Raw genomic sequence first — 71,164 nt, 5'->3', positions numbered from 1 at the left:
TAACTGCTCTGGCGAATGAGAGGCATCAATTGTAAAGCGCTATATAAATGGAGTCCATTTAACTTCATGAATTTTCATATAGCCCTGAATATATTCTGATTTAATAATATTTTAATAACATTATAATTAATTATTTGAAATTAGAATTTCACATTTAAAGCATCTGAGTACCTGCTTGGCATTGGTGCATAAAATTACACGGTGAGCACCATGAATTTTTAAATATTTTTATTTGGTTCCTATACATTTTGGTTTCAGAATGTAGAATTTACAACATATTTTTGTAAACAGAATTAAGCTTCACAAGAGTTTCTGATTAGTCAGGAGTGTTCAGTTGCTTCTCTAGTGCAGGTATTGGGATGGCAGGTATGCCATCCCGCCAAGTTACGCCTTGGCGGGGGCATGCCCCCATACCTATACAGCACCGAGAGTTTGGCACTTTTCAGGGTTCCCCACAGAAATAACCACAACAGCCACAGACACTCAGCCCTTAAAAACATTAAATTCTGTACATTCTGACCCCATTTCAACAGACAGAATTCATAAACAACTTCACATGTCCACACAATAAAGCCCCAAACTAAGGGGATTTTGCGTTTTCTCCTTCTTCTTCTTCTCTTTCTTCTTCTTCTCATTCTTATTTTTCCTGCCGCCTATCCCACTAACAACATGTCTCCCCATTGGACATTTCACTGACACCAGCCAAATCTGCCCTACACGACCCAATCAAAAACGCGCATACACACGCAAAATACCCATACATTTTTATTCTGAAACATTTCCCGTTCAAACAGCTAGTCCGCCTGTGGCCTAGTGGGTAAGGTTAAAGTCTTGGGAACATGGGGTCGTAGGTTCAAGCCCAGCTTGAAACACCTTTCTTCAACCTGCTTCAACCCTCACTAATAATTGTCTACTAGCCTACTTATCAATTATTGCTTTTGCACCATATTTACCCGCCGTTCACCGTTCAGTTATTAACCGGCTACAATATTGCTAAGCCACATGGATTCAACGGGAGCTCTTCTGTGCTTACTGGCCTGTGTTCTTTAAAACCACCGGCAGGTTTGCTAATGATATTTCACGCATTGCGTAGCTATGGCATTAGCTAACGAAGTCACGGCAAATGTATTCCTTTCATTAAAAAGTTACACCAGTTCACCACTGTGCCATTTCTATTAACTATATTTCTTCACTTGGCTACCGTACAAAACTTTCATATCAGCAAACGCCACGTTTCTATTTCTACATTCATGTTACCTCGCTCTGTTCTCTATCTAGCCACATACGCTACAAACAATTACTACTTATGTACATTCTGCAACTCCGCAGTTTGAACAACTAATCCATCCGTGGCCTAGTGGGTAAGGTTACAGGCTTGGGAACACTGGGTCGTATGTTCAAGCCCAGCTTGGAACACGTTTCTTTAACTTGCTTCGACCCTCACTAATAATTGTCTACTACTTCTTAATAATTGCTTTTGCACAATTTCTACCCGCCGTTCACCGTTCAGTTATTAACCGGCTACAATATTGCTAAGATATATGCATTATGACTTACCGTCTGTACGTTCAGTTATTGACCGGCTACAATATTGCTAAACCATATGGATTCAACGGAAGCTCTTCTGTGCTTACTGGCTTGTGTTCTTCTTTAAAACCACCGGCAGGTTCGCTAATGATATTTCACGCATTGCATAGCTATGGCATTAGCTAACGAAGTCACACACTGGTAAACCTCACTCACTCACGGCCACCCATATGCATTTCATGACGCAAATGTATTCTTTTTATTTAAAAGTTACACCAGTTGACCACTGTGCCATTTCTACTAACTATATTTCTTCACTTGGCTACCGTACAAAACCTTAATATCAGCAAACGCCACGTTTCTACATTCCTGTTACCTCACCCTGTTCTCTATCTAGCCACATAGGCTACACACAATTACTACGTATGTACGTTCTGCAACTCCGCATTAAAACATTACATTTAAAATCATGATTCACTCATAAGTATAACTACTAGCACTGAACATGAGAAAAACACATTCGTGCAATAGATTATATTACAGGCAAATAATGTGTGCAATGTTATTTCACCCTCCACAACTAACATTCAATACCGACTGTTATATATACCATTTGATAAGGAATATAAGCTCGCTCATGGTCACTCCATTTACTTCACACTATACTCCGTGATCATGTCAACCTTCACCTACATGCCCATTCTGCTAAAAACATATTGTTTCAACTACGGAATTTCGTAATTTCATTTTAATTTCTCTCACACTGTTGTTATTCTCTCATATGCAAAGCCTGCTGGGACATATGCGTCTGCTCCTATTCTCCACTATCATGTTTTCCGGTTCTAGTTTAGCAAAACGGCGAAGAGGATTCCTACCTGCAGATTAGCCTATCAAAATGCCTTATAAACCTTACAAACACTAAAAGTGCATCTCCACGAAATAACAGACAATGGAGCAGGACAGAAGGATAAACCTTACAAACACTAATAGTGCATCTCCACGAAATAACAGACAACGGAGCAGGACAGAAGGCTACACAAGTTGCGACCTAGGGAGTTATAATTCTACGGGCGTGTTGATTACTTTGTCAGTCAAGGCTCGTTGGATGGACGTCAAATCCGTGAGTACATACCATAGTCCATCTGCGTTTCTGATACGTTTACGCTTACGCCACTGCATCCTTTCTCACAGCCACTGTTTTACATATATAGCAAACCGAAACTGCTGAACGGTACACGCTCATCAGACTGTACAGATTCACACAACGATAGCCATAATCCACAACCGTTTCTTGCAGGGTCGCATTTCTCACTCTCATAATAAAACGCTTTGCAAAAAGAACTGATATCTCATAAAAAACACGTTTTCAACGTACAAAAATGCCAAGTTACTAAAAAGTATTGATATCAAAATGACGCCAAGTTACGATACTACAAACAATATAGGCTATCTTGCCTCACCGAAATGACATAAGATGTATCTCAAAGCAATGCTACCCAATATTTCCTCAGTTCTTTCAAGTCACTTGGCCCTGTGTTTTCTAATCTTACCATTTCACAATGTCATGCAAACTTTCTGTCAGATCAAAGAGACAAATATTTCGAATTGCCTCATGGAACACATTGAACATTGTACATTGTACATTGAAATCTCATAAAAAACACGTTTTCAACGTACAAAAATGCCAAGTTACTAAAAAGTATTGATATCAAAATGACGCCAAGTTACGATACTACAAACAATATAGGCTATCTTGCCTCACCGAAATGACATAAGATGTATCTCAAAGCAATGCTACCCAATATTTCCTCAGTTCTTTCAAGTCACTTGGCCCTGTGTATAAGCATGCACTACATGAACAGGGCAAATATATGTGTGGATGGCTCTCTCACAGTCAAGATTGATTGAATAGGTGTGTGTATGTCCAATTTGTATTGGTATGTAGGCCTATGTATTTCGCTGCCCAGGCTTTCTGTTGCGTGAATGAAGGTATGTTTCTTGGTACAAGTGTGTTCGTGAATGTGAATGTAAGATGCTGCCAGGGAAATGTCCCCATGCGGATAAAGAAGTTCTCTATGTATGTATGTACAATATGTGTTTTACATGCAGTAGGCTATTTATTGTACGTAGCAAATATACAATAAGTTGCACATGTACTCAAATTCAGTTCAGAAGCAAGTATAAACATGTTTTCTGGAGAAATGTGCTTCCTGTCGTTGCTCAGCAGCAGTTCTGTACATTAATGAATTTATACATTAATTTCAATGTACAATGTACAATGTTCAATGTGTTCCATGAGGCAATTCGAAATATTTGTCTCTTTGATCTGACAGAAAGTTTGCATGACATTGTGAAATGGTAAGATTAGAAAACACAGGGCCAAGTGACTTGAAAGAACTGAGGAAATATTGGGTAGCATTGCTTTGAGATACATCTTATGTCATTTCGGTGAGGCAAGATAGCCTATATTGTTTGTAGTATCGTAACTTGGCGTCATTTTGATATCAATACTTTTTAGTAACTTGGCATTTTTGTATGTTGAAAACGTGTTTTTTATGAGATATAATACAGCTTTCAGTATCTTGTCTTGGTTCTTGCCTTTGATTGCCTCTGGAGTCTGTTACTGGCATTTGTCAAAATGAGGGCAATAGTTGTGCCAGTGAAAGTCAAGGAAGCCATTATGAGGCTGAGAAATACAAAGAAAAACACCTTATGCTAACCACAACCAACTGTTTGGAACATCGTTAAGAAGAAAGAAAGCCCTGGTGAGCTTATAAATCACCAAGAGCCAACAGAGCAAAAAAAATTTTTTTAATGTTTTTTAAATTGTTTTTTAAAACATTACGGTGCTTGTGGATCTTTTATTGTAATGGTACAAATCTGTGTCACCCCATCCTTCCCTTATAAGTAAGACTGTTTTTCAAACAAACTGATTCGTTTTTTTTAAACATTATTTTTTTCTTTCCCATGTCTTCCCGTGTGATTGAAATATAGTTGTTTTCTTTAGTAAAATCAATGAAAAAAATTGTCAATTATGATATTGATCATCATACATTAGTTTACATTTTTGAGATTTATAAATAAAGAAATGTATAATTAAGGCAGAAAGAGGGACTCACCCTTAGCTGAAAGTCTGTGACAGCATACTGATATCCACAACAGGGTCCACAACAGTACCATTGCCATGGCTTATGTTCTATGTAGACCTTTTTACTGATGTCTAACCTTTGTACAAGGTATACTTTACAGGAAACGCCTGAACAAAAAGGAAGTACCTCATCTGACACATTGCCTGACAAGCTGGGTGCGAGCAAGCAAAACCACACTGAGATGCCTTGAGTCTGTGTGCAAATAAACCCTTAAGAGTCTGGACAGAAGGCCAAATAGCCGTCACCACTGCTATGTCCTAAGAAATCACAACTGGCTGAGCTGGGAAAACACTGAGAAAATTGCAGTCATTTGTCTTGTTTATACAATTCTAAATAGTCAGGTCCTCCTGTTCTCACTACCTTTGTAAAAATAAATAAATAAATAAAAACTCCGTTGCTTTCAACTGCCAGAGGTGATCATTACATCATCATTAGCCTGTTCAGTGATGAACATTCTAGTCACATATTTTACGCCTGTTAAAGGGAAATCTACTAATAGCTCAACCAGGTCCGCAGTAAGGTGGGGACTGCATAGTTTCAGAAAGGAAAAGCGCTTTTAGAGACTCTGCATTCTCAGTTATTAATAAACCGTGGTGCTTTTTACTTACAAAATGCACTGGTTCACCCTTCAGTTACACACTGAACTTATCACAGCTGTATTCTGGAACATTCCGCACAAACTTGCTGGACATGTCAATAGTGTCTTGTGGCATTTAACACCTTTAATTCAGATTATAAAATGATCTTTTTTCAAAAACATGATACAGTATTTTAATATTAATTGGGAGTGAAATGTTCACAAATAAGACACAAAAAAATTTAGTCCCTTTTAGTTGCCAAATTGTTTAGTCCAAATTTAGGCCCTTTCCTGTTTCAGCATGACAATGCTCCCAGGCACACATTGAGGTCCATATAGAAATGGTTTTGTAGAGAACGGTTTGGAAGAACTTGACTGGCCTGCACAGAGCCCTGACATCAACCCCACCCAACACCTTTTAGATCAGTTGGAAAGCCAACTGCGAGCCAGGCCCAATCGCCCAATCAGTGCCCGACTTCATTAATGCTCTTCTGCCTGAATGGAAGCAAATTCCTGCAGCAATGCTCCAACATCTAGTATAAAGCCTTCCCAGAAGAGTAGAGGATGTTATAGCAGCAAAGGGTGGACCAACTTCATATTAATGTGCATAATTTTGGATGAGAAGATGGATGTCAGATGTCCACATACTTTTGGCCAGTGAGCGAATGTTATTAATGTCTGGATATTTCTGTTTGCAGTTCATTTCACAGAACAAAAGCGTAGCAGAAAAACAGACAGAAAATGAGTAAGATGCTTTATTTTGATAGTGCTTTTTGTAGAGGGTATGCGGAGCTATTTCCAACCAAGAGAAAATAAACTAACAAAAGCATCAAGAATAAAGAGTTAAAACAACCAGGAATTATACAGATACCAAACATTAAAAACAATTATAGAAAGGATACAAAAACTACATGAATTGGCAGCAATCTAAAATAAAACTGTTTTTTTCTGCATTTTTTTCAGGAGCAGCAGATGTACCTGTAGTAATAGTCAAACGTTAGGGTTCAGGCCCATATCTCTGTAAAGGTGCTCTGTGACAATGCCCTTTGTAAAAAGCGCAATACAAATAAAAAATAAAAAAATAAAAAAATATATATATATATATATATATATATGTACATTAAATTGAAGACTTTGATAAATAACAGTGGAGTCAGAGAATCTTTCAGAAGGAAGACAGACACAGGTTATTTTTAAAATTACTCATAAATACTAGGTATAGCAACAAACATCAAACTGGACACGACACAAAGTTTGTCTTTCCGATCTCTGCCTTTTTGAAGGTGCTTATTTTGATCTTGGTGTGTGAGTTCCTGTGTTGCTCATAGAGAGTTCCTGTGTTGCTCATTGAGAGCAACCAGAACAAATAAAGAACTATGAATTCATATGCCACTACTACTCTTGTCTTACTTTGGCTTAAAGCCTTAAGGTGTACAGTGTGGCATATCTGACAAGTGATGAGGGTACATAATTACTCTACTTAGCACCTTCCAAACAGCCGATGGGTATCCATTTAGATTGATACTTTTAACAGTTGGTTTTAGTATCAGGGGCCCCTGTCTTCATTCAAAACTGAAAAATAGCACAATAGCACTTGGCTATTGTGTCCCAGTGCTAGTCTGCTTACTTGCTGGGCGTCTCCTGCAGTACCACATAAGAACCTTTAGCATCCCCAGGGTGGCCAGCACTACAATCACCACCCTGACCACTGTCTCAGTGCTCCATCCTGTGTGAGAGAGAACATATGGTTACTGAGTCTGATGTAGCCTGTTATCAGATTCAATGTGTCTAACGTAGTCTGTTCTCCGATTCAAACTGCAGTGTCTTAAGGCCTTAAGGCCATCTTAAGTCTCAGACCATGTTGGCTGTGTTGAATACTCATGTTGAAGGTTGTGCAGTGGGTGAGGAAGGTGTGGTCAGAAGGTGTCACTACCTGGCTGTGCTGACAGTGGCCTAAGGTGCAGGGGGACCTGTGCTCTGAGCATGCTCTCTGTGAACACCGCACAGGCCCAGTGCAGCTGGTCTCTGCTCAGAATGGGCAGGGTGAGACTGAGCATCTTTTCTGGGTGCCCCTCACTCAGGACCTCCTGCTTTACGAGTTCCCCCCTGCCCCCCTTCAACCGGAGCCAGGCCAGGGTCACAGAGCCGATCACGTGTGATATCTCACAGTTCAGCACAACTGACCGATTCCTGGACAGACCACCAGGGGGCTCTGCTGACACTACACAGACACACGCAGACACACACAAGAGAATTGTTTTTGATTATTTGTAAACCCATCCTCCTGCAATTAATTCAAGAAGTAATCTCTTATTTTTTTCTAGAATTATTTTTAATTAACAACAGACATTCAATTACAGACATTCATCGATTACATGCTTTGGACATGACAAGAGTAAGTAGCCTACAGCTTTCAATCTTCCCGCGTTTTCGGACCCCAAAGACTCCTCTTACCCTGAAGAGTTATCAGTGTTATATAGCTGAAATAGCTGTTATCCACATAGCATGAATATCTTCCAGCGTCTTGAAACATCACCGGCGATATCCTCAAGGGGAAAAGTATTCCGTCGTAACCATCCGACGAGAACCTCTCTCCGTCAATCCCCGTAGAAATCCTGACCTTTCCATCCTTCCCAGCTGTTGCCAGAGTTTTTGTTTTTCCTTCAAAAAATGGCACCCAGGCCCACCTAGCTGTTCTGTGGTGGCTCGGAGACGCGCAGACGAACACGACTTCGGTGCTGTCAGAGCTGTCTCTGTACAGGTTATACGAGGTATGATACGTATCTGAAAAATGAAGCACGCAGAAGCCGTTAGAAAAGCCACCGATATTTGGACAGCTGTGGAAAAAAATGGTTAAGTACTGTGCGGTTTTACATTTGAGAAGATTCGTTAAAAAAAACATCAGGATAAGGGAAGAATAATTCGTCGCCCTCACCTTTCCTGACGGAGAGCGTATTGCTAACGTTGTGTAGAAGCAGTCCGTTCTGCTCGAGCGAGCAGCTGTACCTTCCCTCGCTGTGTTCATCAGCGCTGTGGATGATGATGTGGGCTGCGTTTTTGTGGAAAAGGGTGGTGTTAGAAGTGCGAGTTCCTTCTTTTTCCCAGTGTAGTGTGGGGCAGGGAGAGCCGGGGTCGACACCTTTATCTAACATAGAGACAGGTGGGGAAGGGGGGGGGGGTATCTGGAAGGGATAATAAGGAGGAATCCATGATATCCAGGATGAGGTTGGGGCGTACGGAACTGAATGGGACATTGGAACTCATGAGTAAACGTCACGGGGCTATATGATTATTATTATTATTTTCTTTTTTTGTTTTTACTTCAGTATATATAATTATAATTATTACTCCAGCCCAGTAGGTGGTGGTAATTCACTCATGTTAATGTGGAATCGCCAAAAACTGAAGACGAAGAAGAAGAAGGAAAACGAATCCTCGCGAGATCTCAACATATTACCGATGGTCATCCACAAGACGGCACCGTTGATAACTAGACTTGAGGTATGTTGTAAATACTTTTAGTTTCACTTTGGCAGTGTTATTAAATTAACACTTTCTACGGTGGCTTGGCCATAAAGGTTATGCCAGTAGCGCTCATTTGTACATTGGAACGTATCTGGGACGAACGTGACGGGCGAGTGCAGGAACATTAATTTATGGAAGACGGAGATTAATTAAGCTAATGTCGGTGGGCGTACTGTGCTCACAGGAGATAAGGTTATATTTTAACTCTTATAGTGTATATGTGCATCATCTCTGATCAGTTTTTATACTAGGTGTTACCTATGGGTATCCATTCATTGTCTGCTGCCTGCTATTGTATGGTTGGTATGTAAGGTGATCGCTTTTTCCCTTTTGTGAAATATGCTACACTCTTATAATGCAGGCGTGCATTCGTTTTCTTTACCTTTTCTTACTTTTGCGTTTGCGTTGATTTGGTTATTTTTGATGAGTGCAGATATGGCGATCCCGGAACTGTAAAAGCATTGTTTAATCACTGCGTGCATCACTGCTATGTAGCCTATCTGGTGCACGTTGGTGCGTTTTCTGTGGTAGCCACATCTGCGGCCGGCCCCATGTTCATCGGCACTCTGATGAGCAAGGCGGAGAAGTTTCTTATGCTTTTAACGTCATCGCATTTTCCCTTTTGTCAAATGCACTCTTATGCAGATGGAATCCAATAAACTCCAATGCTATGCAGCTACGTCGTGGTCGGTCCTCGTCTTTTCATAAACACAACGCAGAGTGAAAACGAAATGAGCTGTGTCACTGATGCAGTATGTGCTATGTCACTAGTACAGTGTGTCTGTCACTAGTGCAGTATGTTAAGTCACTAGTGTGCTATGTCACTAGTTCAGTGTGCTGTGTCACTAGTGTGCTATGTCACTAGTTCAGTGTGCTGTGTCACTATTACAGTGTGCTATGTCACCAAACAGTGTGCTGACAAAGTTGCTCGCTTTAGAAGTTACAGAAAAATTCAAATTCTGCCATATTGTCTAAACCGTTGGGTTTTTTTAAACGAACCAGCTTCGACCCCCTCCCCTCCCCTCCCCTCCCTGTGGTATGAGGCCGATTAAGAATATAATTTATGGTCCTGATTAAAAATTTGAAATTGGAAATAAAAGGTAATCGTTGTTGTCAAATGTACCATCATTTAAAAGGACATATGGGAATGCAATGTGCATGTCTGTTCATGTATTGAAGATGGAGGATTTTCATTGGGGGTGAAATAAAATAAAAATGTTAGGCAATCGTTGTCTTTTGGTTAGTTTTTGAACACGGCTTTCTTTTTTTTTAGTGTTTATTTTATATCGACAATGTGACTTTCTTAACTACAAACGTACCTTTTAAAGCGAAGACTTCATATCTGGCAATTAAAACATTCTCTGGTCTTATTGGTGAAAAAGAAAAAACGCCTGCGTTTTGAAAGAGAGGCTCCATCTCAAAGTCCTTGCCATTTTTAAACGCTCCAAATATGTGATTAGAATGTTTGTACCTGAACATTCTAATGCTAACAATTACTGCTGGCAATCGAAAGTAATGGAGTTCTAGAACATTGACTCAGAACTTTGAAGAAACATTCCAAAAAACCTACCCTTTAAAGTTGTTTTCTTTACAAAGGTAGTGTGTGGAGGTGGGCCTGGCCATTTAGAATTTTATGAACAAGACACCGTGGTGCAGTGGGTTGCACTGTCGCCACACAGCAATGAGGTCGTGGGTTCAAATCTCGGCTTGGTGTGGAGTTTGCATGTTCTCCCCGTGGCCACATGGGTTTCATCTGGGTACTCCAGTTTTCTCCCACAGTCCAAAGACATGCAGGTAGGCCAGTTGGAGACTCCAAATTTCCCAAAGGTATGAGTGTGCGAGTGAAAGGTGTGTGTGCCCGGAGACAGATTGGCGACCTGTCCAGGGTGTATTCCTGCCTCTCGCCCAATGCACGCTGGGATCGGCTCCAGCACCCCCCAGTGACCCTGTATAGCGGGTTTAGATAATGGTATAGATAATGGATGGACACGTGGCTGCACTTACTACAGTGGTTTCCTCGTTTAGCCAGGTGTGACTTCTTAGAACAGTGACGGTTTTTGGCTTTCTGTCCAGGCTCTTAAGGGTTTATTTGCACACAGACTCAATGCATCTCAGTGTGGTTTTGCTTGCTTGCACCCAGCTTGTCTGGCAATGTGTCAGATGAGGTGCTTCCCCTATGTTCAGCCATTTCCTGTAAAGTATACCTCGTAAAAAGACTAGACACCAGTAAGAAGTGCTGCATAGGGCATAAGCCTTGGCAATGGTACTGTTTTGGACCCTGTTGTGGATATCAGGACACTATCACAGACTTTCAGCTGAGAGTGAATCCCTCTTTCCACCTAGCCTATATCATATATTAATTAATTCATTAATTTATTCATATATAAATCTCATAAAAATGAACACCAGACAAGCTGAGTTGCAGGGGTCTGATGGCGGATGCCGGAAGGCCAGCCAGAAGGGAGTTGCAGTAGTCCAGGCGGGACAGTACCGTTGCTTGGACCAAGAGCTGGGTTGAGTAGGTGGTGAGAAAGGGGCGGATTCTCCAGATGTTGTACAGTTACCACAGTAGTCACACATCTATTCCAAAATAGCTTTGATAAAATAGTTTGTACTTCCTGTTTTTTTGAGCCATTTCCTGTGAAGTATACAATGTTTAAAGACTGGACACCAGTAAAAAGGTCTGTGCAGGGCATCAGCCATGGCAATGGTGACTGTCACACACAGAAAAGCAGACAAAAGACTGTTGCATGCTGCATGCAAACACAGCAACATACAGCACATGGTAGCCTGCTACATGTAACAATCAACATGAAAGTCAAATCATGATGAAATAAATAGAAGTACTAGACAAACAGGAAAAACTTAAGTATGCTGGGTATTGGTCTGTACACCATGCATGCATTGTTGGTTGTCCTTTAGCCATGACCTAAGTGTACTGGCAAAGGAGTGACGTGATGGGCACGTTTGTATGGTGTGATGCAGGGCTGGGAGTGGCTACTGATCATGTGGCGAACAGACAGGAAAATCAAAAATGTTCTGCTGTTTATTGCCTATAGGACCCAGCAGAATCCTCCAGCAAACAAGAAAAAATGCCAATCTGGCAACCAAACGCTTCTCAGGCAAAATAATAACAAAACTCAGACCCAACAATTACACCCAACACAGTCCATCACACCACTCCCCCTAAGCTCTCTCCTTTAGGCCTGAGCACCAGGCCTTTTATTAGGCCCAATTATCAGGTAATAGGCCACTGCTGTAATGACTACAAAACAGCACTGATGTGTCCATATCTGTGTGTGGTGCCGGTGCTGCCCCCTAGTGGACAGCAGCACCCCAACTCCCTTCCTGGCACCACAGTGGCTAGTGGCAGTGTGGCTAGAACTGTGAGGTGCTTTTCCTTCCTGATTGCAGTGGGTAGCACTGTCACCACAGAGCAAGAAGGTTGTGGGTTCAAATCTCGGCTTGGTGTGAAGTGTGGAGTTTGCATGTTCTCCCCGTGTCCACGTGGGTTTCATCGGGGTACTCCAGTTTCCTCCCACAGTCCAAAGACATGCAGGTAGGCCAGTTGGAGACTCCAAATTGCCCAATGTTATGAGCGTGCGAGTGAAAACATATGTTTATACTTGCTTCTGAACGGAATTTCAGTAAATGTACAAGTGATTGTTTATTTGCTACGTACAATAAATACTGCATGTAAAATACATATTGTACATGCATACATAGAGAACTTCTTTATCCCCATGGGGACATTTCCCTCGCAGCATGTTACATTCACATTTACGAGTGTAGCTGAGTCAATTTGTTTGTTTTATTTTTATTTTTTTTGTGAACATTCTCAAAACCAGTGTGTTATATTTTATTTCATTGGGTCAAAGTTTTGGTATATCGCCAATTTAATATTGAAGGAATGAATGTGCAAATAGCTCCGGTTTACCTATTGTTGCAGGGGGGGCTTTAATTATTGACGCACAATTAGCTGCAGAAGGGACGTAGTTGTAAAAACGCGGCAGAACTTGGACAGCTTTTGTGCTGGTAGGACGTGTTGTGATACTCTCTCTCCTTTGAATAATCTAGCGTGTTTAAAAGTAATATAACCTGGTTCAAAGTGCATGGAAATGTAAAGATACATCATTGCTAATGTTTCATGAATTTGTCATTGAGTTTCGTCAGAAAAACGGACATTATTGCTGTTAGATCTGTCGGAGATTTTCTCCTCAATTGCATATTTCCTAACTCGCTGCAGCTGAATGAGAGAGAGCCTGTTAACACTGTGTGTACTGATCGTGCCCCGTGCTGCTCTTTATAGACAATTAAAGTGCAGATCCTTCCTGAAGCCTGGTGTGACTGGTCTCCTTGAGCAACCATTCTGCAGCCGCTACACGAGCACACACTTATACCAAGAAACGTACTATCATTCACGCGACAGAAAGGCTGGGCAGTGAAATACATAGGCTACATACCAATACAAATTGGACATATACACGCCTATTCAATCAATCTTGACTGTGAGAGAGCCATCCACACACGTTTGGCCTGTCCATGTAGTGCATGCTTATACACACAGGGCCAAGTGACTTGAAAGAATTGAGGAAATATTGGGTAGCATTGCTTTGAAATACATCTTATGTAATTTTGGTGAGGCAAGATAGCCTATATTGTTTGTAGTACCGTAACTTGGCGTCATTTTGATATCAATACTTTTGAGTAACTTGGCATTTTTGTACGTTGAAAACGTGTTTTTTATGAGATATCATTTCTTTTTGCAAAACGTTTTATTATGAGAGTGAGAAATGCGAAGTGACCCTGTAAGAAACGGTTGTGGATTATGGCTATCCTTGTGTGAATTTGTACAGTCTGATGAGCGTGTACCGTTTAGCAGTTTCGGTGCGCTATATAGCCTATGTAAAGCAGTGGCTGTGACAAAGGGTGCGGTGGCGTAAGTGTAAACGCATCAAAAGCGCAGGTGAAATATGGCCAGTGTATGTATGTACTCACGGATCCATCCATCCAACGAGCCTTGATTGACAAAAGAATCAGCAAGCCCATAGAATTAGAGCTCCCTAGGTCGCAACTTGTATACCCTTCTGTCCTGCTCCGTTGTCTGTAATTTCGTGGAGATGCACTTTTAGTGTTTGTAAGGTTTATAAGGCATTTTATAGGCTTATCTGCAGGTAGGAATCCTCTTCGCTGTTCTGCTAAGCTAGAACCGGAAAACTTGATAGTGGAGAATAGGAGCAGACGCATGTGTCCCAGCAGGCTTTGCATATGAGAAAATAACAACAGTGTGAGATAAATTAGCAGAAATGATGAAATTGCGTAGTTGAAACAATGTTTTTAGCAGAATGGGCATGTAGGTGAAGGTTGACATGATCACAGACTATAGTGCGAAGTAAATGAAGTGACCATGAGCGAGCTTTGTTTCCTTATCGAACGGTATAGCCTATATAACAGTCTGTATAAAGCATTGATCGTTAAAGTGGAGGGTTAAGTAACGTGTGAAATCTATTGCACTGATATGCTTTTGTCATGTTCAGTACTAGTAGTTATACTTATGAGTGAGTCATGATTTTAAATGTAATGTTTTAATGGGGAGTTGCAGAATGTACGTACGTAGTAATTGTTTGTATGTGGCTAGATAGAGATCAGGGCCAGGGAACATGAATGTAGAAACGTGGTGTTTGCTGATAAGAAGGTTTTGTACGGTAGCCAAGTGAAGAAATGTAGTTAGTAGAAATGTGTAACTTTTTAATAAAATGAATACATTTGCGGTCATGAAATGCATATGGGTGGCCGTGAGTGAGTTTTGGTGAAGCAAATATAAAAGCGTAAGAAAACGTTAGTGTAAAAGAGGAAATTATCTGCCTGAGGGCGAGGCGGGATTCAATCCTTCATCCGGAGGGTTACCAGTCTGTGACTTTTTTAGTGCACCACTATGACATAGCTATGCAATGCGTGAAATATCATTAGCAAACCTGTCCGTGGTTTTAAAGAAGAACACAGGCCAGTAAGCACAGAAGAGCTCCCGTTGAATCCATATGGCTTTGCAATATTGTAGCCGGTTAATAACTGAACGTGCAGACGGTACGTCATAATGCAGTGTATACGTTTGGTGAACGGCGGGTAGATATGGTGCAAAAGCAATAATTGAGAAGTAGTAGACAATTGTTAGTGAGGGTAAAAGCAGGTTAAAGAAATGTGTCCCTAGCTGGGCTTGAACCTACGACCCCATGTTCCCAAGACTGTAACCTTACCCACTAGGCCACAGGCAAATTAGCTGTTTACACTGGAAATGTTTCAGGTAAAAAGGTATGGGTATTTTGCGTGTGTATGCAAGTTTTTGATTGGGTCGTGAGGATGAGGATTTGGCTGATGTCAGTAAAATGTCCGATGGGGAGACATGTTGTTCGTGAGATAGGCGGCAGGAAAAATAAGAATGAGAAGAAGAAGGAGAAAACGCAAAATCCCCTTAGTTTGGGGCTTTATTGTGTGGACATGTGAAGTTGTTTATGAAATCTGTCTGTTGAAATGGGGTCAGAATGTACAGAATTTGATGTTTTTAAGGGCTGAGTGTCTGTGGCTGTTGTGGTTATTTCTGTGGGGAACCCTGAAAAGTGCCAAACTCTCGGTGCTGTATAGGTATGGGGCATGCCCCCGCCAAGGCGTAACTTGGCGGGATGGCATATCTGCCATCCCAGTGGTACAGATAATGGATGGACACATGGCTGCACTTACTACAGTGGTTTCCTCGTAAAGCCAGTTGTGACTTCTTAGGACAGTGATGGCTTTTTGACCTTCCGTCCAAGCTCTTAAGGGTTTATTTGCACACAGGCTCAAGGCATCTCAGTGTGGTTTTGCTTGCTTGCACCCACTTGCCAGGCAATGTGTCAGATGAGGTACTTCCTCCATGTTCAGCCATTTCCTGTAAAGTATACCTCATAAAAAGACTAGACACCAGTAAGTGCTGCATAGGGCATAAGCCATGGCAATGGTACTGTTGTGGACCCTGTTGTGGATATCAGGATACTATCACAGACTTGCAGCTGAGAGTGAGTCCCTCTTTCCACCTATATCAAATATTAATTAATTAATTTATTTATTTATTTATTCAGATATAAAGCTCATAAAAATGCAGCCAGATGTACAAAAATAGAACAACATTGCAATGGGTAAATTGTCCATTCATTGTACTATAGAAAAGTAAAGTATAATACAGTCACACAACAGAACATGGAAAAAGACAGTCTTACTATAATAGTGTGTCACAGAATCTGCTACTGCTATATAAATTGATTCAGACTTTTTTTATTTCACTTTAAAATTCAAGTGGAAGTAACTATAATATAGTCACATACTGTAGTAGCACATGGAACCTATAGTATAAAAATGCATGCATTTAAATAAAAACAGTCTTATTTATAACAGAAGGGCTATCACACAGACTGCTATATTGATATAAAATGATCCAGACCCTTTCTTTTTTCTTTTTTGTATGTTTGTTTTCAGTTTAAAGTTCAAGATAAGCTAAACTGTTTCAGCATATTAACTTTATCAGTGAAATGGCTTTATATTCCAATGCCAAGCAGTTACACATAGTACTTTTCAAATATGAAATTCTGTTATTAAATTATTAATGATACTGTGATTGATATTCTTATTAAAGCAGTATACATGCTGTAATATATGCAAATTCAAGACATAGTTTCGTAACTTTATCATTAAGCCAGATTTACAATCAGTCTATACACTTTCCACAACAATCCATGTATTTCAGTGGTAAAAATTCATAAAACACAAACATTATCATATTACATGACATAACATATTAGGCTACATGATGTTGAAAAGAAATCGCATATCTTTGCTATATGCTGCAACCACACTGAGGACAGAGAAAAAGTAATGATGCAGATCTTGGGTCTAAAAGTATGACTATAATCGGTAAAAACAATACTTTTACATTCTAGCCTAAAATATAGCTCAAATATTAATTACAACTATAGGGATTACATTTTAATCTCTATTTACAAATATGTATCATCCTCCAGGCTAACTTGTCGTTTAATTTTAATGAACTAACTGAAATTTCCCTCCATATTTAAATGCAATATTATCTTTTCTGCTTAGTTGGATCTGTATTTGGTATGTTTTTCTCTTTCAGCAGTGTTGGTACAGTACAAATACTTCCTTTCTGTGGAGGGACAGGGGGTCTCTCTACTAGCCCCTGCTGAGACCAATGGGACAGAATTCATCTGGGAGTGGACATCACATGATGGAAGCTACACAAACACTCCAATAATTACTATACAGTCCGATGGGACGTTTTCATGGAATTTGTGGAAGGCGTCTATTTCAAAACAAGGGAAGTACGGCATTTATCTGGAACCGGAGTTACAAAATGCAGGAGTTTTTACTTTCATTCAAACTAAACCAGAGAAAGTAAAAGTGGCCCAGTTTGAAGTGTTCACTGCAGAAGGTAAAGTCATTCTTTAATGTAGTTCGCACATTATGAAATTATACATATGATGTCTTTTTTATATTCAAGAGAAATATAAAACAAAGTTGAAGTACTGGATGTCTTGTATTTTACTTTTACTAAAGCTGAATTTGAAATTTGAATAAAATTTTATGTAAAGCTTCACAGTAAAATATCAAGTGTTAAATCAACACTTACAGAGTAAACATGTTTCCGACTGGACTCATATGTACTCTGTTAGAGTTGAATTAAATCTGGAAATATTACATCAGTGCACCGGGAACAGATAAGTTGGAGTAAAAGCAGTAGCTTATGTTTCTCATATTTTTGTACACTGCTTTATTAAACCTGAGGTGATATAAATAAGATTAGTCTATTTCTTAATAGTACATAGCGCTAAAAACGAGGAATAAATGTCCCTTTACTGTTACATTTTCTCTCCCATCTCTCCATAAAACACCCAGCACAGAGCTGGAGGACTGTAGATTGCTTTAAATTTTGATTACTGGTTTTCGAGATATTGCCCTCACATTGATTGATGAAAAGGTTGACAGTATTCTCTAAATCAATTGCTCTTTGCTCCTACAGTGAAACCATCTCGCTGGTCCAGTGTAAAAGAAGGTCCTGATGTGACCCTGAGCTGTGAAGTATCACACCTTCCAGATTCAGCTATTCTGGACTGGGAAAGGGACAGAGAACCTACTGCTAACACAACGCTGATCTACAACAACACTGCCCACATCATCATCCACAGTGCTGACCGATACAGTGAGGGAACATATAACTGTACACTCAGATGGAACAGAGCACTTATTTTCAGCATTCCCAGGACACTTCAAGTCTACGAAGGTATGTTACTATGGATACGGTTTTCACTGGAGCATTTACAAAAGCATCGTTGAGCTTTAACCTTTTTTCATAAGGAACCATGTGACTGTGAAGCACTTCATTCATTAAGAGTAAAGATAAATCCAAGTAATATCGCCATAGTCATCTTAAGACTCCAGTACAATAGATGCATGATTGCAGATTACTCTAAATAGGAAATCTTGGGCCTCCATATTTTAAAAGGCTTTTCGGAAGTACTTTTCACAGTTTAACACAGTTTAAAAATGAGGGCTGTCAAAAGTTTAACACATTTTTAAAAACTACAATTTTTGCGTATCAGACTACCAAGTCAAAGTTCACAAAAACTGTTTGGGTGAGTGTTTGTGGACTGCATGCCAAAACCGCATATGAGACGTGTTCCTTTGACTCAGCTAATGTGAGCTGTAGGCTGGGGAGTGAGAACAAGCAGGCTGGAGACACCACGTGTGAGGGATTGAGCGGCTGTATAGTAATGGGGTGGGAATAGGATATACTCAGCCCCATGTTTGGTGGCAAATTATTTTTGGAAGATAAAAAAAGAAAAAAAAATGTAACTGTTTTAACTATATTTAAATGTTTAGTATTTTTACATTTTAATGCTGAAATTTCTACAAACAAGGCATGCATGTTTCCATCTTAGACAATGGTAGTGCACAACAACCAGAATGGAGTAAAGAAGGGACAAAATGTAAAGTAGAGTCTATCATACTGTAGGAATGTCTCACCCATTAAATAAAAATGACAGTTACTGTTGATGCTAATACAATGTGATTTTTTCTTTTAAGAAAAAAAACTATAAAATATACTTACTGTATAGGCCATGTATGTTTTGATCACACTAAATATTCATAATAGCTCCCTATAATAGATTTCATGGAGGGAGGTGGGGTATTTATTGTAGGCTATTCTGTAATGAGGCCTGAGTTTTACTCTTCCACCAACTCTGTGTGAGTTCATTTACTTTAGCATGTTTTTCATTTGCTACCCACTATCTGAAGCAGTAGAATATGAGCTGACTGTGCAGTCATTTATTCTAACCACAGCTTTATTCCTCAGGTACATATAGCACACATCACACTCTGTACAGAGGGAGTTTGAACAGCAGTGAGGTGGTGCTGATCTGCCGTTATCCAGCCTCATACAGAACAGCGTATTGGCAATGGGAGCCATCGTCTGGGACAAATGCAATCCGTGTGGCCTCAGCTGATAAATATAAGAATGCTTCGATTTCCATGGAGATAGATAAAGAGAGATTCTCATCTGAGCGCTATGATGGATCTAATTTCCCTCTGAGAATCTCACCAGTGAAGTTTGGAGACAGTGGAAGGTACTTCTGTTATTTTGAACACTGGCTGATGGCCACAGTAACGCTGGTAACTGTTCAAGGTAAGTCTGCACTTCAGGTTTCTATAATTTACAAGACTGAATAAATAATAGAAAACTTAAACATGACGCTAATTAAGGTAGCTTTTTTTCTTGCACTTTTTACAATATTTGTGTCATGTAATGTAACTGCACTCAAGGGCTAACATTAACCAACAGACGTGCTGATTCCAAGTCATAAAGGTAGTGCACTTTACAGAAACTCCATGACACATAATGGATGCTATCTGAATAAAAAAGAAATTCTGAAAAATAAATAAATAAATAAATATAGAATCCGTGTACATGTGCTCTCTCAGTCTCAGCAGTGCCCCCTGGTGGTCTGTCCAGGAATCAGTCAGTTGTGCTGAACTGTGAGATATCACAGGTGATCCGCTCTGTGACCCTGGCCTGGCTCCGGATGAAAGGGGGCAGGGGGGAGCTCGTAAAACAGGAGGTCCTGAGTGATGGGCACCCAAAAAAGATGCTCAGTCTCACCCTGCCCATTCTAGAGAGTAGAGACCAGCTGCACTGGGCCTGTGCGGTGTTCACAGAGAGCATGCTCAGAACACAGGTCCCCCTGCACCTCACACTGCCAGAACCCATCACTGAACCTGAAGAGCCAAAGCCAGGTAGCATCCTCCAACCACAGGCACAGGTTTCATTAAAACTTAGGGGGAAACACTACACTACCTAGTCTCTGTAGTCAAATTTAATGTCTCACATGCATACAAGCCAGTCTAACAATCAATCCATAAGAAACCATTGGGGGGTGACATGTCTCTCTGTCTCTTCCCAAAACTATGCATATGCCTCAAATCACACCTATGTGAGCTCACTTAAAGGGATAGTTCACATATTTTAGATCCAGGTCCACTGAGTTTCTCACCGCAAATTATGTAATAAATCGGGGTAAATGTCGGGCTCAAGCCCTCCGAATTTGAGTACTCGTAAAAAATGTGAACTATCCCTTTAAGGCTTAAATAAACTCAACAAAAGGTACATATGTCTTAAGATCTTAATATACAGAAGTGTCAATAAGAGAACAGAATCGGAATTGAATCTGAAAACAGATTACATCAGACACATTGAATCTGAGAGCAGACTACATCAGACACATTGAATCTGATAACAGGCTACATCAGACACATTGGATCTGATAACAGGCTACATCAGGCACACTGAATCTGATAACAGGCTACATCAGACTCAGTAACCATATGTTCTCTCTCACACAGGATGGAGCACTGAGACAGTGGTCAGGGTGGTGATTGTAGTGCTGGCCACCCTGGGGATGCTAAAGGTTCTTATGTGGTACTGCAGGAGACACCCAGCATGTAAGCAGACTAGCACTGGGACACAATAGCCAAGTGCTCAACATTTTGCAGTTTTGAATGAAGACAGGGGCCCCTGATACTAAAACCATCTGTTAAAAGTATCTATCTAAATGAATATACATCGGCTGCTTGGAACGTGCTAAGCAGAGTAATTATGTACCCGCATCACTTGTCAGATATGCCACACTGTACACCTTAAGGCTTTAAGCCAAAGTAAGACAAGAGTAGTAGTGGCATATGAATTCATAGTTCTTAATTTGGTCAGGTTGCTCTCAATGAGCAACACAGGAACTCTCCATGAGCAGCACAGGAACTCACACACCAAGATCAAAATAAGCACCTTCAACAAGTCAGAGATCGGAAAGATAAACTTTGTGTCATGTCCAGTTTGATGTTTGTTGCTATGCCTAGTTTTTATGAGTAATTTTAAAAATAACCTGTGTCTGTCTTCCTTCTGAAAGTTTCTCTGACTCCACTGTTATTCATCAAAGTCTCCAATTTAATACACACATATATATATTTTTTTTTTTTTCAATTTTATTTGTATTGCGCTTTTTACAAAGGGCATTGTCACAGAGCACCTTTACAGAGATATGGGCCTGAACCCTAACGTCTGTATATTACTACAGGTACATCTGCTGCTCCTGAAAAAAAATGCAGAAAAAAACATTTTATTTTAGATTGCTTTCAATTCATATAGTTTTTGTATCCTTTCTATAATTGTTTTTAATGTTTGGAATCTGTATAATTCCTGGTTGTTTTAACTCTTTATTCTTGATGCTTTTGTTCATTTATTTTCTCTTGGTTGGAAATAGCTCCGCATACCCTCTACAAAAAGCACTATCAAAATAAAGCATCTTACTCATTTTCTGTCTGTTTTTCTGTTACTCTTTTGTTTTAATTATAATAATAGATTTTATTCGTATAGTGCTTTACCCAACCCAAAGACACTTTACAATATATATATATATATACATTTAAAATACAAAATAAAAAAACAGAAAATACATAAGCAACAGTAAGACAATTTCAACAGCAAAATACAATGAGGGATGCAACATGGCAGGAAGCGAAACTGGGTGTGGGTGTGTGGAAGTGTGTGTGTGTGTGTGGGGGGGGGTAGTTTAGGAGATATGAGGGGGATTAATGATAAACAATATTGAATAGATGGGTTTTGAGACAGGAAGTGAAAAGGGGGAGTGAGTTAGAGTCTTGGATTGAAGGGGAAAATGAGTTCCATAGCCTGGGTGCAATATGGGAAAAGGCCCTGTCACCAAAACTGCAGAGGTTGGATGATGAATGGCATGGAGGTTTGCAGTGGAGGATCTGAGGGAACGGGGAGGCTGGTAGGGATGGAGGAAATCAGAGAGGTAGCATGGGAAAAGATTGCTTAGGTCTTTGAAAGTTAACACAAGGATTTTGTAGTTGATCACTTGTTTTATTGGGAGCCAGTGAAGGTCACGGAGAGTGGGGGTGATGTGATTCCAGGACTTGGTATTGGTGAGGAGACGTGCAGCAGAGTTTTGGACCATTTGCAGTTTATGGAGAGATTTGGAGCTGATGCCAGACAGAAGAGCGTTACAATAATCAAGCCGACTGTGAACGAATGAGTGGATGAGTGTTTCAGCATATGGGCGTGGGAGGCAGGGACGGAGCTTGGCAATATTACGTAGATGGAAAAATGATGTCTTTACTATAGAACTAATGTGGTGCTCAAGTGAGGGGGTTGGATCCAGGATGACTCCAATGTTATGGACTAGGGGTGAGGGGTCGACAACTATGTCATCAATGGTGAGTGATATTTGGGCAGACTTGTTTAGTGTGGATTTTGAACCAATGCGGATGACTTCTGCTTTGTCACTGTTTAATTTGAGGAATTTGTGTTTCATCCAGGTTTTGACTGCAGAGAGGCAGTCTTCAATGTGGGGTAATGGTGGGTTGCAGAGGGATTTGGTGCTGCTGTAGATTTGGGTATCGTCAGCAAAGCAGTGAAAATCCAGATTGAAGTGGCAGATGATTTCTCCAAGTGGTAGAATGTAGATGATGAAGAGGAGAGGGCCGAGAACGGAACCTTGAGGAACACCCTGTGTGGTGGTGGCTATGTCAGAGTTATAGCCTGAGAGGGTGATGAAGTGCTTCCGGTGAGAGTGATATGATGTGAACCAGTCCAGTGCGGTACCCTCAACACCCAGGTTCAGCAACCTTTCCAGGAAGATGTTATGGTTCACTGTATCAAAGGCTGTGCTTATATCGAGTAGGATTAGAATGTTGAGGGCACCGCAGTCAGCAGATAGGAGTAGATCACTGAGGAATTTGACAAGTGCAGTTTTCGTGCTGTGGTGAGGGCGGAATCCATTTGGAGGGGTTCAGATAGGTTATAGGACAACATGAAGGCTTGGAGTTGGGATGCAACAATGTGTTCCAGGGTCTTGGCAAAGAAGGAGAGGTTGGAAATGGGGCGATAATTGTTGAGGTTGGAGGAATCCAGACCGGGTTTTTTGAGAATAGGCGTGACAGCAGCAGTTTTATAGGTGGAGCGGACTAGACCATGAGGGAGGGACAAGTGAAAAATGGTAACAAGGTAGGGGACAGAGAGCAGGTAAACAGGCCTTAGTTAACGTGGTGGGGAGGGGGTGAAGAGCACTGGTTGTTAATTTGGATGCACAGATGATGTCGGAGATGGTGGAGGGATTGACAGTGGTGAAACTACTAAGCCGGTTTCCAGGAGGAGCGAGGGGAAGATCAGTGGTGAAGGGAGAGGAGTTGTTTGGCAAGGGGGTAATGAAAGACAGTGAACTATTGATCTTGGTGATTTTTTTAAATGAACTGCAAACAGAAATATCCAGACGTTAATAACATTCGCTCACTGGCCAAAAGTATGTGGACATGTGACTTCCATTTTCTCATCCAAAATTATGCACATTAATAGGAAGTTGGTCCACCCTTTGGTGCTATAACATCCTCCAATCTTCTGGGAAGGCTTTTTACTAGATGTTGGAGCATTGCTGCAGGGATTTGCTTCCATTCAGCCAAAAGACCATTATTGAAGTCGGGCACTGATTGGGCAGTTGGGCCTGCCTCGCGATTGGCTTTCCAATTGATCTAAAAGGTGTTGGGTAGGGTTGAGGTCAGGACTCTGTGCAGGCCAATCAAGTTCTTCCACACCGTTCTCGACAAAACCATTTCTATATGGACCTGGGGTGCATTGTCATGCTGAAACAGGAAAGGGCCTTCCCCAAGCTATTGGGGAAACATGGAATCATTTAGAATGTGATTGTATGCTGGGGCCTAGCCCAAACCATGAAAACCAGCTCCAGAGTGTCCAGATACTTTTGGTCATGTAGTGTATCATAGAAAACCATCCTGCATGGGTGAAAACTTTACAATGGCATTACTCAGTTTGCAAAAACTCACCAACAAAACACAGTAATAAACTGTACCGCTATCTATTTGTGATTCAAGGACGGATGTCAAAATAACATATCATAGGAATCCTGGGTCCTCCCCTGATTGACAGTGTGACTGACCAATAACATGTTAGAGGACCACCATCAACTTCCAAAGGACCAAGATTAAAACTGCTGAGTGTAAGAAACAGGCTTAACAGAAATACCATTGCATGGGAATGTTTGAACCCAATAGTGATATGTAATGGGGTGCTGCTGCCCAAAATCAACGAGACACTGTTAGTGATTCTGTACCAGACGAGAATCACAGCGAGTTAACACTGCACACTATGTGCCTTACATACATCTCTTTGATCTTCACTTCATATCACAATCCAACTGAAATATAATTAAAAGAAGACCAGATCAAATCCTAGTATATGGCTGGACCTAACACACTTCATCTAGCTGACCAATGGTGTAACGTCATAACTCGACATACCGATGGTGTAACTTGATCACTCACTCAGTCACAGACATGCCCGTTTGTAGGGCTGGCCCCGCTGTTGCGGTCCAGCCAAAAATGTTACATTTGGACTAAACAATTCGGCAACCAAAAGGTACTAAAGTTTTTGTTTTTTTTTGTCTTATTTGTGAACATTTCACTCCCAATAAATATTAAAATACTGTATCAACTTTGGGAACAAATAAAAGATCATTCTATAACCTGAAGTAAAGGTGTTAAATGCCACTAGACACTACTGACATGTCCAGCAAGTTTGTGCGGAATGTTCCAGAATACAGCTGTGACAAGTTCAGTGTGTAGCTGAAGGGTGAACCAGTGCATTTTGTAAGTACAAAGCACCACGGTTTATTAATAAATGTGAATGCAGAGTCTCTAAAAGCACTTTTCCTTTCTGAAACTATGCAGTCCCCACCTTACTGCAGACCTGGTTGAGCTATTAGTAGATTTCCCTTTAACAGGCGTAAAATATGTGACTAGAATGTTCATCACTGAACAGCCTAGTGATGATGTAATGATCACCTCTGGCAGTTGAAAGCAATGGAGTTTTTATTTATTTATTTATTTTACAAAGGTAGTGAGAACAGGAGGACCTGACTATTTAGAATTGTATAAACAAGACAAATGACTGCAATTTTCTCAGTGTTTTCCCAGCTCAGCCAGTTGTGATTTCTTAGGACATAGCAGTGGCGGTGGCTATTTGGCCTTCTGTCCAAACTCTTAAGGGTTTATTTGCACACAGACTCAAGGCATCTCAGTGTGGTTTTGCTTGCTTGCACCCAGCTTGTCAGGCAATGTGTCAGATGAGGTACTTCCGCTTTTGTTCAGCCATTTCCTGTTAAGTATACCCCTGTAAAAAGACTAGACACCAGTAAGAAGTGCTGCATAGGGCATCAGCCATGGCAATGGTACTGTTGTGGACCCTGTTGTGGATATCAGGATACTTTCACAGACTTTCAGCTGAGAGTGAGTCCCTCTTTCCACCTATATCATATATTAATTAATGAATTTATTTATTCGTATATAAAGCTCATAAAAATGCAGCCAAATGTACAAAAATAAAACAACATCGCAATGGGAAAATTGTCCATTCATTGTACTATAGAAGAGTAAAGTATAATACAGTCACATAACAGAACGTGGCAATAGACAGTCTTACTATAACAGAAGGAGTGTCACAGACACTGCTACTAATACATAAATTGATTCAGACATTTTGTTCAGTTTTAAATTCTAGAGGAAGTAACTATAATATAGTCACATACTGTAGCAGCACATGGAAACAACCTATTGTATAAAAATGCATACATTTCAATAAAAACAGTCTTATTTATAACAGAAGGACTATCACACAGACTGCTACTATGATATTAAATGATCCAGACTCTTTTTCTTTTTTGTATGTTGGTTTTCAGTTTAAAGTTAAACTGTTTCAGCATATTAACTTTATCAGTGAAATGGCTTTATATTCCAATGCCAAGCAGTTACACATAGTATTTTTCAAATATGAAATTCTATTATTAAATTATTAATGATAGCGTGATTGAAATTCTTATTAAAGCAGTATACATGCTGTAATATATGCAAATTCAAGACATAGTATCGTAACTTTATCATTAAGCCAGATTTACAATCACTCCATACACTATCTACAATAATCCAGTGTCATTCAGTGATGAAATTCATAAAACACAAACGTTATCAGAATCTAAAAATGTTCATTTCTGATTAAGAGTAAGGCAAACAGTTCTAATTTCTGTTTTGCCTCCTTCCACTAAAAGGGTACTACAGGATGTTGAAAAGAAATGGCATATCTTTGCTATATGCTACAACCACATTGAGGACAGAAAAAAAGTAATGATACAGATCTTGGGTCTAATAGTATGACTATAATCGGTACAAACAATACTTTTCCATTCTAGCGTAAAATATAGCTCAAATATTAATTACAGCTATAGGGATTACATTTTAATCACTATTTATAAATATGTATCATCCTCCAGGCTAACCTGTCTTTTAATTTTAATGAACTAACTGTAATTTCCCTCCATACTGAAATGCAATATTATCATGCCTTGTGCTTAGTTGGATCCCTGTATTTAGTATGTTCTCTTTCTGCAGTGTTGGTACAGTACAAATACTTCCTTTCTGTGGATGGACAGGGGGTCTATCTACTAGCCCCTGCTGAGACCAACGGGACAGAATTCATCTGGGAGTGGACATCACATGATGGAAGCTATGCAAACGCTCGGATAATTACTATACAGTCCGATGGGACGTTTTCATGGAATTTGTGGAAGGTGTCTATTTCAAAACAAGGGATGTACGACATTTATCTGGAACCGGAGTTACAAAGTGCAGGAGTTTTTACTTTTATTCAAACTAAACCAGAGAATGTAAAAGTGGCCCAGTTTGAAGTGTTCGCTGTAGAAGGTAAGATCATTCTTCAATGTAGTTTGCACATTATGAAATTATAAATATGATGTCTTTTTTTATATATAAGAGAAATATAAAGCAAAGTTGAAGTACTGGATATCTTGTATTTTACTTTTACTAAAGCTGAATTTGAAATTTGAATAAAATTTTGTGTAAAGCTGCACAGTAAAATATCAAGTGTTAAATCAACACTTACAGAGTAAACATGTTTCCGACTGGACTCATATGTACTCTGTTAGAGTTGAATTAAAGCTGGAAATATTACATCAGTGCACCGGGAACAGATAAGTGGGAGTAAAAGCAGTAGCTTGTGTTTCTCATATTTTTGTACACTGCTTTAATAAACCTGAGGTGATATAAATCAGATTAGTCTATTAATAGTTTCTTAATAGTACATAGCGCAAAAAACGAGGAAAAAAAGTCCCTTTACTGTTACATTTTCTCTTCCATCTCCATAGAACACCCAGCACAGAGCTGGAGGACTGTATATTGCTTTAGATTTTGATAACTGGTTTTCGAGATATTGCCCTCACATTGATTGATGAAAAGGTTGACAGTATTCTCTAATTCAATTGCTCTTTGCTCCTACAGTGAAACCATCTCACTGGTCCAGAGTAAAAGAAGGTTCTGATGCGACCATGAGCTGTGAAGTATCACACCTTCCAGATTCAGCTATTCTGGACTGGGAAAGGGACAGAGAACCTACTGCTAACACTACCCTGATCTACAACAACACTGCCCACATCATCATCCACAGTGCTGACCGATACAGTGAGGGAACGTATAACTGCACACTCAGATGGAACGGAGCACTTATTTTCAGCATTCCTAAAGCACTTAAAGTCTCCAGCGGTATGTTACAATGGATATGGTTTTCACTAGAGCATTTACAAAAGCATCCTGAGCATTGACTTTTTTTCATAAGCAAACTTGTGAAAGACTTTATTCATTAGGACTAAAGATAAATCCAAGTAATGTAAAGTAATATACCAGCACACCCTGTATAGATACAGACTGACCAGGCTGCCTATAATAGATTTCATGGTGGGAGGTGGGGTATTTATTGTGGGCTATTCTGTAATGAGGTCTGAGTTTTCCTCTTCCACCAACTCTGTGAGTTCATTTACTTTAGAATGTTTTTCATTTGCTACCCACTATCTGAAGCAGTGGAATATGAGCTGACTGTACAGACAGGCATTCTAACCACAGCTTTATTCCTCAGGTACACACAGCACACATCACATTCTGTACAGAGGGAGTTTGAGCAGCAGTGAGGTGGTGCTGATCTGCCGTTCTTGGAACTCATACGGAACAGCGTATTGGCGATGGGTGCCATCGCCTGGGACAAATGCAATCCTTGTGGCCTCAGCTGATATATATGAGAATGCTTCGATTTCCATGGAGATTGATAACGAGAGATTCTCATCTGAGTGCTATGATGGATATAATTTCCCTCTGAGAATCTCACCAGTGAAGTTTGGAGACAGTGGAAAGTACTTCTGTCATTTTGAACACTGGCTGATGGCCACAGTAACGCTGGTAACTGTTCAGGGTAAGTCTGCACTTCAGGTTTCTATAATTTACAAGACTGAATAAATAATAGAAAACTTAAACATGACGCTAATTAAGGTAGCTTTTTTTCTTGCACTTTTTACAATATTGTGTAATATAATGTAACTGCAGTCAAGGGCTAACATTAACCGACAGACGTGCTGATTCCAAGTCATAAAGGCAGTGCACCTTACAGAAACTCCATGACAAATAATGGATGCTATCTGTAGAAAAAAGAAATTCTGAAAAATAAATAAATAAATAAATAAATAAAGAATCCGTGTACATGTGCTCTCTCAGTCTCAACAGAGCCCCCTGGTGGTCTGACCAGGAATCAGTCAGTTGTGCTGAACTGTGAGATTTCACAGGTGATCAGCTCTGTGACCCTGGCCTGGCTCCGGATGAAGGGGGGCAGGGGGGAGCTCGTAAAGCAGGAGGTCCTGAGTGAGAAGCACCCAGAGAAGATGCTCAGTCTCACCCTGCCCGTTCTAGAGAGTAGAGACCAGCTGCACTGGGCCTGTGCGGTGTTCATAGAAAGCATGCTCAGAGCACAGGTCCCCCTGCACCTCACACTGCCAGCACCTGAACCTCAAGGTACTATCCTCCAATCACAGGCACAGGTTTCATTACAACTCAGTAGGAGACATTAAACCGCCTAGGCTCTATTGTAAAATGTTTCACATGCATTCAAGCTAGTCTTACAATCAATCCATAAGAAACCATTGGGGGTCACATGTCTCCCTGTCTCCTTCTTAACCTATGCATTTGCCTTCAACCACATCCCTATGAGCTCACTTAAGGCTTAAAATTCATTCAAACCACAATGAGAGAGAATCAGAATCCAAAGGTTAAAATGGGGACTGAATCCAGACCATACCACTGAATAATAATGCTTCTGTCTCTCCTGTGTCCTAGTGTTTGTGAATATGACACATTTGAAAAAGTAGTGTTGCTCTATGCGATAGCTTACAGTTTCAAATAAGTAATTAATGCCAATGTAACTTTCTGACCTGCCCCATCTTTTCAAACTTTCCCAAGGGTTTATGTCAGAAATACTTGGGCTCAAGGTTTGGAACTGTCAAGTCTTCTGTATCTGAACAATTTAGCATTATATTTAAAGTGTTACATTTTTAAGGTGCCACGGTTGGAACTTTAGAATTTTCTATTTTCCTTGCATAAAATATGCACTAGTCTCACATAATTAATGAATGTAACTTTTAATTACAGCTAAATAAGAAAAAAAAAACATTTTTAATGAGTAAAATATTCTCCCTGTTCACAGCTCCCTGGTTAAGTTTCCTTCTTTTGTGCCAGCACAGATAATGGCAGGGTGCTGGTGATTGGTTTGGCCTGTACTGCTGCTGTGTGTGTTGGAGTGCTGTTGCTGTTAGGAGGTCTGTTGTTTCGGCGTCTGAAAACAGCAGCGGGTAAGAGCTCTTCACTCAGTTCACCGTTCTCTCTGACAGGGATTTCTAGATCACTTACATACCTTTCTAGAGCATTCACACTAAAACAATATCGCTTATATTTTATAGCTTTGTCATATTTAAGACTCACTCATTTTTTGCAAGTTGCAAACAGAGGGTTCATTGTGAAAAGAACAGTTCTAAAGCTGCAAATGGAATTGATTTGATTGATTTGAAAATCATCAAGATCATCAATGACGTACAACAGGCAACAAAAACAATCTCATTTGTTCTTTTGAAAACTAATCCAGTACAGAGAAAAATATAAAGAAAAACCAATGCCATACACAAGATCAACCAAATATGATCAATCAGTTGCCAGAGAGATCATTTACAGTTTGCTTAAATGTTTTTTTCTCTCTCAGGTCCGTCCACATTACCAGCTGAAGGGAACGGTGCAACTGATGCAGTCTACAGTGACGTCACAGATCTGCAGCAGGGTCAAGGTAGTGTTTGGGAACAAGACTATTCACACATAGCATGAGGCAGTGCAGTAATGTAAGGGAATACACTACATTACAGGCATTTATCATACGCTCTTATACACACTGACTTACACAGCTAAAAACATAGCATCTATTTATACAGGTGGATATACTGTATACTGGAGCTATTCAGTACCTTGCTCAAGGGTACAGTAGCAGTGTCCTACCTGGAAATCGAACCAGCAACCTTTCGGTTACAAAGCCAGTTCCTTAACCAATATATTACAGTACAAAATGTACTTATAGGCCATGTATGGCTTGATCATTGTAAAGATTCAATCATATTTTATAAATTTGCACGGTTGATCAAAAATGTTACATGGCTCAGTGCTCCTTATATGGTAAATCATATAAAGTTATTTTAAAAGGTTTGTTTTAATTTTTCTGTCTCTCACACCTTTATCCACATTACCAGTGGATGGGAATGGTGATTCCAGTGCAGCTGCTGCAGTCTACAGTAACGTCGCAGAGCTGAAGAAAGATCAAGGTAACAGGCTTAACTGAACTACTGACACGCTGCATGAACCGGTGAGCTAATTCGTGGGAAGGCTTGCATTATGGGCCAGTTTCTAGTCCTAGACTAAATTCAAAACTCCACTTGATCCAGGAATAAGCTTAATCTGTGTCAGTGAACTCGGCCCCATACGCTCCATGTGCCAAATGTGTGTGGGAAATTAATTACACACTGAACAGCTGAAATTGGGACCAATTTTGGTGCATCAGACTGCAGCTCTTGTACTTTCTAAGATGCACACCTGAGCAATACCTGAAACTATTTGTAATATCGTGTGTTTTTCTTTTCAAAAGAAAGTGCATGCCTGGGGTTGCACCTTTGCCTTCTCTTAATAGGAGGCTGAGTTGCAGGTATGCCAGGAGTTCCACTGCCCGGACCATATTAATCAGACCTGGGTCAAATACGTATTTGTTTTAGATTCAAATACTTTTATGTGCTCTATTGATCTTGCCTGGTGTAATTGAGCCTACCAATATGACAAGAAGGTGGGCTTTGCACTTTTTGAGAGTATTTCATTGGTTCCAATACACCAGACAAAATCAGTAAAGAGTATAAAAGTATTTGAATCTAAAACACATATGTATTTGACCCAGGTCTGATATAAAAGCAGGTTTAATCTGGCCCAAAATCATTTGTCAAATATGACGGGTATGAGATTGCACAGGCAGGACATAACCGGCCTTTTACTGTCTGGGTTAGAGGCTGGGTTTGAGGTTATGGCTGCATCAGTTAAGCCTCATACACACTAGCGGTTATAGTTTCAAAACAGAAGTATTCAAAGCCTCATACACACATACACACAAGCATTAAAACCCGTTTCAAAAACCGTTTCAGCTCCTTTAAACAATAAGGGTAAAGGGAGGAAGTGGGAAAACTGTGGGGAAATGGATCAGTAAAAATAGGTCACTTGGTCATTCGATGTGTAATTTTTAGAAGAGAGATGTGTTTGCTACCATGTCCACAAGAGAGCGATATGCACCAATAAGAAGACTCACACTTTTACTGTTAAGCAGAGGTGGAAAAATCCAGATTTAGAAAGTAAAAGTCCTCCCTGGTATTTTGTTCCAATCACCTGGATTTTCTAATTAGCTCAGTCCTTCAGCCAGGCGGTAGAACTAAACAGTGAAATCTAAATGGCTGAGTTCATGGGTGGAAGAAACACGCGGCAGAACTTTTACTTTCTTAACCCTGGACTCGTCACTTCTGTTGTCAAGATACTCAGTACAAGCACGAGCGGGGTCCTGGAGTCACAGACTCAAGTGGCGGCCACATATGTCTGTATTATATATTTCATACATACATGTATGTATATTTTTATATGTGTATTTTATACATTTTTATACATTTTCTTACTAATAGGAAACCAGGATTCCCATAAAGAGGAGAATGAAAGTGAGGAGCTCCAATACTTAATATTTTCCTTGTCCACTCCCAGTCTGGGTAAGTTTGTGGTGTTATTCTAATTATAAAATGATTATGTTACTCTTGCCAGTATATGAGTTTTCTCCAATGATTTTACCTGATGCAGAATTTAAAGTCTGGGCACACATTACTTTATGAAAGGGGTGCAAAACTCTATTACTGGAGGGCTGGTGGTGGCTTTTGTTCCAACAAATTATACTGGCCTAATTTTCTAAACCGCTGTTATCAACAATGCTGTTCACTCACCAACATTGCTGGACAACAGTAAAATCCTTCTGTTAAAGATACACTGTCCAATCGACAGCTGTAGCTCCTAGCTCCGTCTAAAATGTCAGACCAAATAAATAATCGAGATGATTAAATCATTACAAGCAGTGCTGAGTAACACTGAATTCCAGCTGATCCTGTGGCGTCACTGCGTAAGAGATGCACACAGCTGATCCTGGCTGTCATTCTCAGTCCTGGGGACTGACTGTTTATGCTGGTTTTCCTCCCTACCATTATTGTAACTCTGAATAGTAATTATCTGTTAGTTGTTCTTAATGAACAACTTCCTGTCTGCTGAAGGATGACTTATGATTTTAAGGTTACATAATACATTATGCCAGAAATAGCTATGAGCAATAATAGCTGTAACTTCAAAAATTAAATGGGGAATAAAATTTAAGTCAATTACTGGACTGTGGAAAAATACCAACCCAGCGAACCTACAATTAATCTCAATGTGCCGTTTCATGAAGTGTCGCAATGTACTTTTCCATGTGTTGAGCTCTATGCTGAGGTGATAATCACATCCAAGCAGCTCAATCGAGTGTCCAGAAGGTACAGCTGTTTTTGGAGAAGCAGGACTGAGAATAATGTCATTTATTATGTTATTTTCAGTATTAGGACTGTGATGGTCCACATAATAATTACTTGGGATTGTAGGTGACGTTTATGTGAGTGGTAGCAAGGTGTTGTTACTGCTACTGAAGCAATTCAGTTATGAGTGATGTCATCAGCTTGTGTTGTTGCTGCTACTGAACAACTTCAGTTAGTAGAGGTCATCATTTTGTGTTGTTGCTGCTTGTGAAGAACTTCAGTGACTACAGTAAAGTCATTATTTTGTTATGTAGCCGAATTACTGTTTGATCTTTTCACCGCTGTTTGGTGTTGCAGACCCTCACAGACAACAACGGAGGCAGTTGAACCCCCAGTCTCGTTCTGTAAGTATGTTCTCTGGGATACTCAGGAGAACACCATAAGGATTTTCTGTTCATCTACGTATAATAATGCAGGCACTGCCTATCATATTGATACAACCAATAATAAACGGTTAAATGTTGTGTATGGATGGTCCATTTTGCTGAAAAATTTGAATCAGTAACGGTCAAAACTCACAGTTAATTCACAAATATTTAGTAAACTGAATACTTTTACCTCACTTGGTTGATGGCCTTGTTCATCAGCCAAAATATTTCTTCCATGTTCTAAGTTCATGTTAACAATAATTCTGATATGTCATATTTCTGCAGGAACAAGAAGAAAATGATAAAGTGGTCTATGCAAGCGTCTGCACAACGTAATATGGACAACTACTCAATGATTCAAATGGATAAATGAAAGAAAATGCCCACATTTAAAACTTAACATTTCAAGTCTGTTCAGTGCAACTCAAATAGAGATGGAAAAAGACAATCTGCAGATATTTCAAAGATCTGTTACTACGTAAATATGCCACTGTTGCATTCTTTCTTGCTAAGAAGCTTTTACTAGTATCTGATATTTTGAATATTTTGAATATTTTGAATATTTAGATTTTGACTGTGAACAACTCAGTTGTATTCTGGAAAATCTAAACATTAACAAGTTTTTTCTGTACTTTTTTTTGCAGTTTTTTGTTTATTTTTTTGTGTTAAAAAATGTGTACTTGTTGACTATTTAATGTATGAACAGGAGGGAGTGATATTGTTCAAGAAATAAGCAACAGAACAAAAAAAAAGCAACATATTTATATATGGGGTAGCAGTGTCTGCATATGGTGGTGTGCTCTTCAGTGTGCTTTTATCTGTTTTTAAGAAGTATACTTTTTATTTTTAATAATAAAGCAGCTGTGAAAGGAATTACATTATTCATTATTATAAGAACCCAAAATGAAATGCAGTTAGTGCCTGTGCTACTGACAGCACATGCAGCGTCTTCTGGGCCAAACCGTGTGAGATTTCTCTGTCCCTCAGCCCCAGTGTCACTGCAGGCAGAGCAGATTAAGCTGAGTCCTGATTAGCTGGCTGCCTCCAGCTGTTACTGCAGGCCCAATGAATCACTTCCCCCAGCCCTCTGCCTACAGTTACCACAATAATCACAGCTCTTCTTCAAAATGGGTTATATAAAACAATTCTCACTTCCTGTTTTTTGAGCCATTTCCAGTGAAGTATAACATGTTAAAAGGCTGGACAGCAGTAAGAAGGAGGGCTGTGCAGGGCATCAGCCATGGCAATGGTGACTGCCACACACAGAAAAGCAGACAAAAGACTTTAGCGTGCTGCATGCAAACGCAGCATCATGTTCCACTCCTGCCCGACAGTTCAGCGTCTTCCTCACCTTCCTCACCTTCCTCACCTTCCGTGGCAGCGTGTACCATCCATGCTCCGAACTTCACTGGTGAGATTCTCAGAGGAAACTTCAGTCCATCAGAGTGCTGTAGGTGGCACGGTCACTAACAGAGTTTCATTTTGTGTGGCAGTGTGTCTGGCAGTGTGTACTCTTGAGTTATCAATAAGCCGTGGTGCTTTGTGCTTTCAAAAATCAGCTTTTCATCCTTCTGCAGCACAACTGAACAACTGTGTTCTGGAACGTTCCGCACAGACTTGCTGGACATGTCAGTAGTGTCTTGCGGCATCTAACACGTTTACTTCAGGTTATAGAACGATGCCCCTTTTTTGTTCTGACTTGATATTTTAATATTTATTGGGAGTGACGTGTTCATAAATAAGATTAGGAATGACTAGTCCCTATTGGTTGCCAAATGTTTAGTACAGATTTTGTAACTTCCAGCTGGATTGTGATATGAAGTGAAGATCAAAGAGATGTATGTAAGGCACATAGAGTGCAGTGTTAACTCGCTGTGATTCTCGTCTGGTACAGAATCACTAACAGTGTCTCGTTGATTTTGGGCAGCAGCATCCCATTACATATCACTATTGGGTTCAAACATTCCCGTGCAATGGTATTTCTGTTAAGCCTGTTTCTTCCACTCAGCAGTTTTAATGGTTTGGTCAAGGCCCCTTAGTTCCAGTGAAGGTAAATCTTAATGCTACAGCACACAATCACATTCTAGACTATTTTGTGCTTCCCCAACACTTTGGGGAAGGGTCTTTCCTGTTTCAGCATGACAATGCCCCTGGGCACACAGCAAGGTCCATATAGAAATGGTTTTGTCAAGAACGGAGTGGAAGAACTTGACTGGCCTGTACAGAGCCCAGATCTCAACCCCATCCAGCACCATTGGGATCAATTGGAAAACCAACTGTGAGCCAGGCCAAATCTCCCAATCAGTGCCCGACCTCACTAATGCTCTTCTGGCTGAATGGAAGCTAATCCCTGAAGCAATGCTCCAACATTGAGTATAAAGCCTTCCAAGAAGAGTGGAGGTGGTTATAGCAGCAAAGGGTGGACCAACTCCATATCAATCCACATAATTTTGGATGAGATGTTTGATGTCTTAACTACTGCTTGTATTTTTTCCATAGACTGCTTTGTTGCCATTCTCGTTGTTAGTGTTAATCAGTTTAACCCTCAGGGTCCAAGTTGAACTATGCGGTTGTTCCCTGCACTTGGACCGGTACTTCTCTCTAGGGGTTTCATCATACTTGTTCCTGGTTATGGTTATACACTTTGTTGTACGTCGCTCTGGATAAGAGCGTCTGCCAAATGCCTTTAATGTAATGTAATGTAATGATGTCACATACTTATGGCCATGAAGTGTATGTTATTAATGTCTGGATATTTCTGATTGCAGTTCATTTCACAAAAAAAGTGTAACTGACTGAAATGGACATGATGGAAACTTGGGCTATGCTAATTATACTTGTCATGTAAAGAAAAAGAAAAACAAACAGAAAATGAATTATGATTTTATTTTGATGTGATTTTAGTAGAATTTATGCAGAACTATTTCCGACCAAGAGGAGATAAACTAACAAAAGCATCAAGAATAAAGAGTTAAAGACAAGCTGGTATTATACAGATACCAAACATAATAAAAAATTATTTAAAAAAGATACAAAAACTGCACGAATTGGAAGCAATCTAAAATAATACAGTGCATTTTATTCTGCATTCCTGAATTCCTGTGTTGCTCATTGAGAGCAACCTGACAAAATTAAGAACTACAAATTTATATGCCACTACTACTCTTGTCTTACTTTGGCTTAAAGCCTTAAGGTGTACAGTGTGTCATATCTGACAAGTTATGAGGACAAATAATTACTCTGCTTAGCAGCTTGCAAGCAGCCAATGGATATCCATTTAGATTGTGGATATTGTAACAGTTGGTTTCAGTACCAGGGTCCGCTGTCTTCATTCAAAACTGAAAAATGTTGAGCACTTGGCTATTGTGTCCCAGTGCTAGTCTGCTCACTTGCTGGGCGTCTCCTGCAGTACCACATAAGAACCTTTAGCATCCCCAGGGTGGCCAGCACTACAATCACCACCCTGACCACTGTCTCAGTGCTCCATCCTGTGTGAGAGAGAACATATGGTTACTGAGTCTAACGTAGTCTGTTCTCCGATTCAAACTGCAGTGTCTTAAGGCCTTAAGGCCATCTTAAGTCTCAGACCATGTTGGCCGTGTTGAATATTATCATGTTGAAGGTTGTGCAGTGGGTGAGGAAGGTGTGGTCAGAAGGTGTCACTACCTGGCTGTGCTGACAGTGGCCTAAGGTGCAGTGGGACCTGTGTTCTGAGCATGCTCTCTGTGAACACCGCACAGGCCCAGTGCAGCTGGTCTCTGCTCAGAATGGGTAGGGTGAGATTGAGCATCTTTTCTGGATGCCCCTCACTCAGGACCTCCTGCTTTACGAGCTCCCCCCTGCCCCCCTTCATCCGGAGCCAGGCCAGGGTCACAGAGCCGATCACCTGTGATATCTCACAGTTCAGCACAACTGACTGATTCCTGGACAGACCACCAGGGGGCTCTGCTGACACTACACAGACACACGCAGACACACACAAGGGAATTGTTTTTGATTATTTGTAAACCCATCCTCCTGCCATTAATTCAAGAAGTAATCTCTTATTTTTTTCTAGAATTATTTTTAATTAACAACAGACATTCAATAACAGACATTCATCGATTACATGCTTTGTTCATGACAAGAGTAAGTACAGCTTTCAATCTTCCCGCGTTTTCTGACCCCAAAGACTCCCCTTACCCTGAAGAGTTATCAGTGTTATATAGCTGAAATAGCTGTTATCCACATTACATTACATTACATTACAGGCATTTAGCAGACGCTCTTATCCAGAGCGACTTACACAACTTTTTACATAGCACTTTACATTGTATCCATTTATACAGCTGGATATATACTGAAGCAATGCAGGTTAAGTACCTTGCTCAAGGGTACAACGGCAGTGTCCTTACCCGGGATTCGAACATACGACCTTTCGGTTACAAGCGCAGTTCCTTACCCACTGTGCCACACTCCGTCCCACATAGCATGAATATCTTCCAGCGTCTTGAAACATCACCGGCGATATCCTCAAGGGGAAAAGTATTCCGTCGTAACCATCCGACGAGAACCTCTCTCCGTCAATCTCCGTAGAAATCCTGACCTTTCCTTCCTTCCCAACTGTTGCCAGAGTTTTTGTTTTTCCTTCAAAAAATGGCACCCAGGCCCACCTAGCTGTTCTGTGGTGGCTCGGAGACGCGCAGACGAACACGACTTCGGTGCTGTCAGAGCTGTCTCTGTACAGGTTATACGAGGTATGATACGTATCTGAAAAATGAAGCACACAGAAGCCGTTAGAAAAGCCACCGATATTTGGACAGCTGTGGAAAAAAATGGTTAAGTACTGTGCGGTTTTACATTTGAGAAGATTCGTTAAAAAAAACATCAGGATAAGGGAAGAATAATTCGTCGCCCTCACCTTTCCTGACGGAGAGCGTATTGCTAACGTTGTGTAGAAGCAGTCCGTTCTGCTCGAGCGAGCAGCTGTACCTTCCCTCGCTGTGTTCATCAGCGCTGTGGATGATGATGTGGGCTGCGTTTTTGTGGGAAAGGGTGGTGTTAGAAGTGTGAGGTCCTTCTTTTTCCCAGCGTAGTGTGGCTGAATCCTGCAGACGCGACACCGTACAGCTGGCGCTCACGTCCGCGCCTCGAGAGAAACTGGACCACAGGGGCGGCTCCACTGCAGGAAGAGAGGGGAGAGCTATGCTCGATATGGCGGTTCTGTTACTCTGGACGGATATAAGGGTTCAGACTATGCTCCGATTCTAGTTCGGCGTTGATGTCTCTGCAAACCTTCCATTCAAACAGCAGGGAGGATGTGGTGTATTAGCTGTTGCACACCCTTCTCAGAGTACAGCCGGGTGGCCGGGGTATGGGTAAAGTTTTTCTGGATGTTGGTTCATGTAGGGGTCGAGGAGAATGTGGGGGCTGACTATCCGGTGAAACGGTAACTAGGGAGGGCACTGCCGGGTCTGGAGGTCTCGTTGCGTCGGGAGGAAGCTAAAGGGGTAAAGTTAAAGCTGCAGTGAAGCCGAGGGGACAGGAAGGGTGGGGCAGGGAGAGCCGGGGTCGACACCTTTATCTAACATAGAGACAGGTGGGGAAGGGGAGGGTGTCTGGAAGGGATAATACGGATGAATCCATGAGATCCAGGATGAGGTTGGGGCGTACGCAACTGAATGGGACATTGGAACTTATGGGTAAACGTAACGGGGCTATATGATTATTATTATTATTATTATTATTATTTTGTTTTTACTTCAGTATATATAATTATAATTATTACTCCAGCCCAGTAGGTGGTGGTAATTCACCCATGTTGATGGCTAATCGTCAAAAACTGAAGACGAAGAAGAAGAAGGAAAACGAATCCTCGCGATATTTCGACATATTACCGATGGTCATCCAGGGTCATCCACAAGACAGGGCACCGTTGATAACTAGACTGAGGTATGTTTTAAATACTTTTAGTTTCACTTTGGCAGTGTTATTAAATTAACACTTTCTACGGTGGCTTGGCCATAAAGGTTATGCCAGTAGCGCTCATTTGTACATTGAAACGTATCTGGGACGAACGTGACGGGCGAGTGCAGGAACATTAATTTATGGAAGACGGAGAAGAATTAAGCTAATGTCGGTGGGCGTACTGTGCTCACAGGAGATGAGGTTACATTTGAACTCTTATAGTGTATATGTGCATCATCTCTGATCAGTTTTTATACTGGGTGTTACCTATGGGTATCCATTCATTGTCTGCTGCTTGTTATTGTATGGTTGGTATGTAAGGTGATCGCTTTTTCCCTTTTGTGAAATAGGCTACACTCTTATAATGCATGCGTGCATTCGTTTTCTTTACCCTTTCTTACTTTTGCGTTTGCGTTGATTTGGTTATTTTTGATGAGTGCAGATATGGCGATCGCGGAACTGTAAAAGCATTGTTTAATCACTACGCGCATCACTGCTATTTAGCCTATCTGGTCCACGTTGGTGCGTTTTCTGTGGTAGCCACACCTGCGGCCGGCCCCATGTTCATCGGCACTCTGATGAGCAAGGCGCTTTAGAAGCTACAGAAAAATTCAAATTCTGCCATATTGTCCAAACCGTTGGGTTTTTTAAACGAACCAGCTCCAACCCCCCCCCCCCCCCTCTCTGTGGTATGAGGCCGATTAAGAATATCATTTCTGGCCCTGATTAAAAATTTGAAATTGGAAATAAAAGGGAATCGTTGTTGTCAAATGGAAACTTGTTTAAGTACCATCATTTTAAAGGACATATGGGAATGCAGTGTGCATGTCTGTTCGTGTATTGAAGATTAAAATAAAAATATTAGACAATCGTTGTCTTTTGGTTAGTTTTTGAACACGGCTCATTTTTTTTCTTTTTTTTTTTTTGAGTTAATTTTATATATCGACAATGTGACCTCTTTAAATACAAACTTACCTTTTAAAGCGAAGACTTCATATCTGGCAATTAAAACATTCTCTGGTCTTGTTTGTGAAAAAGAAAAAACACCTGCGTTTTGGAAGAGAGGCTCCATGGAGATCTCAAAGTCCTCGCCATTTTTAAAGAACTTATCGATGTGGGTCCATGAAAGCTTTTCGTTTGAGGACTCAATGACTGCAATTTTGACAGTTTTGTTGTTGTGTTGGTGTGATGTCCTCTCCCAAATGAACTCTCTTCCAGATGTTACAGATGGTACAGACAGAGTTATGCGTTCTCTTTGAGCACAGCTGAAGTAGATATTTCTCTTGAGCACTGTCAGGGGGGGGAAAAAAAACATCACACTATTACCAACCATCACAATCTTTGTAGATTGTTATATATATATATATATATATATATATATAAGTGCTACTTGACTTTTTCAGTTTGGTGCCAGAGACTTAGCCTATATAAAATCTGTCTAAACCCTGTATTTAAACACCCAGGTTGAGAGTCTGTGAATAATCAAAACTCTTATTGAGGTCAGAACGTACAAATAATATTTTTTTAATAGATATGTTAAATTACTGAATGAGCCCCTTCTTATCTGAACTGGAACAGGAACTCACACACTCTGGGCCCGTAGTCTCAGATATGAGGGTGTGTGCTGTGACATCAGTTGACTCTGATTGGCTGAGAGGCCGGAGTGGTGGGACACGTTTCTACAGAGTTAGGGTTAGGTCTAAATTTGTGTGGTTTCCATGGGATACCGCTGTATTATGCTCGCTCCCACCCACAAGCTACAGTTTGTCATCCGCAATACGGACACACCCCCGGCCTGCACTACACTTCCACTGTAGTACTGTGTGTAAAACAATTCCTGGTTCACTGATGAGAGCAGTCGCAATAAAGATGCCGCTGAGCGGAGAGGGGAAGATGCATTGCAATTTATGTTCAGTTTCCCCTTTGAGGTATAAGATAAGAACTTTCTAATGACCTGTTTGTTAACTAAACACTCTGATATGCTGATATAACAACCGCTACCGGTTATTGAAAGCAATGGAGTTCTAGAACACTGACTTATAATTAAAAACAAAACATTCCATAGAACCGACTCTTCGAAGGGTTAAATATACATGCATTTTCAAAGTATTTACACTTAAATATATATGCATACTGTGACTTTTAAAGACCATTTATGTGTTTTCCACTATTGTTGGCCTACTTAAGAAAACCACCCTCATCTTTGATCTGCACTACACCTCGCTAAAATATTCTCAATATTCTCTTTTTGCATAATTTCTGAGCCAGTTAGCCTACCTTTTATGATTAACTTGCCATCATACAGCCAACCACACAGCAATAAAGTTAATTGTTAACCAAAAACCATAATTCGCTGTACTGGCCCTTGTGTGCTTTACTGTCGTCTTTTAGTGGCAGTGTAGCACAGTGGGTAAGGAACTGGGCTTGTGACCGAAAAGTCATACGTTTGATTCCTGGGTAGGACACTGCTGTTGTACCCTTGAGCAAGGTACTTAACCTGCATTGCTTCAGTATATATCCAGCTAAATAAATGGATACAATGTAAAAAAAAAAAGTGCTATGTAAAAAGTTGTGTAAGTCGCATTAGATAAGAGCGTCTGCTAAATGCCTGTAATGTAATGTTTTAGTGTGCTTTTAATTTAACATTCAACATTCATTATTTTCAGCTTGGAAAATAGAATGAAAATTTGCATAGTGTGACCATACTATAACATCATTATAGCCCTAAGGTGTTATTATTGTCAGAGCAAACCATTTTATGAATTCTGTCATTGACCTCAGACCGGATCATCATAGTTAAACCGGAGTAGCACCTAGTCATCGATCTCCCTATTTCTCCCAACCTTTTACGGTGTGAGATCAGATGTATCTGACCAGAATGTTCTAATGCTGATATAACATGAATCAATACAGGTAACTGAAAGCAGTGGGGTTCTAGAACACCAAGAATCTCGAAGAAACCTTCCTGGGAAGAAAAAAAAAAAAAAAAAAACAGCTCCTCAAATGTGTTAGTGGTTCAGGGTTGGCCCGACAGATTGCAATGACCGTGACTTGGTTGATTTTAATAAAATATCCTCACCCGTGTCAGAACAATGTAGTGAATAATAACATGCATATGACAGTCATACATCGTTCGCACCCAGAAATGTGTAACTCCAGTCTTTAAATCATGTGGTTATGGTTATGATTATACACTTTGTTGTACGTCGCTCTGGATAAGAGCGTCTGCCAAATGCCTGTAATGTAATGTAAGGACGGAGTGTAGCACAGTGGATAAGGAACTGGGCTTGTAACCGAAAGGTCGTAGGTTCGATTCCCGGGTAGGACACTGCCGTTGTACCCTTGAGCAAGGTACTTAACCGAAATTGCTTCAGTATATATCCAGCTGTATAAATTGATACGATGTAAAATGTATAAATGGATACGATGTAAAATGCTATGTAAAAAAAAAAAAAAGTTGTGTAAGTCGCTCTGGATAAGAGCGTCTGCCAAATGCCTGTAATGTAATGTAATGTAATATGGTTGCGCTGGCCGCTGCAGGTTGGTGATGTGTGAATGATGCGGATTCATCCCTAAAGGGACGGCGAAACTCACCCTGAGCAGCGAGACTGTGGCCGCATCCAGACGTCCACAGCAGAGTGAACCACAGTACAGTTCCCATGGTGCCCTGCGCTGGTCCCATGGTACCTGCCCGGTCCGCGCCGGCTTTGAGCTCCCGTTCGACTGGCGATTTTAGCCGACGAGGATGTGCTCTGTAAGAGGAATAGGGAGAGGCATCGACACGTGAACCACCACAAAGGAAGTTGCGCTTTAAAAAAAATTAAAAAAAACCCAGAGATGCAATGACAGTTCCTGCATTGCAACAGACTGAGAGACGTGTTGCGTTCATTCTGCTTCTGCAAACGAGCACTCACCGAGTAAACATTATCACTGAGTAGAGACTGTGGTACAGAACACAAATACCACAGAAACCGTGATTAAATTAGCATTATTTTAGTTTCTGAACAGTTTTTTTTTTGTATTTATTTCAGTCCTGCACATTCTATAACACATCTCAAGGTCAATGCACACTTTATTATCTCCGACAGGGGAAATTCAAGTGCTTATTGTATGCAAACAAGGTAAAATGAAAATTATTTGGTCATAGTCGTTGGAGGAAACCATTTTATCTATTCAGGCACTAACTGGTTCATTTATTGATCTTACTGCTGTACTTTACAGGCATTTTAGCAGATGCTCATGTCCACAACTTTTTACATAGCATTTAGATTGCACCCATTTATACAGAAGGATATATACTGAAGCAATCCAGGTTACGTACCTTGCTCAAGGGTACAACGGCAGTGTCCTATCTAGGAATCTAACCTTTTGGTTACAAGCCCATTTCCTTACCCACTGTGCTACACTGCCGCTCAGCAAGCTTTGCTGTAAGGACAAAACTCTGATCAAACCTGGTTGTTCTCATTTCTCATTTCCTTTGCTCTGGCTGCTTGTTTGGAGCCTGCTGTGCAGAGGGTGTGCCAGGGCCTCTGTGCGGGTTTGCCTGGCCTGTTTCAGAGTGAGATCTTAGCACAGCGAAGCAGCTGCCACCTGATCACACCCAATGACTTCATGTGCACCAATTCACCATGCGTGGCACTTTTACTTCAATACTATTTAGTCTGTTTAGATACCGAGTTCTGTAAGTAATCAGAGCACTAGGTACAATTTAGTCAGGAAAATTGTTGGAGCCTTGTTGGGCTGAATGGCCTGTTCTCCTTGTTGCGTTAATTTATCTTGGGTGCGCATGTTGCCAAAAACACAAATTTGACCAAAGGAACAGGATGCTCTGTAAAAACAGCTTCACAAAATGGTTTCCATAAAAAGGAACATGCAGCTAGTGCAACTTCCTGACCTTTGAAGGGGCACGCTCTTTTAAGTTGAGCTGGTTATCCATCTCCCTCTCTAAGCATTTATTTAAGTGTCAGCAATGGGTGCATTATTAACTGTAGGGACAGGGATATCTTCTTTAACTTAAAAAATAAAATAAATAAAAATCAGTGACCAATTAGACGACCTTTGTTGCGCTCACATTAACCTTGGGGCAGTTGTCTGAACACCAGTTGATGAGATTCCCTACCTCCTACTCCAAACACAACCATGGAGGTAGACACCGGCTCTGCACAGTGAATAAACTAATAATAATAATAATAAACTTCATTTATATAGCACCCTTCATATCATAAAATGCAGCTTAAAGTGCTTTACAAGAGAAACAATAGAAATCAGTACCACAGGTATTAAGATAAGATAAAAATATAAATAAAATAAATTGATAATGATAGTAGCAGAAATTACGTAAATTAAAAAATAAATAAATAATAAAGAAAAAGCATATACTAATTAAAATAAAATAATAGTAATAAAATAAATTGATAATGATAAAAACAATGCTAAGATAAAAAAACATAAAACAAGTATAAGAAATATCAAATAATGGTGTTAAAATAAAAAGGTGAAATTAATTGAAAGCAAGATCATAAAAATGGGTTTTGAGCTGTTTTTTTAAAACTATCAACAGAGGTTGCTTGTCTTATTTGTAATGGGAGTTTGTTCCAAACCTTTGGTGCATAAGAACAGAAAGCTGCTTCACTTTCAAAAAGTTTACTTGTCTCCAAGCGTAAAAAACGGATAAAAGGTCTTTATTAAATGGGCTATAACAGGGCAATGAAACGGACTGACGTGTGTTTCTCAGCTGTTTGACAGCCATGGCAGAGTCGTCTGGCTTCCGGAACCCCACCGGTACAGGGGTGCGGTTCCGGAAGGTACCCCAAGGCATGAGGGGGAACTGGGGCTCCGCTCCCATCGGCGTGCAGCGCGTTCGTTTTGGGAGTGAACACAGGCCCTAGTGGCCCCCTGTGTTAACGCAACGGTCTTACGGGAGGAAATGGCCGCATTAAGCCTGACTTGCTGAGTGTGATTCAGGAGAAAATTATAATTTTAGGGGTTAACCTCTGCCGGAAGCACCAGCTTCCCCCGCCAATGCGTGCGGTCGGGACGGCTTGGCCGAAATGGCACGTTCAGAGCACGTTTCCCTCGTTTGCGATTAAGCAGTCGGAAGCTGAGAACCTTTGAGCTTTGGAGCCTCGACTGTACAGTAACCCCACGCAACAGGAGTCTCGCCAGTACCCTCTATTATCTCAAGAAATCTGCATGAATGCAAGAGCAAAAAAAAATCATGCGAGAGCGCCAAACTGCATTATCGCGCTCGTGTTCTTGCAGTATTATTTCTTATGCGTACATAATATTATGTAATGTTCAAGAATATCAGCAAACAAAATTTTTTCCAACCACAGTTAGTTAAAAGAGAGTACAGTTGTTACAGTTACAGTTGAATTAACAATGGACATTTTGCTGTGTTCAAATATAGCCGATAGGTCTTGCCAAAGGGTGTACGTTCAGCATTAGTGCTTATGCAACGGGGCGCAACCCTATGAATCATTTGTGTGAGCCCTTACTGCTGAAAGCTCGTTACACTCCTCTGTGATGGTGTTCTCTGAACTCTTCCACTTGCTGTTTCCATTTTTAAATATTTTTTCTGGGCTTTTTTCAGCTTTATTGGACAGAATAGTGTAGAGAGACAGAAGGAACTAGGAGGAGAGAACGGGAGAGAGAGAGAGAGAGAGGTGGGACTCGAACCGCCGATGTCGCGGCTCGCGATTAGCGTGTGGTAAGCGGTAAGGGGCCCCTCTCCCACTTGAATAAACCCTACACTCCCAACTTGAGGTGCTGGAGTGCCAATACTGTATGTGTTAGGAATCTGAACAGGCATGAATTTCCATTAACACGGGAAGTCGGTCCTCTGAAATGGAAAATGTCTTGCTTGTGCTACAGTTTCCTGTTTTTTTTTTATTTTTAAAAATTTAACTCCAGCCCTGCCCCTCTTTCCATTGTTTGCTCCTGTCACAGGAGTTTTCAACCTTTTCCGATCCAGGGACCCCCTCCCAGGTTGAAAAGGCATCCAGGGTCACCCTCCATCATAAGTTAAAAAGTTAAATAAGTTAAAACTCTAAAAGTGCTTTGCTTTCATACTCTCTGAGGTTTATTGATATCCCTCCGATTTTCCTTTAAAAAAAAAAAAAAAATTGCCTGTTTTTACATTAAGCTGCCTAATTGTCCTTCTGGCCGATACTATGTTTATTGTGGTCAGTCGCTATTGTGGTATCATGGGCAGTTATGGAAGACCCATATAGTGAATGCCCAGATAATCGATTGATAATTAAGCTGCCCAAAGCGTTTTATCAGGATCAAAGCACGGTACGTGCGCCTTATTATTTGTATAAAGCCGCAAGTCGTGAACGGAATTTTATTTTTATTCTTGGTGTGGACGTTAATTTAGCCTGTCTTTCTGGGGATTTTTTCTTGGGGGTAGGTCCAGACTCCAATGTCTGTGCATCTGTGGACACCCTTCGCCTGTAGGCTAATTGTGCTTAGTAGGCTACTCCAGACTTGTTATAACCATTCATTCAAGCGGCCCCTCGTGTGCTTTTATTAAAACGGTAGCCTCTCTTCATTAAAATCCCAGCTGACCTATTTCTCTCTGTTTCTCATTTGGGCTACGTGCTGGTCACTCCCACATCTAATTCTGCGTTGACTGGCAGTTAACCGCTAATTTATGTGAATTTATGTGATGTGAATGTCCACTAAGGGTGTCGCCGTTCTGTTTCTTTACAGAGCCGGACGGACGCAAGATCGCTAGTCACTGTTTACTGACCTGCGCTGAGCGTTCAAGTTGTGACAGCTGCTGAACTTTGGGCTGAAACTCTGCCGGAGTCTTTGCACTGGACAAGTATTGGGGGCGTGTTTTTTATTCAGGGCGTGTTTTTAATTCAGCGAGCCTGCTCTCTCTCTCTCTCTCAACCAGGAAACGTTTCTCAAGAGCGCTGTCAGTCCTTGCATTTCTTTGTCGCTACGCGAACATGGCTCACCGTCTGTTTGAGGACAAGGAACATGCTTCCGCCTACCAGAAGTACAGAATCTCCCCTTCAGAAACGCTGATGGGAAAAGTCGTGGATTTCCTGGAGAAAAAGGTAGGTACGACTGCGCGCCAACTGACTGGGAAGATAATGGCAAAATAATAGTTACTGTATGAAGTAAAAACTGATTTAAAATATATATTTGGGCTCAACGGACATGCACTTTCACAAATGTGAAGAAACCCCTTTTCACTTTGTGATAGTTTTATGTGACTTCAGCTTAAAGTTGCTGCATGGGGGAAAATAAATAAATAAATAAATGGATGCTGGCTAAAATCCCTCCTACTCCTCCTATCCTTATTTAAGCTTTGTGGTCCATGGCAGCACACGTGACCAGTTAGTCATACCTTTTTTTCAACGAGATTTTAACATTTAGTGTTATAGTGACCTGTTTTATCTTTGAATGGCCTAAGCTAGTGTAATTGATTTTGAGTGTTTCACGTCACATGCTTACCCTCTATAAAGCAAATATTTGTTTTACAGTTTTTACAGTTATTTGCTTTCACTTGTTCTTCGGGGGTAGGAGCTGTAGGTTTTTTGTTACTGCATTTCTTGAGCAACGTGCAGAGTTTGTGAGCCGAATGGAACAGATAGCATCTCTTAGTAGATATGCATCTACGGGCTTTGCACACGCGTATAATTCAGCATTTCAGTTCTGTGTGCCCCACTCATACCAGTTCTGTCCTGTCTGCTGCACCTGCATTGCCCCGGATAAAACTCTTTTCATACAGGTGTTGCATCAGCGCGGTTCCGTAATGCCTGCATCTGTGTGCGGCTCGTCGTGTCTGTCGCGCCGTGCCTTGCGTGTTTCCGCAGAAAGGGAAGCCGTTTGATCTGGCGGTGGACGTGGGCTGCGGTTCGGGACAGGGGACGGTTCTTCTCGCCCCGCACTTCAAGCAAGTAATCGGGACGGACATCAGCCCCGCGCAGCTGGAGATGGCCAGGGCCTGTAGCTCCGCCCCCAATGTCTCCTATAGGTCAGAACCAGGGGAGGTGATTGCATTCGTTCCTTCGCGTCTCCTTTGAGTGTTGGCTCTCCTCTGACATACTGGGTTTGTTGCAATGAAGTTAGGGTAGCATGCTGATAGCGTAAAGATCTTCACAGGAGGCAAAGCCTGAGTTCCAAGGTTAACAGTGGGGCCATTGTTTCTTTGCCAGGTCGCCATGGTTTCCGCACATGCTCAGCTGGAGCTGGCCCCAGCAGCCAATCAGCTTGTTTGGACATTGTGCCATTCTGTGCTGGCTCAAAGCGGTGTGAGCACTATCCGAGCTGAATGATGGTAACAGGCATTACAGTAATGTGTGTGTGCGCGCGCCTGTGTGTGTGTGTGTGCATGTGTATGTGTGTGTGCGTGTGTGTGTGCGCGCCTGTGGGTGTGTGTGTGTGCGCATGTGCCTGCGGGTGTGTGTGTGTGTGTGTGTGTGTGTGCATGTGTGTGTTTGTGCATGCGTGCCTGTATGCGTGTATGTTCAGAGGTACTGTATGGACAAGTTTGGGAACCTCCGGTCAAATTGCAGTTGTGTTCACTAAGTGAAAAGAAGAAGCTTGTGTGACATATTTCTGTAAATTTCAATGCACAATTACCTTGTATTAGATTGTAAAAAAAAAAAAAGTCTTAAAATCAGAAAATAAACAGTAATTTATTTGCTGAATTGGTAAGGGTTTGGTACTTTAGAGTGGTATTTTGAAAAATGAGTCAGCAAATGTTAAAAAAAAAACAAACAGAACTGAAATGTGGCGGTCATTGTATGCATGATAAAATTCCAAATCTCTCATACTCAAATTCTTGACCTTTGTCCACACAGTCAGAGGTCTGTTAATTTCTTTGCCCTCTCATGCTGCACGGACTATGGGCAGTGCAGTGGGCGTATTGACTTATAAACTGCTTTATAAATTACTTAAATATGGGTCTGCACACCTCTGACCCGGAACACAGGCATATCTGTGCACAGGAATGTTCCTTCTCAGAGTTTTACTCTCCGTTTTCACAAACAGAATCTCTGACCTCTGCATCTTACTCTCTCTGTACAACGAGGGAACTGGGTTTTTTTGTAACAGTGAGGTTGCAGGTTTCAGTCCTAGGTTTCCAGGTTTTTGGGGCCAATGCTGCTGTGTTCTTTGAGCAAGGTTGCAAACCCCGACTTGCTTCTGTAAATATCCAGCTGTGTATATCCATGCATCCATCCATCCATTATCTTTGCCCGCTTATCCTGGTCAGGGTCACGGGGGGGGTGGTGCTGGAGCCTATCCCAGTGTGCACTGGGCGAGAGGTGGGAAAACACCCTGGACAGGCCGCCAATCTATGACGGGGCACACACACACACACACACACCCCATTCACTCACCATCCAATCTCACACTCATACCTATGCAGGCATGTATTTATATATAATATATATATATAATTTTTTTTTTTAAGAAGCAAGCCTTCTCTGTGTCTCTGCTGTAGAGCACTGTCCACATGCTCATAACAACTCGAACCGGTTTGACTTCGGCGGTTCGAGTCCGACCGCGCGACCTTCTCCCCCTCTCTCTCTCTTCCCCCGTTCTCCCCGTCTCTCTCTACACCTGTCCTGTCCGACGGAGCTGAAAAGCCCCAAAAGCAAATTTAACGGGAAACAAAAAAGGGCCTTCTCACCGTCACTGTGTTTCCAGGGAGAGCGCGGCCGAGGACCTGCCCTTCGCCGACGGCGCGGCGGACCTGGTGACGGCGGTGACGGCCGCACACTGGTTCGACGTGCCGCGCTTCCTGCGCGAGGCCGACCGGCTGCTGGCGCCGCGGGGCTGCCTGGCGCTGCTGAGCTACACCATGGACATGGAGCTCCAGTACGGGGAGGAGGACTGCTCCCGCAGGCTCAACCAAGTGTGCAGAGAGGCGAGTGCTCAGTGCCTGCGCGCGCCCCGGGACGAGCGGCGTCGCCCGCAGCGTACACACACACACACACGCGCAGCGTACACACACACACACGCGCAGCGTACACACACACCCACACGCGCAGCGTACACACACACACACACACAGCGCACACACACACACACACACGCAGCGCACACACACACACACACACATGCGCAGCACACACACACACACACACATGCGCAGCGCGTTTGCACGCGTGAGAAAGACCGCCCCCACAAGCGCGCACATACACATACACGCATGCACACACACGCGTGCACACACACGCACATACAAGCACACACGCGCGCGCACACACACGCTCATACACGTATGCATCGTGCCCTTGCAGAGAAGAATCGCGTGTGAAATTTGCCTTTTCACACAGGGATTTAAGATTTTCTCTTTTGCGAATTTAAATATTCACATGTTTGGCTTTTTTTCCACCTGTGAATGAAAATGTCTGCATGCGGAAAGGAACGAGGTCACACTGAGTCATGTGCATCTTCACGTCGCTGACTTTTTAAAAATGTGAACTGCAGTTTTCACACGTGAAAACCAAACGTGTGACTTGAGATGGCATAGGCTAGCTTCTTCTGCTCTCATTTTATAACTGTGATTATTTTTATAGTTCACGTGTGCACTTTTCACATGTTGGGTGTTCACATGTGGTTTTTGCACACGTGGTTTTTGAACACGTGGTTTTTGAACTCGACTTGATTTTTTTTGGTAATACTCGCACACACATCATACAGTGAGTAGAGCGACTGAGGTCAGCTGACCGCCCGTGGCCTGTCAGTGCCAGATTGCACAGAATTCCAGCCCCGTTGCTGCAGAACTCAAGTCGCTGGATTGAGAGGGAAAGGTTGCCCTGGACTCATTTTTGGTAGTCATGTGATTATGTGTGTCCCGTCCCGAATCACACTGAGGAGTTGTAGTTTCCGGGGCATACCTGAGAAAATGACTGGGCATCACAAATTTTGAGAAAAGTCAAGTTAAGGAGCATTAAGCTTTGGAAATAAAGCTTGGAATAATGTTATGTAAAAATCTTAAATGCAAATGTTCATTTTAAATGTCCTTAAAATGTCAGATTTACATGTTTTGCAAGTGCACCTTGCACCTTGTCTTGGTTTAATCCCCTGTAAGCGATTGAACAGTAACTCTTTTGGGTTTATTGTTTGAACAGTAACTCTTTTGGGTTTATTGTTTGAACAGTACCTCTTTGGGTTTATTGTTTGAACTGTAACTCTTTGGGGTTTATTGTTTTAACAGTAACTCTTTTGGGATCACTGTACCCACAGTTATACGCGGCCTTGTGGACGTATCGCAACCCTCACCTAGAAGCTGACTCCGTCGCCCAGTACAAGAAAATCTTTGACTCCATCCCGTACCCAGAGAAGGAATGGTGAGACCCCCCTGCTTACTGAGTTCTTTAGTCGCAAAGGAAACTGCAGAGTGAGACAGTGCCACTCGGTGGTCGTATTGCTCATTGCATTGGCTGTAATGGTGTCAGTAGGTTCTGTAACACAGTGGCAAATTTGTGATGTGTAATGACTCCAGATGTTACTGTGTTACTGCCTCTGTGAATGAGTGATGTGTAATGACTCCAGATGTTACTGTGTTACTGCCCCTGTGAATGAGCGATGTGTAATGACTCCAGATGTTACTGTGTTACTGCCCCTGTGAATGAGTGATGTGTAATGACTCCAAATGTTACTGTGTTACTCTTCCCAGGAACGACTGCGTGTGGGAAAGGAAGAAAATTACTCTGGGCCATTACATTGGTATGGTGCAGTCCTTCTCCAACTACCAGACTATGCTGAAAAAGGACCCAGAAAAGGCCAGGAGGCTGTCCCAGGACTTCACAGACAAGTGGGCCCCCACCCCCCCGCCAACACCTCCCCCCCCCCCCCATACCTTCGCACTGCTTCTTAAGGGGATAGATGTGCGTCAATTGTACAATGGAACTTTCCAGTTTATAATACAGTGTCAATCACATTTTATAGGTCATAAAACATATTAAACTAGCATTGAAGACAGTGTCTGTTCTGATCTGAATAAATATGCCTTGTAGTAACACATAAAAAAACTCTCTTGGAAACGTTCCCCGATTCGATGACGGCTAGACTCTAAAATTCGATAAAAATGATTTGTGAAATGATATAATTATTAGGGCGAAGGAGTGGCTTCTCTTGAAAACGCCGCGGTTGTCTCTCTTCCTCTCCAGGTTTCTGGCAGTCATGGGGGCCTCCTCGGTGGAGACGGAGGTCGTCTTGGGGGTGAGGTATTTCTACGTGCTGGCCCGCAAGCCTTAGGCGCGGCCACGCTCCGGCTGCGTCCCTGGCCTGAGGCTAACGCACCGATCCGCTGTCTTACTCGTCCGGCAAATGGCCGACAGCCGTAGTTCACGTGAGCGCACACGTTGAAAGCTATCACACGCACGCCAGCATAAATAACAAAACAAAGAGATTAAAAGAGATAATCATTATCGTATACTGTGTACGTTAGCACGTATGCCATCCACCAAGTTACGGTTTATACAGCACCGAGAGTTTGGCACTCTTAAGGGTTTCCTACTGAAAGAATCGCAACGACCGCAGACTCTCAGCCCGTAAGAACGTTAGCTTCTGTACCTTCTGACCTTGTGTAAATGTGCAGCATTCAGATACAACCCGCACAATAAAGCCTCAAACCTGGGTTATTTTTGTGTTCTTCTCCTTCTTCCTCTTTTTTTTTTTTTTTCCCGCCGATTTCGTCATCGCAAACGCTCCAGTCCCACAGCCAGCATTTCTCCCCATTGGGCGTTTAGCTGCACGTTTAGCCAATGACGACTGATCTGATCGAAGTAGTCTGATGGAAGTGGATAATTGCAGGATATGTGGTTAAAATGGACATATAAGGAAGCGCACGCGTGATGCGATTTCAGCCAATGGAACATGTTTTTAAAAACTTAGTGATCGCCATGACTTGGCCTCTGATGTGGGGAAAAAAAAATATTAATGCAAACTAAAAATCATATTTTCGCTAAATAGAAACTTTGCATTTACAGGAAACTTACCCTGTGAATGATGTATGAAGAAGCTATTTCTGGCTGTTAAAACACATCTCCAAAGGGAAAGTGGAAATGATTTATTTATAACACTGTTATTACAGTGTTATTAACATTCGACCAACTTCAAGTGAACTTCAGCCTATCCCCCCAGTGTTTTTATTTTTGTTAAGGCTTGCTTCTTAATAATCCAATCCGAACAGCGTGGCACGCGAGCATGCTTGGAGGCAGGCCCCATCCTTCAAGCAATTGGCCACTCAGGATGAACATCTGTGCCTATTTTGTGTTCGGAGTCTCCGTTGTTTGTGCAGATTTTCTAAGCATTCCTGAGTATTTCAGAAGTGAATTCAGGTCAAATGACGCGTGTACGTTTGTAACTGTTTGTGGTTGGCTTGGCTTGGCTTGGCTCGGCGATGGCGGCTGCTTCTTAATCAGGGCAGTCTAAAAGAAAAATAACCCGGGCTGTTGTTGGGTCCGGTTGAGGTCAATCCGAAAACCCTCCATCTACCTCTGACGCCATCGGCTGCTTATTCGAAAGACCGATGTACAGACCCGTTGATGAGCTGTTCAGTTCTAGGTTGTGATTTATGAACCAGAAAGCACTGTGACGTAAGTACTGTAGAATCTCGGTTTTCAGCACGGAGGTCAGCGAAGGTACAAAGGTCTCCCTGGACAGCGGTCCTGACCATATAAAGAGAATCTCGATAAGCCCCCCACCCCCGGTCTGTGATGGCAATACAATACATGAGGTTTCTGCAATTTTCACCATTGCTGGGATTCCCGGTGTCACCGAACATATGGCTGTCAAAGCTCATGTATTTTTTCATTACTGTAGTTCGGAGGTCAGCAGTTGAGATCAGTTTAATTCAGCTTTATTTGTATCGCGCTGTTTACAGAGACACATTCACAAAGAAGGAAACAAGATGGCGTTTGCCACCGGACCCCGTGACCCGTGGTAATACAACAGCAGGGCTGAGGCACACATGACGGATGGGCCTGTTACTGGGTTAAAGAGGAAAATGATGAATTGCAACTTTCCCTCTAATTGCCCAGGAGTGTGTTTTCAGAAATTAATCTCGGAGGATTAATTTTAGAACCCAACGCCCTGGTCGTTTTTCACGGAGGCTACAGGACATTGATTCCGTGCCTTTTTTTTTTTTTTTTTTTTTGCAAGCCTTGTGTAATGGAGAAAAATTGCAGTTGAGCATTGTGTGTCCAGAGTCCGTATGTTTCAAGATTGTTTTGCTTGGTTTTTTTTTAGTTAGTTTTTTTTTTTTTTTTGGTGCAGTGCGTTCGCCAAATTAACAAAGGGAAACTCGTCTTTCGTTAAAATGCATTGTTCGCTGCAGAAGAGGCTGAGAGAATGTTGTGCTCATACATTCTGGTTCTCATTCAGCGCTGTCTCACACACAACAATATTGAAAAGTTAACCGCGAATGCGTGTCCATTACAGTCTTTAAAAAATAAAAATAATAATAATAAAATAAAAAATAAACTGTTTATGTGACTGTACTACACTCATTCCGGTACATCATTCAGTTTGTTGAACTAGAAGTGCATTTTCAATCTTGTCCATTAGATGGCAGTGTTTGGACAGGCTGCACGGACTGAGGACGCCTGAAAGTGAGCATTTCTCTTCGCTTTTTTAAATTTGTCATACCAGATAGGGTGAATTTTGAATAATTAAAAATATTAAATCCAAACCAGTCATGATGAGGATGACTAATTGAACTTCTGAATGCATTTGACATTAAAGTTGTGACCTCCAACTTTTGAAAATGAAAATCCGTTTTTTTTAGTGGTACGGCATGTCATTAAGCCAAGAGCTACTCCAGAACTCTCTCTGTTTTCAAGTCTTCCTGTTTGTAGAGATGGACAGTGATCTCTCCCCCGTCCCCTCCCCGCCCAAATTGTATGTGAGGTATGTTTCCTTCCCCTTGGGTAAAAGGTGTGCGTTACACTCACCTCCCAGGTGTCCACTGACAGATTCATAGATTGCCATGGGCTATCACATTCATCTCCAGGTGACCCGCCAGCCAAAAGGCTTGAAAAGACTATTTAAGAAATTGTGGGATGAGATCATGTGTGCATGCGGCTTTGTATGTACAGTATGTGTGTGTGTGGTGGGGGTGTGTGTGCGTACGTCTGTGTGTGGGAGGTGGGGGTGTGTGTGTGTGTAAGGGTGTATGTGCGTATGTGTGTGTGTGTGTGTGTGTGTGTGTGTGAGGGTGTATGTGCGTTTGTGTCTGTGTGCATGTGTGCAGAAGCCTGTAGCCTCTACCTCCAGTTATTCTGCGCAGTACTGTTCGTGCAGAATGGCTGATCTACCAGTGTGTTAGTATTGAAATCAGAAGTTGGCACGCCAGTATGTGGTCATCCGGAGTTAAATATAAACAGGCTTCTTTTAAAGGTGAAATTTATTGAAAAGCATGGACGTTTCTTCCAAATGACCACCCCCTAATCCCCACCCCCACCCTACCCCCATTCCTCCAACTCTCCCCACCCCACTTCTGACCACCCCCATCCTCCGCACCTCCCTAACCCCACTCCCGATACATGCACTTTAGCTGTGTGTGCTGGTGGAGCGGTGGCTGGTTCATTATGCCGTACGGCTCTGGATCGATGCCTGTGAGGGATTGCCGTGAGCTCAGACGGCTGGTCGTACCCTGTGTTTTGTCCTGTGGCTCTCATTGACTCTGTGGAACATGTTACGCTACTGGCATTCAGCAGACAGCCTTATCCAGAGCGACTAGCGCAACCTTTAGCATTTCAGAGAAGATTCGTGTCGATCTCGGACAGGGCCGCCGAACCCTGCTCCCGCAGACCCACCTTCCTGATGCCTTTCATTTCAGACCTAATTCGGCACGCCTCATTCGACCGATTAGCTCAACAAGATCTCTAGCTGTTGAATGAGGGGTGCTTTGTTAGCGTTGGAGTGAAAACCTGCAGGAGGGTAGATCTCCAGGAGCGGGGTTGGGCAGCCCTGCTCTAGCTGTTGAATGAGGTGCGCTTTGTTAGGGTTGGAGTGAAAACCTGCAGGATGATAAATCTCCAGGAACAGGGTTGGGCAGCCCTGCTCTAGCTGTTGAATGAGGTGTGGCTTTGTTAGGATAGGAGTGATAGCCTACAGGACGGTAGATCTCCAGGAACAGGGCTGGACAGCCCTGCTCTAGCTGTTGAATGAGGTGTGCTTTGTTAGGGTTGGAGTGAAAACCTACAGGATGGTAGATCTCCAGGAACAGGGCTGGACAGCCCTGCTCTACGATTCTAACTGTAAGCTCACGATTGGTAAAAACGTGAGCAGAGGAAACCTGACCGTAGATCACTGCTTCTCCTCTGGCGTACTTTATGAATACGGGGCCTGATGTTCCCGGCTGCTTTATGAATACAAACCCTTCTAAGAGCACCACAGCGGGTATTTACAGTATGACGGTCTTTATGATGCCCTCCTCTGTTTGAAACCCCCCCCGTTAATTAGTCGAAGTAGAGCTGCATCCTCAAGCACTGGGACTCGGCAGCACTTGCCGGGTGCTCTCCACTCCACTTGTGCAGGACAGAAGGAGCCTGACCTTTCAGCCCATTCGGCTCTAATCTGAATTCCTGCACGCATGTCTGAGGCAGCGCGCTAATCGATCGGTAGCCTCGCGTAGCCAGGCCCCCCGTCTCCACACTGCGTCTCAGCGCTGTGCCAGCGCTGGAGAAAGGTCTGGCTTGAACCCGTTATCATTCCGGTATGGGGGGGGAGGGAAAAAGAAAACGCCCTGGCTTGTTTTGTGTTTCTTTAAAAAACAATCACAATCGTCTTGGGCGGCGCCAAGCCCAGGATGCAGCGACGGGGCCCTTGCAAAAACGGTAACACGCAGATAGCGGAAGGGGAGGAGAATTCCGACTGCTGAAATAGTCGGCCAATGGCGGGCTTATACCCACAGTCTACATCCCGTGAGTCAGACTAATTGATCGGAGGAGGACCGTTCCATCATTGACCGTTGAGTCAAATCCCCTGAAGTGACACCCTCCACACTGCAGTGCCACCAACCCCCTGAGCCATAACACAATGCGACCCCTGTACTGATTTACCTCAGTGAGAGAAGGAGCGGTTTTTTTTCAGGGGGTTTCTGTGGACCGAGCAGCAGGCAGCTCAGGGACACCACGCCCAACAGAGAGGACCATACAATTCGATGGGTGGCAAGAGGTTTTTGGGGGGTTTTTTTAGGGTGTCTTTTTGTCATGGAGAGCTTGCTCTGCGGAGTTGGGCCCTTGGTTTTTGTTTACATTGAAAAATGAGACTTGTAGACCTCAAAGGATGACAGAAACACAACTCGGAGTTAGAAGTTTTTTTTTCACTGCAATGTTTTTGGAAACAAGCCCATTAAAATTCTAATATTAATATATATTTGTATTATTTTTATTTTTTATTTTTTAAACAAAAAAACATTTGCCTTATTTGGTTCCGAAAGGCTCCTGTTTCTCAGATTCCTGCCTCTCTCCTCCTGTACAGGTTGCCCTTGGTTACAGTTAAAATATCTAACCAAAAGGGGACCATGATTATTCCCCTGTAACTACAGGACCAGAGAAGGTATTAAAACCTTCCCGAGCACAGTTCCTAAACGAGTCTGATTCTACACATGTCTGGATGTTTCAACCAATCGGTTTGGTTTCTTTTGAAACTGCTGACAGTTTTCAATTTTTCAACAGCTGCAAATTGCTTTTAAGTGGGGCCATTTATGTGCTCTGTTAAAGGGAGCATCTGTTAAAGCGCATTGTGTGTGGGTGGGCGTGTGGGCGTGTGTCTGTGCGTTTTTCTTCTCTGAGCTTCTCGTTGCACTGGGACAGCACCAAGCGCATGTTTTGTGCATAAAAAACTTTTGCCGTCCGTCAGTTTTGTGTGCCATCCGTCGCACTCTCTACACCTGAGGGCATCACAACACACAGGTATCTGAAGAGAACACATTGGATTGCTTTCCTGTTTGCTGATTCTGCACTTGAAAAACAACGCCAGCCCTCCTTCCAGGCTCAGCTGCATCTCCAGTAATTGCTCTACCGCTTGACTGTCGTTCGTTGGTGCAAAATATATATAATTTAAATATCAGCACCAGATAACACAAAATCCGTATGTGTGTATGTGCTCCTTTATATGTCTGCTTGTCAGAGTTGTTTTCAGAGCAGTGCAACTCCACATCGATGTTACATGTTATGTTTAAAATCCCACCACATTACATCACGTTACCTTTTACCTGACACTTTCATTCAAAGTGACGTGCAGTCAGTGTATACCCAAGGTTGCTGGAACAACTACAGAACACAGGTGAGATAGGGTCCAATTCTCATAATGTATCAGTCATCCTTAGTCGTGAGCATCAAGTCTAGTTCACATGCTAAGCATAGGCTTATTCATTAAAGTTGTGGCAAGTCATAAACTGGAAATGAAGCATGATTACAAGAGATATGATCACGAGCTGCAACATCAAGATGAAGATTCAGGTTCAACATGAAAGTTCTGGAAGATCAAGATACAAGTGATGCATGAGAGTGATACTAGATTGGGGGTAACCCTGCAGAGGAGCAGTATTAGATTTTGTCAAGCTACAGCTTGAAGAGATGTGTCTTCAGTCCATGGCAGAAAATGAGCATGAAAATTAGCTGAAAATGACTGAGTCGTTCGTAGAGGAATGGGGGGGGTTCGTTCCACCTCTGGGGAGCCAGGGTGGAGAAGGTCCTTGGTCGGGATGAGTGAGAACAATTGAGAACCAAAATCATCCAGGGGATTTTAAGTACACTACATTTAGAGGAAATTGCCCCCTGAAAAACTTCTTCATCCAGAGTACTCAGCTCATATACTCAATAGTAGGCGCGTAAGTTGTTTTGGACACAGCCATCGTGCTTCTGCCTGAGGGTGAACTTTGCCCCCCAGCTAGAGCTTGCAGTGCCTAATTGCGCAGGAGTCTTTCCCAGTTAGGCCCCGCCCCCCCCGCGGAACCCCATGACTCAGAACGCTTGCCCATTGGCTCTCCGTCCACAGGCCAGGCTCAGGCCCTCACAGTGACGTGGCCCTGGCTCCCCAGTCCCGACGGGGTGCACGGCTGTCCGTGAGCGTGAGCTGCTGTAATTCCTTCAGACAGTCCCATCTTGCTGGAGGGGAGGTCAGCCAACCCCCCCCAATCTCTCCTCTGTGACCTGTCCTTCAGTGCAGATGGGATCCTACCGCTGACGAAAATGTGGTGGTGGCAGAGGGGTGTTCATGGTCAGGGACAGACCTGGGTCAAATATTTGTATTTGTTTTTGTTTCAAATACTTTTCTGTGCTCTATTGTTCTTGCGTGGTGTAATTGAGCCTGCCAATATGACCAGAAGGTGGGGTTTGCACTTTTTGAGAGTATTTCATTGGTTCCAATACACCAGACAAGATCAGTAAAGCGTAGATAAGTATTTGAATCCAAAGCAAATACATATTCTATCCAGGTCTGGTTAGGGACAGTATTAAATGGGCCATATTTTCCCCTCACCTTGTGGGGACAGTGGTAAAACCAGTATATTGGTAAATTTGGTTAAAATGTAATAAACACAGGGTGAAATTACTCAAAACTGTCTGTCCCATGGGTTTCAAAGGGACCAATTTTTGTTGTATAGGTACAAGAATCCTGAGTGTAGCCAAGCTTGGAAGACAAACTCACATTGGTTTTGGAACATCACCCACAAGATCTCCTCAATCCACCATTATGTAATATGTCCACCATCTTGGTCTACATTAACTGCTGTGTAGACCCAGCTGTGCGGTTGAAGATGGAAAAGGAGAGACGGGCATACGTGACCGACTTAATGCATCATTGTGGTTGGAACGTAAACCAGGAAGTCAGGCATATTGTGTCCCTCAGAAACGAATGGCAAAAGTCCAGACTCACGGACAAAAGGGAAGTGACCGTTAACTTCCTGTGAAACGGGCCTCCATTTGTAACGGAACGAGGCTTCCATCCCCCCGTTCACCTAGTTCTCGCAGCTTAGCCAGTAATGCAGAGGCACGCAGCAACCAGACACCATGGGTGTGTCACCAAGGGGAGCTGCAAGCCAGCGAAGCTCAAAAGCCCAAACAAATACTCATCTGATTTGAGAGAAAAACCTTGCATGAGGTTTTCAATTGTTTTTTTTTTAACTCCCCAAACTAATCTCATTATTCGGAACATTCAGAAAGCTTATTCAAAGTTTGGCTGGTCATAAAAATGTATTAAAATACAATAAAATAATGTTTGCCCACCAGACAGTAGGATACAAATGCGACGTGAAAAGTTATTGTTTTTCTCTCAGTAGTGCAGAATCAGTTCAGATCAAATTTGATAAAATTTATGCCCAAAGTGTGGGTCTGTAACTACATTTAAGCCAGCTTTTTTATAATGGAGGTGAGGTGCTAACTGAAATTGTGCACTGTGAAGGAAACACTGGATATAGTATCCAGGTTCAGAAAGTAAAAGTACTCCCCAGTATTTTGTTACAATTAGATTTTCTAATTAGCAAAGTTCTTCTGCCCGGAGGAAGAACTAATTAGTGGAAACAGCTGGCTGAGTTCATTAAAAAAACACATGGCAGGTCTTTTACTTTCTGACCCCTGGACTTTCCACCTCATGGACTGATGAAAGTCATTTGTTTAACAAGAATTTGAATGAAGTCCAGAGAAGGTGAAATAGTACTGGTTGGAACAGAATTCCAGTTCTTGGCTTTGTGGTGTTTGGCCAAGTTGCGATTCCATCTCTAAATTTGTTTGAATTCAGTGAGCTTTATTAGCATGACGAGTGTAAACTTACGTTTCCGATGCCTATTCTGAAATAATGTAGTATTTATTTTGTGATGTTGAAAACTATTCAAAATTGAATGTTGAAGAATCAATCATAAACAATGGGAAATGACCTTGTTATTATTTCTTAAATTAATATGAAAGGTTAATGAAAATTATTTCTGTCTGTGGGGAGTGTAATTTTTTCTTGTATGGACTCAGTGAGCATTCTCATTACAGTTGTGTGGGTAGGTATAGCCTGCCAGTTTTAAATGCTAGTAACATTTTAATTTATATTGCTCAATCTCACCGGGAGTAATTGTCTTTGTGTACAGCAGGTATTCTGTTGCTGGTGGACGTGGGGGCAAAGATTGCTCTGTGGCAGCGAAAAACAGATTCTGGCCTATTGTTCCCTCTGTGTATGTGCGTGAAGATTTAATTATATTTTTTATGCTATTTTATTTATTTTAATTCTCTTCTCTTTGATCTATTGTTTTTGCAGCATTTTTATCTACTGTCAAGCACATTGTATTGTGCTCGCTTGTATTAATTATTATTATTATTGTTAAGAGCAGACAGGAGGTGATACACTTTTTTATCCACCGACCCCCCCCCCCCCGCACACACACAGAGACTCTCTCTCTCTCTCTCTCTCTCTCTCTCACACACACACACTCACACTCACACTCACACCTTGTAAGAGTGGAAAGTTGTGGGGCTAATTTGAAGCTGATGAGTGTTGGACAGGCTGTTGGGATGGAGCTAATTTGGGGTATTGACTCTCACAGTTACAGTAAGCTGGGCTAGAACTGGTCTCACTCAAGACAGATTCTGAGGCTGTGGCATAAATAATTCAGCCTCACCTTCAGATCCCCTCCTCCACCTGCCCTGATCTACTTTCCAGATCTCTGAAACAGCTCCCAGAGGTGGTGCACTGCAAACTCTGGTCTTTGGAATAAACTTCCAGGGAGTTAGAATCAATTCAATTTGAGTGTACACGCGTGACCATCGACCAGACTCCACCCCACGGTTAAACTAGTTCTTTTCTGGGAGTCGAGATCTTTTAACTCTCTCCGAGAGTTGAAACTGAACTCTTGTGGGAGTTAAAATATATACAGGATATAAAATATATCCGCACACACTCATAGCTGCAGGCAATTTAGTCTCCAATTAGCCTTACCTACATGTTTTTGGAAGGAAACCGGAGTACCTGGAGGAAACCCATGCAGACACATGCAAACTCCACACAAAAGCGTTGGCCTGGATTCAAAACTGGGACCTATGTGCTGTGTGGCGACATTCGTCTATCCACTGCACCACTGTGCCATCGTGCCTATCAGCTTGTCGTTGGTCTGGAGTCAATAATGCTTTCCTTCTCCCAAAATAATACACCACAAAGGAGGAGCCCTGAACACAAGCTGGGGTACAGGTATGAAAATAAACTCCAGAAATCTAGCACTTCCACTGGTTTTTTTTTTCTTTCTATTTTTTGTCTAACTGCAGATTTTTGTCTCTCAGAAATCTGCTGTGTGTGACGGAAACAGATGTCAACAGTTACTGTTCTGTCTTGGAAAACAACTAGTGCGGTACATTGCAGTACATTCACTGTGTACTCGAGATACCTGAAATACAGCTTTAAAAAAAACGTTTCTTTATTGGAAAGATAATTTCTTGGCAGGCGTTTGCTGTCCTTATCTGATGAGGACTGAGTTTGGCACTCTAAACATTTAAACCAATAGCAGAGCTCCCTGATGAGTGTTCTAAACGGGTAAACCAAGAACAGATTTATGGCTGAACAGAGAAATGGCAGCTGAAAAGATGACTGACGTACCTCCTGCTTTTTGATTCCACTGAACCCACTCAACCCACTCAACCCACTCTCTGTATAAACAGAGCCTTCCACAGGGAGCCAAAGATGCCTTTTCTGTTCGAGATGAAGACTTTACTCACAGAACCCTGGAGTAAGTCGTGTTTCCACGTTTCTTTTATTCATTCAGTAAAATCATTTCCCAGCTCTGGGGCAAGGTTGCTGCATCCCATTTTTATTGATTTACAGTTTTTTTACAGCCTTTTTTCTCCTTCTTCTCTATCTAATTTTTAAAGAAATATGTATTACTGAGAGCGCCTTTTTTGACTGAAACGTGTGTATTTATACATCAAGTTACTGTGTCATCAATAAAAAAAATGGGTTAGTGGTTACACACAAGAATAGGTGGCTCCTACAGATCACTGAATGTGTTTCTCCCTAATCATCACTTTCAGTGTCTCCAGTCCCCCTTCATATGTCTGTCTGAATCCCCTTCTTCTCTCTCTTTCGCTCTCTTTCTCTCTCTCTTTCTCTCTCTCTCTCTCTCTCTCTGTCTCTCTCTCTCATGATTGAGCAGTTGACCATGCTCTGTTTCAGTTGGCAGGAAATGAAAAATGGCTGTTGCCTGGCTACAGGTTGATGTGTTGTTGTTTTTAGAAGCCACAGTGTGTTCTCATTTTGGAAGATACATTTTTTTTTGTTGAAAATTATTGTTGTTGTTAATAATAATAATAATAATAATAACAATAATGATAGTAGTAGTAATAATAATAACAATTAGACAAAAAAAACCTCGCATAACTTCTATTCACTAAGTTACTCAAATACTCTCAAGCCACTTTTTGTTTGTTGATTAAATTAAACGCTACACATGATTAACTAGATTTCAGTTATTTCCTCACCATTTATCATCATTGATATATAAACGTTATTTTTTCAAATGTCCCAAATTTTATTTACTCATAACCAGCCTTATCCTATAAAGACAGTGCTTTTCAATCCAAACCTGAACTTTGAGCAACAAACTAAAACGCTACAGAAACAGATTACAAAAATATCTGTTGCATACACAGTTTAGAATTGATTTTAAATTTTTATTGACTTGTACACGGCATTGCATAGTCTGGCATCAGAGTTTTTAATACCTTAAAGCTCTCAAAAAGTACTCAGGTCTTTTGAGCAAGCCTTATCGACTGTTCCAGAGACTAGGCTGAAAACTAATGTGATCCTGACCTTCTCAGTTAAAGCTTCTAGGCTCTCGAACAGACTTCCTGCAAACAATAGACCTGCTAGGCCGGTGTCATTGTTTGAATCTCAAGGCTTTAAATAGGCTGTAAATTGCTTTGTCATTTCTATATTCTGTGTTATATTTGCCCAGTCCTGCTTCTTGTGATATTGAATTGTTCACTTATATCTGGGTTCACTACTGTTCACTTTTTGGTTTATTGTTTCTATTTAAAGCAATTTTTTTATGCCTGATATACTCAACTTTTTTCCATCTTAATTTCCTCTCTTTGAATTGTCTACAATGCACTGTATTGTTCTATTAATAGTGCTCTATTATTTGAAAAACACTACACTATTATTATTATTATTATTATTATTATTATTAATAATAATAATAATAATAATAATAATAATAATAATAATAATAATAATAATAATAATAATAATATAAAGGAATTTTGTGCTAGGGTCTAAAGTAATGCTGCACTATCAAGACAGCCAAAAAGAGCAATTCTGCCGTATCATCTCATTAGTGATACGAGGAAGAGACCTGGGCTTCTCCACCCGAAGGTCCTGTTGTGAATCATTCTCTCAGCGTGACTGTGAGAATATATAAAATATGAAATTCCTCGCGCACATTCATTAAGACCTACTCAGACCCACTCAACCAATGATATGGTGAGGCCTTCTCCAGCAATGTGCTGATGTCACAGCAGCCGGCGTCATCAGCAGTCTAGTATCGCATCACAAAGGCAGTGTTTTTTTCCCCATCCTGGTCCTGTTGGGGAGGGGGGGGGAAAAAAGTGCCCGTTGTTTTTTAGTTCCCAACCGGACTGTCTGAGCTTTAATTGGAAAATTATTTAATGGCATCGTGCTACAGGGGGTCACGGAGTGCGATTTGTTTGGTGTCGTATTTTGCAAAAAAAAAAAAAATCAGTCCTCTAAGCTTGCTTGCGCTGTGGACTGCAGAGAGTGACTCATCTCCCTTCTCAAGCAGTGTGCACCCCCACCCCCCCCACCCTCACCCCCACCCCCTACAGCTCAACACTGCAGGGATGTAATTACCTCCATCTGTTCTAACAGTCAGACAAAACAGTGAAATCGTGGGCAGGAGGGTGCAGTGATCTTTTCCTCTTTCTCCAGGCCTGTTTTACTGACATGGTTGGTGCATCTGCCACCGCAGTTCATAAGGAAAACATAAGAGAAGGTTTCAGAAACACAAGTAAAGAGTTTGGGGACCCCCCACCCTGCATTTTGTAAGGTGAAATGTCCCCAAACTCTCTCACTACAGTGGCGTTCTACTTCCACCTTCACCGAGGTGAGGGCCACCATTACTGGGGGTATCCCTGTTCCCCCAAGGACATCTAGGGGTACAGGCAGGGGGGGGAGGGGTTCATATAACATTTAACCCCTAGCCCCTTCAGCTGTAAGGCACAATGCGTAGCAGGGATGTGGAACCCCCATGGACTCCTGGGTCACAGTAGAAAACAGGACGGTGCGTTTCCTCGAGCTCGCTTTGGTCTGAATGCTCCGTGCTTTTGGGCCCCTGGATACTTAAAAAAAAAAAAAACCGGAATCCTGAATGCTTCGTACCCCGAATAATCAGGAGCCGCAGATGAAGAACCCACAACAAACACCACCACTATGTGGGGCGACATAGCTCAGGAGGTTAAGAGCGCTTGTCTGGCAGTCGGAGGGTTGCCGGTTCAAACCCTGCCCTGGGCATGTCGAAGTGTCCCTGAGCAAGACACCTAACCCCTAACTGCTCTGGTGAATGCGAGGCATCAATTGTAAAAGCGCTTTGGACAAAAAGCCCTATATGCATGCAGTCCATTTAGTCCATTTTAAACAAGGAGATGAAGAACGAGATACAAACGTGCTAAATTAGTCCGTACGAAATGAGCTCCAGATTTCATTCATCCATTTGGGTGAGCAAAATGCCAGCAAACGTTACCCTGAAACGCCTCTGGTACCGCTCTCCGAAAAAAGGAGCAGCTTTCAGAAGCATCATCAGAACACGCCCGCTGTGCCGCGGCTGACGCGCGAGACGCTGCTTTCATCGCTGAAACGGTACGCTGTGTGTACCCCGGCGCTCAATGATTCATGAATGCCATCGCCACGGAATGCCATCGCGTTGGGGGGGGGGGGGGTTGTTACCGCGACGGAAAAAGGTAGGCTGGAAACAACAGCCTGAATAAATAAATAAATCATGATAAAGTGTGCTTCAAAATCCGAAAACTACAACAACAACCAAAAAAAAAAGGGGGGGGGTCAGTCCAGGCTTGCTGTGATAATCAGACGTGAGTGGCCGAATAGGTAATAACAAGTACTGATTTTGGCCGACATTTGGCCTGATCCGCTGGAAGGATGACAATGAGCAAGCCCCCAGACCGACCGTACGTGCCCCCCCCCTCCGGGAACCAGTCAATTCATGAGCTACTGCAGCAGCGTGGGTGATTAATGGGATAACTGATTGCGTTGTGCTTACTTTGTGGAATTAACAAGTGGCTCGTTAGAAAAGGCGCAAGCCTGATCAATGCATTCTCTTTGGAAAGGTTAGCAAAAGCAATCCTGTTGGAGCCTTAAATTGGGGATTAATTTTGCCCCCCTACATTTGCTTCTGATCCCAGCTAGTGTGATGGTGAGGGGGGGTGGTGCCACTTTCAGATGCACCTGTGAGGTGTTTGTGCAGCTCTGTAACCGATTACGGTGGAGAATTAGGACAAATTAAGGATTACTGCTACTTCAGTTAACATAGCTGTGTTTGCCCCATTGTAATGCATAGGCAGACACAGCTAAGTACCGAGTTCTGCTGGTGGACACAAACAATCTAATTCCACTTACTACACTTAAGGATTTAATCAACAAAGGAAACCCGAAACCAATCGCAGTTTAACACAGCAAAACAACAGCTTTGTTAAAGTTAAATGCCATGTCTCTTAAATGTCTCTTTAAGTTAAAAAGCAAAACTTAAATCCATCCATTATCTCACTTATCTACAGAGATAAAATATGTTTGTAGACAATGCCTTTTTCTTAAGCTTTACCAGTAGGTATGGTAGTATGTTGTCCTTTTTTAGCCTGACAAAATATAAAGTAGTTTGGACGTTTAGCATGTCAGATTAATTTTAGAAAAAGGACCAATGTCTGAGGGGTCGGGGGGGGGGGGGGGGGGGGGGGGGGTGGCATGAAAAAAGTATTCTGAAAAGCTATTTTTGCGACAGGCTCTCTGGGACTCAAGATGGACACAGAGGCCAGAGTTTGATCTTTCCTTACTAATTCCTGCTAATACTGAACCTCCATCTCTCTTTTATTCCAGCCCATTCTGATGAGCTGGGTAGCTGAAAAGTGCCCTTGAAAGTGCCCTTTATAATATGCTTTTCACAAGCTCTTTGAATTTCACCAGAAGCACATTTACCACATTCTACAGTGAGCAAGATGGACATTGCATTACAGTCACAGTCTTTCAAAGAAGACTGGCACACTAACTTACAGTCAAATTTCAGAACAAACAGACAGTCGGTGAAAATGCATTTTAAAATACACAGAGCTTGACTGAAGCCATCTCATTTGAAACTGGAAATGATTTAAAACACCTCAAAAACGTGTTTCATTTAAAAAGCAGAATAATAGAAATGATTTGTTACTGTGAGAGAAATTGGCTCTTAGCTTAGAGTGTGAATAGAATCTTCTGGATTTAATGGGGCACACGCCACTCTCACCATCTCCACATGCCGTTATGCAAGTAATTAAAAATTGGTCTGACTCAACCTCTTCACAATGAGCACTTCACCCCGTGCCTTTGCTCTTCCTTTACATAAGCAACCTTGTGACGTCAGTCCTACCGTGGGAGTAGTCACAATAGCGGAAAAAAGGTGTTTTGATCATGTAAATGGAGCACTCGTTTTATGGATGAGTCACACACTGGGGGAGCCAGAGTGTACCGGTGTACATAAATCGTATGCTAACTTTGCTACAGCAAGAGACATTCAGCATTTTTCCCCCTTCGAAGTGATCTCATATTTTTGCATTGCATTTATTTATATGTAACATCGTCGATACATGACTGTGAACATTTCCCTAAGACAATCATATAATATGAAATAATGTATACTGCATAGATTGCTTTGGCGGCCAGGCAGTATAGTACATAGGGCACAAGTGACATATTGTATACTGTGGCATCCGCGTGGGATATGCCTTGATGCATGGAGCATGATACTACAATTCTGAATTCATGAAAGATGATGATGATGATGACTAATTTTAGTGGCATATATATATATATATATATATATATATATATATATATATATATATATATATATATATATATATATATGTATATATATATATATATGTATATATATATATATATATATATATATATATATATAAAATTAGTCATTTGTAATAATAGTAAACATTAACATGCGTTAAAATAATACAACAACGTGCAGTGTTTCTACATCGAGCTGCAGTTTTTGTTCCTAACCAAAAAATAAAGCGGAACTACGACGAGGTTACTAAAACGTGGTCGGTCGAATTTCGAAGACGAAACGATCACTGCACTTCCGCTTCTGCTACTGGCCCGCAGAAGCGGTGTTCTCCAGAGTTTAACCCCATCTGGACGAGCAATTGAGGATTTAACAGTATTATCTTGAAGTCGCCAGCGCCCGAAGTGCAAATATTCAGCAGGCGCTGCAGTGGCGGCCGGGTGTGTTTCCGTGGACTGTTGATTATGGTGTAAGACGGCGCGTTTCACCAGACTCAGAGATAGCAGGTAAACAGATGGCTAGCTGGCGTTTTAGCTAGCTAACAACAGGAGAGTCATTACATCACTCCACAGCTGATTTCAGCAAAAACAAAGGGGACATGGGCGTGTTAGGAACGGATACTGTAAATGATATTTGTATCGTTACAGAAATATCTTATAACGAAAGTAGGTGAGTGTGCTAGTTAGCTATGAAGCTGTCTACTCAGCGTGCTAGTTTTCTGGTTAGCTAGCTAGCTTACATTAACTATCTCGCTGCTGGAATCACGAAGGTAGCTAGCTACCTAATGTTACACAGTTTGGATTTTAGCTTGCTAGTTATCTGTAAATAGTGTTTTTATTTTCTCGCTGTTAAATGCTTTTGTTGAATACGAATGCTAGTCATGTTACCTAAAATTCAGAATGTGATGTAATGTGCCAGGAAGCTGACAACACAGCTAGCAGCCACATATTCTGATAGATCGTAGCTGGCTTGATGACCAGCAAGCTTTCGATATTTAAACCGTTAGATCTATTTAGCTGTCAATAAAAGTAGCCGGCGCTGTGGATTAAAGAATGGGGGATTGGACCATATAACTCGTTAATTTGAGGAATAGCCGTTTGTGTATTGCTATAGCTTTGAGATTATGTCATCTTTATTAACAACTTGCTAGTTCATCACTTTACAAAAACTTACTTGACTGCGCTCGCTCAGAGAAGCTAGACGTGTTGACGTTACTCCTGTTTATTTTTACCCTAGTTTTTTTTTTTTGTTTTGTTATTTGAACTGCCTTGCGTGTTTATTCTTACTGAAACTCTTGTTTTTTCGTGGCATGTAGCATAAGTTGTAGAAAGCCGTCTGAAGTTGTCAGCCACTAGTTGAAGCACGCAGGCTTCAGGGCGGCGCGCAGTGGTGCAATGCAGTCCCCTCCCCCTGCTGTTGGTACTGCAGCTGTTCTGTGCCTGCCGGGGCTTACGGTTTATCAGACCTCGTGCGCTGTGTGGGACATGAGTGCCCACCCCGGGTTAGCTCACAGCATAGGTTAATTCCACGTGCTGTTGTTAGCTCGATGAGGGGGGTAATGGTAGGTAGGGGCAGGTGAGGGGGTAATGGTAGGTAGGGGCAGCTGATGGGGTAAAGGGATCTAGGGGCAGCTGAGGGGGAAGGGCAGGAATGCCAGCGCTGGCCGCTAATGTCGCAACTCTCTCTGACATGCGATAGCTGCCCGGCTGGGCTCGCGTTCTGGCTCTCGGGGCACCCGCATGCACACTCACGGGGCCATTTCCTTGGCAACACGTAGGCGGCTGCCCTAGAATAGAAGGGTTTCCTGTGGTTTCAGCACATTGATTGGAGTTTACTACTGCTATTGTCAAACGCGCAAAATAATCGTTATTGGATGTGTATACTTTTTAAAACTTTTTTTTTCAGAAGACGGTTGCACTGAAGTAAAAATGGGACAGCCGTAAAAGGCCTTTCGTGTAAAGATGTGGTCGGTGCAAGCCCGGCAGGGCCAGGGTGAGCGGCTCTTCCGTGTCCCCAGTATCGTCGTCTTTAACTGAAATCCAATTCCCATTTTCTGAAAATGGATGGCAGCGGTAGCAACAGTGTGAATGGCCTTTTCAATCCGCAGGTCGAGTGACCGTTTTGTTAAGTGTGTTCCTGGTCCACTTCACTGTACCCCCCCCCCCCCCCCCAGTAGATTGTTCCTGGAAACCGACGCACCGCTAAATTCAGTGCCAGCTCACGCAAAACGTTCCTGCAATGTTGCTGCAGTGTAGTGGCAACGTTATAACGTTGACAAAACGTTCCAGTGACGTGGTGAGAACGTTTTTTTTCGTGCTCGTCAGGTTGTTTGTGAGCAGTGGAGTGGGACC

At 41.9% G+C, this 71,164-nt stretch overlaps 5 protein-coding genes across 31 annotated transcripts in view; 3 read left to right on the top strand and 2 right to left on the bottom strand.

The window, feature by feature from the left end:
• LOC118222949 overlaps positions 1-8,420 on the bottom strand; it is a 69,980-nt gene extending 61,560 nt beyond the window's left edge. For 22 of the 23 annotated variants that reach the window (XM_035408921.1, XM_035408924.1, XM_035408926.1 and 19 more), the window contains exons 1-4: positions 8,189-8,420; positions 7,708-8,037; positions 7,187-7,474; positions 6,881-6,979 (exon numbers count right to left, since the gene is read on the bottom strand). In XM_035408921.1, the coding sequence (XP_035264812.1) occupies positions 6,881-6,979; positions 7,187-7,474; positions 7,708-8,037; positions 8,189-8,405 (934 nt within the window). In that variant the 5' untranslated portion in view covers positions 8,406-8,420. Of the gene's footprint in view, positions 1-4,646; positions 4,828-6,880; positions 6,980-7,186; positions 7,475-7,707; positions 8,038-8,188 lie in introns of those variants that run through there. The other variant, XM_035408935.1, reaches the window with a different exon arrangement.
• Positions 8,421-15,596: 7,176 nt separating this feature from the next.
• On the top strand, positions 15,597-34,705 carry LOC118222951. Of its 4 annotated transcripts, XM_035408940.1 has the most exons (11): positions 15,598-15,827; positions 16,940-17,254; positions 17,843-18,103; positions 19,178-19,507; positions 19,804-20,115; positions 30,036-30,143; positions 30,548-30,628; positions 31,083-31,154; positions 32,541-32,621; positions 33,762-33,808; positions 34,118-34,705. In XM_035408940.1, the coding sequence occupies exons 1-11, from the start codon at positions 15,761-15,763 to the stop codon at positions 34,166-34,168; spliced, it is 1,725 nt and encodes a 574-aa protein (XP_035264831.1). In that variant the 5' UTR covers positions 15,598-15,760; the 3' UTR covers positions 34,169-34,705. The 4 variants fall into 4 exon arrangements, with proteins under 4 accessions (XP_035264832.1, XP_035264831.1, XP_035264833.1 ...); XM_035408941.1 differs by lacking the exon at positions 32,541-32,621 and having other exon boundaries at positions 15,597-15,827; positions 31,071-31,154; XM_035408942.1 differs by lacking the exon at positions 32,541-32,621.
• A 1,994-nt stretch (positions 34,706-36,699) lies between these two features.
• Positions 36,700-43,542, bottom strand: LOC118222953. The gene is made up of 7 exons (XM_035408944.1): positions 43,373-43,542; positions 40,754-41,068; positions 38,733-38,993; positions 38,298-38,581; positions 38,015-38,060; positions 37,499-37,786; positions 36,700-37,320 (listed from the first exon to the last, which is right to left on the bottom strand). Exons 1-7 carry the CDS (start codon positions 43,458-43,460, stop codon positions 37,193-37,195), a joined length of 1,410 nt encoding a protein of 469 aa, XP_035264835.1. The 5' UTR covers positions 43,461-43,542; the 3' UTR covers positions 36,700-37,192.
• On the top strand, positions 39,579-53,394 carry LOC118222954 (putative methyltransferase DDB_G0268948). Of its 2 annotated transcripts, none has more exons than XM_035408946.1 (7): positions 39,579-39,763; positions 47,682-47,847; positions 48,610-48,770; positions 50,450-50,669; positions 51,995-52,098; positions 52,428-52,565; positions 52,921-53,394. In XM_035408946.1, the coding sequence occupies exons 1-7, from the start codon at positions 39,630-39,632 to the stop codon at positions 53,006-53,008; spliced, it is 1,011 nt and encodes a 336-aa protein (XP_035264837.1). In that variant the 5' UTR covers positions 39,579-39,629; the 3' UTR covers positions 53,009-53,394. The 2 variants fall into 2 exon arrangements, with proteins under 2 accessions (XP_035264837.1, XP_035264838.1); XM_035408947.1 differs by having other exon boundaries at positions 39,592-39,763; positions 47,492-47,847.
• A 15,690-nt stretch (positions 53,395-69,084) lies between these two features.
• ube2f (ubiquitin-conjugating enzyme E2F (putative)) overlaps positions 69,085-71,164 on the top strand; it is a 70,569-nt gene continuing 68,489 nt past the window's right edge. The window contains exon 1 of the mRNA XM_035411860.1: positions 69,085-69,319. The gene's annotated coding sequence lies outside the window, so the exon portion shown is untranslated. The remainder of the gene's footprint in view (positions 69,320-71,164) is intronic.

Source organism: Anguilla anguilla, chromosome 3 (genome assembly GCF_013347855.1).
Source record: "Anguilla anguilla isolate fAngAng1 chromosome 3, fAngAng1.pri, whole genome shotgun sequence".
Taxonomy (NCBI): domain Eukaryota; kingdom Metazoa; phylum Chordata; class Actinopteri; order Anguilliformes; family Anguillidae; genus Anguilla; species Anguilla anguilla.
Note: the sequence above shows the minus strand (reverse complement) of the source record. Positions and strands in the feature narration are given on the sequence as shown.

Excerpts from the sequence above, each read along its gene's own strand:
- LOC118222951 (XM_035408940.1), top strand. The coding sequence starts at position 15,761 with ATGGCAATGGTACTGTTGTGGACCCTGTTGTGGATATCAGGATACTAT. Across the intron at positions 18,104-19,177 it reads GACACTTCAAGTCTACGAAG|GTACATATAGCACACATCAC; the intron begins GTATGTTACTAT and ends TTTATTCCTCAG. Across the intron at positions 30,144-30,547 it reads GCGTCTGAAAACAGCAGCGG|GTCCGTCCACATTACCAGCT; the intron begins GTAAGAGCTCTT and ends TTTCTCTCTCAG.
- LOC118222954 (XM_035408946.1), top strand. The coding sequence starts at position 39,630 with ATGTTGATGGCTAATCGTCAAAAACTGAAGACGAAGAAGAAGAAGGAA. Across the intron at positions 50,670-51,994 it reads TCAACCAAGTGTGCAGAGAG|TTATACGCGGCCTTGTGGAC; the intron begins GCGAGTGCTCAG and ends CTGTACCCACAG. Across the intron at positions 52,099-52,427 it reads CCGTACCCAGAGAAGGAATG|GAACGACTGCGTGTGGGAAA; the intron begins GTGAGACCCCCC and ends TACTCTTCCCAG.
- LOC118222953 (XM_035408944.1), bottom strand. The coding sequence starts at position 43,460 with ATGGGACCAGCGCAGGGCACCATGGGAACTGTACTGTGGTTCACTCTG. Across the intron at positions 38,582-38,732 it reads TACGCTCTCCGTCAGGAAAG|ATACGTATCATACCTCGTAT; the intron begins GTGAGGGCGACG and ends TTCATTTTTCAG. Across the intron at positions 37,787-38,014 it reads AACACTGATAACTCTTCAGG|TGTCAGCAGAGCCCCCTGGT; the intron begins GTAAGGGGAGTC and ends GTGTCTGTGTAG.